Genomic DNA, 72,089 nt, shown 5'->3' on the forward strand with positions numbered 1-72,089 from the left:
AAAAAAACGAACAGTAAAAAAATAGGCAAACACTTTTAGCAGAGACTTTGCTAAAGAGGATGCTCACCATCATTAGTCATGTGGGCAATGCAAATAAAGCCAGACTGGATACCACTCTTTTCCCGTTAGAGCGGTTATAATGATAAAGACTGTTTATACCAAGGGTTGACAAAGAGGTGGACACATTGAAATGCCCCCACTGTGCTGGTGGGAATCAAGAAAGATACAACCACTTGAGGCAATGGTTTGGCAGTTTCTTAAACAATTAAGGACGCATTTACCATGTGATCCAGCTTATCCACTGCTAGGTATTTAGTGAAGAGAAATGAAAGCGTATGTCCATCTGTGTTAGTTTCCTAGGGCTGCCATAACAAAGAACTACAAACTGGGTGGCTTAGAGCCAACAGAAACATCACATATTTCTGGAGGCTGGAATCTGAGATCGAGGTGTTAGCAGGGCCAGCCTCCCTCTGCAAACCGGACAGGAATCCTTCCTCGCCTGCCTCTTCTTAGCTCCCTGTGGTTTGCTGGGACTCAGGTGTCCCTGGGCCTGCAGCTGCATAACTCCTCTCTCTGCTTTCACCGTTGCAGGCAGTCCTCCCTGGGCGTCTGTCCTCACATGGCCATCTTCATGTAAGGACACCGGTCACAGTGGATTAGGAGCCTGCCTGCTCCTGAGGTGCTCATCTTTAATTCCATCTGCAATGATCCTTCTAGATAAAGTCATTCTGGGGATCAGTTCTGGGGATTAGGACTTTAGCATATCGTTGATTGGGGGACAAAAATCAACCCATCACACCATCCAAAGATTTGCACATGACTATTTATAGCAATTTTGTTTATGCTAGTCAAAAAAGGAAATAATGTGGGTTTCCATGGTGGTACAGTGGATAAGAATCTGCCTGCCAATGCAGGGATAAGGCTTCAATCCCTGGTCCAGGAAGATCCATGTGTTGCTGGCAACTAAAGCCTGTGTACCATGACTCCTGAGCTTGAGCGCTGCAGCTTCTGAAACCTGTGTGCTTAGAGCCTGTGCTCTGAAAGCGGAGAGGCCACTGCAATGAGAAGCCTGTGCACCACGACAAAGAGTAGTTCCTGCTCACTGCAACTAGAGAAAGCCCTCACACAGCAACGAAGAGCCAGTGCACAAAATAAAATAAAAATAAAATAAAAATAAAATAAAAATTTATTTTATTTAAATAAATAAATAAAGGAATCTATTATTTGAGGTGAAACGGGTAGAGAGAAGTGATTAAAAAAAAAGGAAAAAGGAAATAATGCAAATGGCCACCAGCGGGTTACTGGATAAACACATTTTGGTGTATTTATTAGAATATGACTCTGCAGTAAAAGGAATAATCTATTGATATAGGCAAAAACATGGATGAATATTAGCATAATTATGCTGAATGAAAGAAGTCAATCAGAAAAGAGCACATAGGATATGATTCCACGTGCATGAAATTCTAGAAAACACAAATTCATCTATAGTGACTGAGAGCAGATAAATGGATGTCAGTAGTTTCCTGGATATATACACTGTATGAGTTTCCTACTGCTGCTGTAACAAATTACCACAAACCTAGTGGTGTCAGTGTATTCTTGTATAGTCCTGGAGGTCAGGAGTGCGAAATGAGTCTTATGGGACTAAAATCAAGGTGTTGGCAGGACTGTTTCTCTTGAGGCTCTAGGAGAGAATCTGTCTTCTGGCCTCTTCCAGTGTATGGAGGTTGACCTCATTCCTTGGTTTATGGCTCCATCACCTCATCTCCTAATTTTGGTCTTCCCACCTTCCCCTGAGAGTCCCTTGGATTGCAAGGAGATCCAGCCAGTCAGTCGTAAAGGAAATCAGTCCTGAATATTCTTTGGAAGGACTGATGCTGAAACTGAAACTCCAATACTTTGGCCACCTGATGCGAAGAACTGACTCCTTGGGAAAGACCCTGATGCTGGGAAAGATTGAAGGCAGGAGGAGAAGGGGACGACAGAGGACGAGATGGTTGGATGGCATCACTGACTCAATGGACATGAGTTTGAGTAAACTCCGGGAATTGGTGATGGACAGGGAAGCCTGACATGCTGCAGTCCATGAGGTCACAACTGAGCAACTGAACTGAACTGAACCTGCCCCTTAGGAAAACCCTGTGACTACACTGGTCCTACCTGAGGAATCCAGGATTCCCTCTCCATCTCAAGATCCTTATGTTTAAACACATGCGGAAACTCCCTCTACTGTGTCCAAAAACACCTTCACAGTTTCTGGGGATCGTGGACATTATTCACATCCCCGTTTGTCCAAGCTTCTCATTGTACACTTTAATACGTACAATTTATTGTATGTCAGTTATATATCAGTAAAGCTGCTAAAAAACAAAACTAAGCCAAATAAATTACTTTGATTAAAAAAAAAAAACCCACAATAGGACTCTGCCTGCTGTGTTCCATCAGCTTGCCAGGATCTTAGGTGTCCCCCCAATCATCGCTGAGATGAACAAGGATTCTTCCAGAAGATCAGTGCTCTTCTAGGGAAAATATGCGTTAGCTTCTGGCAGATGACTTTTCAAGCCTGGCTTGGTTGACATCACCAGACACCCCAGAGAGGTGCAGTTAGGGGCGAGTTTTGCAGAGTGCCTCCTATATATTTATGCTGGTGAATCAAGGTCAAGAGAGAGAGAATAATCAGAGAAGGGCAACCAGTGTGTTCTGTGCCCAGCAAACTGGTCCCTTCACATTTGCTCCATTTGACTTTTCTGGTCTTACTTCCTGTTTCCCTACATGGCACCGAATTCAGAGGGGTTAAAGGAATTGCTCCTGATGGTGTAATTAGGAAGAAAAGAGCAAGGACTCGGTACCTTGGTCCATGTTTCTGAACCTTGTGATCATCTCAGCCACATCCACGGGGAGGGTGTTAGGAACCGAACATGTGATGAAGACCCTGGGATCTTCTGCTGTCCTGACAGGGAGAAGCCGTCTCCTTCTCCAATGGGGGCTGCTGTCAGCCGGGACCTCAGAGACAGCTCTGCCTGTCCCTGTCTGTGCGGCCAGCTTTATTCCCAGACAAGAGAATGATCCTTCTACCAGAGAGCTGAAGACCACATGCGTCATTCAGTTGCTCAGTTGTGTCCGACTCTTTGCGATCCCACGGACTGCAGCAAGTCAGGCTTCCTTGTCCATCACCATCTCCCCAAGTGTGTTCAAACGCATGTCCAGTAAGTCAGTGATGCCATCCAACCATCCCATCCTCTGTCATCCCTGTCTGAAGTCTGCATGGGACAGAGACTTAAAAAATTGCTAGCAATTCACCAACTGAATTTCTCTTTCTTTCTTCTCTTCCTCCCTCCCTTCCTCTTTTATTGGGATATACTTGACATATACATGACTGAGCAACTGAACTGAGCTGAACTGACATATAACATCATGCCGGTTTGAGATGTGCAAATAATTATTTGAGATTTGTATATACTACAAAATGGTCACCACAGTAAGTTTAGTTGACATCTATTAGATCTCATGGTTACAGAATTTTTTTCCTTGTGAGGAGAACTTTTAAGATCTACTCTCTTAGCAACTTTCAAATGTGCAATACAGTATTATTAACTATAATCACCATGACTTATTTATTTTATAACTGGAATTTCATACCTTTTGACCCCCTTCACCCGCTTGCTCCCCACCTTGGGGCAGGGCATGCATGAATGCTCAGTAGCTAAGTTGGGACTCTTTGCAACCTCATGGACTGTAGCCCACCAGGCTCCTCTGTCCATGGGATTCCCCAGGTAAGAATACTGGAGTGGGTTGCCATTTACTTCTCCAGGGGATCTTCCTGACCCAGGGCTCGAACCCAGGTCTCCTGCATTGCAGACAGATTCTTTACCATCTGAGCCACCAGGGAAGCCCTGGGGCAGGGCAGGGGATGCCTTTCTCGGCTGAGGCAAGAGCTCCCTCTCCTCAGGACCATGTGAAAGTCAAGAGTGGGATGACAAGATCCCCAAAGTTGAGGCTCCACAGTGCTTACCCCTGCCCTTTACCTGCCAAGGCTGGTAGACCTTGGTAGGCACAACGTGACTGGCTGTTCATGTCCTGTGTCCTCTAGGCTGAAGTCCCAGTGAAGAGGCAGGTCCCTGAATATTCTTCCCTTTCTGAACCCCACATGGGGGCAGAGCGCCCTGTACTGGGTTATGCATGGGGCATATACACTATATATGTATGTGTGTATGAAGGAAGGAATTTTGGCTTGAAAACATTTTTTTTGTTGTTGGCAAAGATAGCATTTCTCCTAAAGGAGATGGCAGAATTTGCCAAACTAAGCCTCCAGAAGAAAATATAACAGAGAGTGTGAAAGAAATCCATGTTCAAACATTGGCAAGTGTGAAACATTCAAGAATTCTTGTGTGAACATCATATTGTCAGAGCAAAATTAAATTGCTGGTGGCTGGCAAGTATTCAGAATGAACACAGAATTGGAGCAAGCTGATGGAGCCTGCACTGACATTTTTGTAAGAAGCCAGACAGAGCATAATTGGGCAAAACCCAGGAAACCTGAGGGTTGGGTTCTTCAGTTAATTAATACTCAGGAACTTAACTGCTTTGTGTCCCAAGGGTTCCAAGGAGCTGCCAAAAGAAGAACTGGAATTTTCTTCCCTGCCATAACTCAATCACAGGCAGAGCAGGAGTTAAGTTTATTTCAAAATATTTATTGAGCATTCCTATGATATATGTCAAGCAAACTGTTGTTCAAGGCATTGCAGGAGATGGTCCCCCTCTTTCATACCGTCTAGAGTCTACAGATGTGAATGCAACTTAGTAGAATCAAGGCAATGTGAAGCAAATGCCCCGCTGGAGATGGAAGCTAAGTGTCAGGGAATGTGGGGTTCAGGGTGGTCAGAGTTGCCTTTGTGGGGGTCAGGATGGAGTTGGGGAAGACTTCACAGAAAAAAAAGCAGGCATTTGAGCTGAGTCTTGAAACATGTAGAGTTTGTAGAGGAGAAGAGGGATTTTTAAAAATTAATTATTGAATTAACTTGGCTGTGGGATCTTCGTTGCATGGTGAGAGGTCTTTTGTGGCAGTGCACAGATTCTCTATTCAGGATGCATGAGCTTAGTCACTCTGTAGTGTGTGGGAATTTAGTTCCCTGATCGGGGATTGAACCCATAACCCCTGCATTGCAAAGCAGATTCTTCCCCACTGGACCACCAGGGAAATCACTGAAGAGGGATGGTTTTACAGCGAGTTGACTCTGGTGGTCACAGGAACACTAGGATTCAAGCTGTGGCCTCTCCCTTGCATCCTCATGTATGGCCAGGCTGGGGGAAGAGGGTGGTCTTTGCTGATGTGTCTGTGATGCCTGAACACTGCTGGGAGGGCTGCAGCCCTGGTCTCCGAGCGGCCCCTGACCTGCCCCCTCTGACAACCCAGCCATCCTCGGCTCCCCCCACCCCCAGCCCCTGGCACTTGCATGGGCCTCGTGGGTGATGGTTGATCGGCAGATCCTGAGGTTCTGTATTCTCTTCTGGGACTTGCCAGCCCGTGGTTGTTGTGTTCCCGGACGGCAGGGCTGGGAGCAGGTGGAGGGCCGGTCCCTCTGCTCCTCTTCCTTCCCTGAAGGCACAGGTGGTCACCATCACAGAGGCCACTCAGTCAAACGTGAGGAGCAAGACTGGACTCTGGTTCTCCTTATCCTTTCCCACACCTTGCGTCTTGGATGGTCCACCCTGCATCGTGGCTTCTCTCTCCTAGATTTTTGCCAGCAGCATCCTCTAGCTCAGGGCTCTCTTTTCTCCACCACCGGGGAGCGTCTGCAGGGAGCCCCACCCGCCAGAGCCTTCAGGCTGTGGCTCTTGAGCTCTTGGTTTCCTCTCTAGTGGGGGCGGCTCCACCTGGGCTGTGATGTTAAGGACCAGCTGAGGACAATGTGCTCAGCGCAGTCAAGCCTCCCCACAATTGTTTCCCACTGGCATCGGCTCTTCTCATCACTGCTGGCGCACCTGAGCACCTGCCTCTTCCTCTGGGTCCCGGCCAGATGCTCCATGAGCCTGCGCAGCGTTCTCGTCCCCAGTGCCGGTAGTTGTTTATCCCAGGTTCGGAGCTCAGGAGATGTTGCCTGATGAGGCTGCAGTTCTTCTGGGTCTTTGCCCGCATAGTTCCCAGTGGACTATCTTCCTTAGCACCTTAAATTATCCAAAGCAGTTTGAGAACATCAGATTGCTTACTGGATGCTCGAATTTTTGCTTAGAAATGCTTTGACCCGGTGGATCTCTTTGGGAGGAACGGACATCTTTATAACATTTATGGGCTTGTTTGTTTTCTCTTTACGTCCTTCTGAAAATCATTCTATTTTTTCACAGGGCTATACTTACATACTTTGCGCATTGCTGTTACTGTCAATTAGATGATTTTGCCATTGTCTTTCCTAAGTCTGTTTGTATGTATATCCATCTATTCATGATAATACATAAACATATACAAGCTGTTGAATTTTTATTTAGTTTGATTTTCTGTTTTGCTCATGTGTGTATGTGTGTGCACGTGTACTTTGTTTTATTTTTACGTAGACAGTTACGTGTCGGGAAGAAATTTTCTTTCTACTTGCTCTGCGTCTGCTTTCCTTCACGTCTTCTCGTACTGGCTACAAAATATAAATATACACACATATATGTGTACAAACAGGTATATATGGATTTTAAATATGGAGATGAGTTGTCTTTATGTATCTGTTACTTATTTGTTGCTTTTTTTAAAGTTTCTTTCTTGATGTGAACAGTTTTAAAGTCTTTACTGAATTTTTCATAAAGATGAAAATTGGCAACTTACCTCATGAACTTCACTGGAAAACAGTTTCTAAAAAAAATATTTAAGTCATGGTGGAGACACTTAGCAAGGCAAGAATTTCTCCTTTTCCTTTCACTGGTTAGTTTTAGATACACAAATTGTAACTGATCTGAATGATTAAGAAATCAGACATGAGGGCAGGACTCAAGTGTTATTCCTGTCTTTAAAAACTGAACATCCTTGTTGAACAAGTCTGGTGTTTCTTTACATTATCTTTTTTTGTTGTTGTTTAATTATTTAGCTTTGGCTGTGTTTAGCTTTGGCTGTGCTGGGTCTTTGTTGCTGCATCCGGGCTTTTCTCTAGCTGTGGCGAGAGGGGGCTTCTGTTCAGTTGCCGTGAGCAGTCTGCTCGCTGCGGGTGGCTTCTCTTGTTGGGAGCCCAGGCTCCAGGGCACACGGGCTCCAGCGGTTGAGGCTGTCAGAGTCTAGAGCGCAAGCTCAACATCTGTGGCCCTCAGGCCCAGTAGCTCCGCAGTCTGTGGAATCCTCTCGGATGAAGGATCGAGCCAGTGTCTCCTGCGCTGTTGGCAGATGGACTCTTCATCACTGAGCCAGTAGGAAAGCCCTACATTATGCCTTTTGAGAGACTCTGAAGCCTGTCAAGTGACTTAATTTTCAACTAGGCCATTGGTTCTTTAATGAAAACCACAGAACCGCTGACAAATTTCTAGGGGAAATTCCTAATCTTTAGTTTGCTTCCTTTATGAGAAAAAGAAGAGAGTCAAACATTCGAGATGCTGGTTTTCTATTTCACCTGCCTTCCAGGGAGATGTCAGGCAGAGTATTCTGTAATACCGTCAAGGAAAAATCGCTCTCCGTGAAAAGCGACCGGAGAAGACAGCGTGTTTTATTTCGATCTTGGTGACAAAGATTACGCGGTTGTCGGGACTTCCCTGGTGGTCCAGAGGTTACGAATCTGCTTTGCGATGCGGGGGACATGGGGTTGGACCCCTGGTTGCAGATCCCACATGCTGTGAAAAAACAGCCCATGCACCACAACTGGAGGGTCTGAGCACCACAACAAAAGATCCTGCAGGCCGCAACGAAGACCTGAGACAGCCAAATAAATAAATTATGTTCTAGAAAAAGAGAAGAGAAAGTACCAGTGTCAAATTTTAAAGAATAGCCACAATCATCTGGGAAAGACATTAAAAGACCAAAAAAAAAAAGGTTATGTGGTTGTGATTTTTCACAACTTTCTGGATCTTAAAAATGGTATGGCTGGAGCCGGCACTGGAAGAGTTAAGCCACACACAGGTTCGCTTTCTACATCAGTCTGGTTGAGAGAGTTCCACACTGTTGAGAGGGGGTGACTGAGAGGCAAAGACTATGTCATCCTTTGCCAAAATTATTGGGTGTTTAAAACATCTTCCAAGATGCTTTCTGCTGTTTTATATGCCTGGTTAAGAACTCCACTCCAAGAGAAACAAATTTGAAGATGATCCATGGAGTGAAACTCGACCCCATGCCTCCTCTCCCGCTTTAATGAGAAACATTATTCTGCGTTCAGATGATACCCAAACATTTCGTATGTGTATGTCTTTGCCCTCACTGACCACGATGAAGAGAGAACTCTCTCTTTAAGCCAGTGGTTCTCAAACTTGAGGCTGCTTCTGAATCAAAGGAGACCTTTGTTAAAACGCAGTTTGTTGAGTTCCACCCTCAGAGTTTCTGATTTAGTAGGTCTGGGGTGGGGCCTGAGAATTTGTGTTTCTAGCAAGTTCCCAGGAGAGGGGGATGGATCCCGGGACGTCCTTTGAGGACCTCTATTAGAAGCAAACCTGTGAGTTAAGTGAAAACGCTTCTACGGTTTCTTTAGCATCTCAGTTTTCTCCGAAGCACACGTTCACAGGTACGTGAAAATTGGATCTGAAGTATGTGGTTGGAAAAGGAAGCCCAGAATATTGTAGGCTGATGGAGCAATTATGGAGAAGTTCCAAGTGAAACAGGATGATCAACTTCACAGAACACACACCTGAATGAATCTATTGAACACAGGGTTTGAGGCACCTCAGCTGTGAGGTAAGGTGTGTCAGAAATGAGACCTCAAATGACCTACTAGGATGTCTCGCCTTCCAAATGTGGGCTTTGTTGGGGCACATGGCTCCAGGGACTCGTGCCAGGGAACGAGTGCCTTCCTCAGGCTGAACCACCCCTGGCATTGGCTACAGAGCATGCCTGACAGGGACCAGAAGCCGTCCCTCAAATGACCAAATCACAGAGACACACACACTTTCCAGGTGGCTGTTTTCTATGAATTGCCTCTCTATGTCACCTCTGGTGGGACTGGAAGAGACAGCTTTGCCTGTAGCTATATGACCTCTGATCTGTTTTAAATCATGTTTATTGAATGACTGACAGGGCACATGTATTTTTAGAAGTACTTTACTTATATTTTGAAGATTTTTTTAAAATGTGAAGACTATAGCTATTATCCACTATTTTTAGGTCAGTTGCACATCAGAAGTGGGGCTTCCCAGGTGGTTCACTGGCAAAGAACACGCCTGCCAATGCATCAGATGCGGGTTCCATCCTTGGGTTGGGAAGATCCCCTGGAGAAGGAAATGGCAGCCAACTCCAGTATTCTTGTCTGGGAAATCCCCTAGACAGAGGAGCCTGGCAAGCTCCAGTCCATGGGGGTCACAAAAGAGTTGGACATGACTTAGCAACTCAACAGCAACAGCTAAGTATGCAGGATCATCACAGATAGAAGCTCATGGTCTTTGCTAAGGTTAAGCCTGGCTAGAGAGAAGACCATGGTCCCCAGGCTGTGCCCAGGAAGACTTGTCGGGCTCAGCCACACCAGGATCAAGCTGGTTCATTGCGGAACCCAAGATCAGGGGCAGAATTTCAGCTAGGCTCTCTTCATTTGGAGGGAGCATTTCATGAGGAATGGTTCTCAACTTCCTCCTCCAAATTGCGTCCTGAACAACAAGGCCATCCAGGCTCAGGATCCACATGGGGAGGAAATGAAAGCTTGTGCAAAATCAGGCGGTTGCCCGATTCCTCCTGTGGCTGAGGAACTGCAGTGAGGTCAGTCCCCAGCAGCTGTCCCCGGCGACCAGGAACTGCCGCCTCCCCATCTGAATACTGGAACCAAAGTCAAGCTGGTTTGTCTTTGACAGAGTGGCCTTTGAATTCTTAAAATATGTTCTGACTGGTGTCTAGCCAGTGGGAGATGTGATTACAGTAATTGATGGGCCTATGATAGAGACTGCCTTCTGAAAATGCAGTGTTGGGTATTTTGAAAGTGATTCCGTGAGCGCTTATTTATACATGGCTCCGGTTTTCTGTATGTGAAAGGCTTGTGGCTAATGTGTCAAATGAGGACAACCAAACCACCAAGGTCTTTTCCCTGGAAGATCACGGTAGAAGAATTTAGGACTAAGAAAATGCAAGCGCTTGGGACAATACCATCATTGTTGTAAGATAATCCCCCTTTACATTTTCTTAAATGCAATTTTTTTTTTTTTTTTTTGGTTGAGGCTAGAAAGAGATAAAAGTAAGACCAGCATTTACACTGAATTCAGAATCTGTAGTCACATTTACCCATGTCGTACTTTTCTGGAACATCGAATTTTATTAACAGGTTAAAGCTGAGAGTTTTATTTATTTTTAAAATTTTTATTTGTTTTTGGCTCTGCTGGCTCTTTACCACTGTGCAGTCTTTCTCTAGTTGTGGTGGGCGGGCTTCTCATTGCGTTGGCTTCCCTTGTGGAATGCAGGCTCTAGGGCACGTGGGGCTCAGTTGTGGCGCACTGGCTGAGACTCTCCCTGGCATATGAGATCGTCCCTGACCAGCAATCAAGCCTGTGTCCCCTGCATTGGCAGGTGGGTTCTTAACCACTGGAGCACCAGGGAACTCCAAGTTCAGAGTTTTAGAATGGAATCTCTATCTTAGCACTCTGAGAAAAAGTGACTTAAAAATGTGTGAAAGAGCCGCAAATATAGAAAGAATGGCAAGTACGAACTACACTTTGTACTTCATTAAAATAACAATCTTTGTTCAAGGCTTTTTGGTATAGTTGTTTCTTCCATCTCATCATTTAGAGATTGTTCTTGTATCCTTGATTTAATGGGTTTATTGTCTAAGTTTCTATTATGTAAATTCCTGTCGTAGACTCAGGAAGGAATAGTAAACAAATCCAAGGCAATATAGATGATGTTTTCAGCTATTCAGTTTTGTCTGTAATCTGCCTTCAGTGGTGATAAGGTAACTTATTTCAGCTGCGTGGGCTCTAAAATGCTTTAATGCCCCCCTCCACCTTTTTTTTGCTTGTGATGAACAATATGGTGTAAACCTAGGGAGAAAATTGACCCCCAAATGAAAGTCTCTTTCAACCTGAAATTTCAGTGCTTACTTGTAAGGTTAATTTTATTTTACTATTTCAGATATTTTCAAAAATGCTCCTAGGAAGAATTTATTTATTTAGATCTAATGTGTTGGTCAGTGTAATGAGTGTGTGGTGGCAATGATAGTCACAAAGTGCTAGAGCATCCCATAGTCTGGAGAGAATTAGAATGTTGTTATCCGCTTCTCCAGTTCTTCTGGAATGAGGTTGGAAGAGATCATTATCCTGTTTACAAATGAGAAACAGATATAGGTGTGACGAGACCTGGCAACAGCCATTTAGCAAATGAAAGGTCCAACCAAAGATGGGCCTGATTTCTCATGCCTCTTATTATCCTGGACGAGACCATGAGGACCACCAAGACACTCAGAAGAGGCACTTGGTCTTTCCCAGGTGTGCCACTTTTGGAGCCCATAAATGTGTGTCGTTTGCTTCACACGCTTACTCTAAACTGGCTGGTGACATTGCTCCTACGTGATTTGCATGGGTGCCGGTTGCAAGTGGGCAAGTTGAGTCAGAGACATGGCGGTGATTATGTCAGAACAGGCAATCTCTGCTTTTCAGCTTTGTCAATCAGGCTTGGTGGGTCACACCAGCAGCTTGCAATCGTGCCCCTCCACCCAGTGACGGCTCCTCACCCTGCAACAGGGGAAGGTGATGCCACAGAAGGACAATGGTGACAGTGTTTGGAAGTAGATTATATGACCTTTTCACATAAGAAAACCCTCATAAATACTTTACGATCTCATTCTCATGGACACACACATATATGTATATGTGTGTGCTTACTCGCTTCAGTCACATCTGACTCTTTACGACCCCATAGACTGTAGCCCACCAGCCTCCTCTGTCCATGGGATTCTCCAGGCAAGAACACTGGAGTGGGTTGCCATGTCTTCCTCTAGGGGATCTTCCCAGCTCAGGGATCGAACCCATGTCTCCTGAAGCTTCTGCATTGCAGGTGGATTCTTTACTGAGCAATCTGGGAAGCCATACACATATGTGTGTGTGTGTGTATGTGTGTGTGTGTGTGTGTGTATATATATATGCATATAGGGTTGGCTAAAAAGTTTGGATTTTTCCATAAGATGTCACAGAAAAACCTGAATGAACTTTTGGCTAACCCAATATATATTTCACTTTAGTTTTTAGAAAACCAAAATGCATATTTAGAACATGTAACAATATCACAAATGCAAATGGAAATAGCTAGAATAAAAACTAAAATAATAAGAAATTACACCTGCCTCTTGAGAAATCTGTATGCAGGTCAGGAAGCAACAGTCAGAACTGGACATGGAACAACAGACTGGTTCCAAATAGGAAAAGGAGTACGTCAAGGCTGTATATTGTCACCCTGCTTATTTAACTTATATGCAGAGTACATCATGAGAAACGCTGGACTGGAAGAAACACAAGCTGGAATCAAGATTGCTGGGAGAAATATCAATCACCTCAGATATGTAGATGACACCACCCTTATGGCAGAAAGTGAAGAGGAACTAAAAAGCCTCTTGAGGAAAGTGAAAGTGGAGAGTGAAAAAGTTGGCTTAAAGCTCAACATTCAGAAAACGAAGATCATGGAATCTGGTCCCATCACTTCATGGGAAATAGATGGGGAAACAGTAGAAACAGTGTCAGACTTTATTTGGGGGGCTCCAAAATCACTGCAGATGGTGACTGCAGCCATGAAATTAAAAGACGCTTACTCCTTGGAAGAAAAGTTATGACCAACCTAGATAGTACTTTGCTGACTAAGGTCCGTCTAGTCAAGGCTATGGTTTTTCCTGTGATCATGTATGGATGTGAGAGTTGGACTGTGAAGAAGGCTGAGCGCTGAAGAATTGATGCGTTTGAACTGTGGTGTTGGAGAAGACTCTTGAGGGTCCCTTGGACTGCAAGGAGATCCAACCAGTCCATTCTGAAGGAGATCAGCCCTGGGATTTCTTTGGAAGGAATGATGCTAAAGCTGAAGCTCCAGTACTTTGGCCACCTCATGTGAAGAGTTGACTCATTGGAAAAGATTCTGATGCTGGGAGAGATTGGGGGCAGGAGGAGAAGGGGACGACCCAGGATGAGATGGCTGGATGCCATCACAGACTCGATGGACCTGAGTCTGAGTGAACTCCGGGAGGTGATGGACAGGGAGGCCTGGTGTGCTGCGATTCATGGGGTCGCAAAGAGTCAGACACGACTGAGCGACTGAACTGAACTGAACTGATATAACAAAAGCTACTAGATATAAAAAGAAAATGCCTATCAAAAGGAGAATGGATAAGTAAATTGTGGTATTTTCACATAGGGGAATACTATGCAGCAATACAAGGGATAAACTACTGGTCCACGCAGCAGCATGGATGAAGCTAATATATGTTGAATGAAAAAAACCTCCTGTAAAAGTATATGCACGAATTCTATACATCTAAGTTTCAATAACAGTCAAGATGAATAAATAATGATAGAAAAGGGCCACAAAGGGGAAGGCACGTTGTCAAAGATTAGAAAGGTCATGAAGAAACCTTAAGGAGTGGTGAAAATATTATATTAGATATCTTTTTTTTAATTGGAGGACAATTGTTTTACAATGTTGTGTTGGTTTCTTATATTTTAAATTTATGTTTTAGTGGTGAAGAATGGTCTTACTGAACTGAAATGTCAGCCTGGTGGTGTCTCTTTCACATCAATGATGGAACCTTCAGGCTCTCAAATAGGAGCCTGGTGGTTCAGATGGTAAAAGAATCTGCTTGCACTGCAGGAGACCTGGGTTCCACCCCTGGGTTGGGAAGATTCCCCTGGAGAAGGGAATGGCAACCCTTTACTCCAGTAATCTTGCCTGGAGAATTCCATGACAGAGGAGCCTGGTGGGCTACAGTCTGTGGGGTGTCAGAGTCAGACACGACTGAGCGACTGACACTTCACTTCACTGTCTCTTACAGACTAGATTGATTGCCCTGTCTCTTTCATCTGTGTGTTCTTCCATTTCCCACCGTCAACAACATCCCACCCAACAAGCCACTCCACCTAGAAACCATTGCATTGCCATGTGAAGAACCCAGGCTCACAGACTACGTATGTAAACGGGAGATTTGTGGGTGAGCTGGCAGAGACCATGCCAGCCAACACGGATCTGGGGAGCCCCCGGGTGTGAAGGCCCTCGTGCGGTGGAGCTGGGGGGACTAGAGCTGAGTGTACTGCTGTCACTCCTGTTCGTTTGCCGGGGCTGCTGTGACAGAGTGCCACAGGCTGAGTGACTTGAGTGACAGAGATTTATCATCTCTGTTCTGGAGGCCAGAAGTCTGAGATCAAGGTGTCAGCAGGGCTGGTTTCTCCTGAGGGCGGGGAGGGACAGCCTGTTCTAGGCCTCTCTCCCAGCTTCTGGTGTTTCCTGGCAGTCTTTGGTGGTTTTTGGCTTGCAGTTCTCTGCCTTCATCTTCACATGATGTTCTTCCTGTGTGCCTGTCTCCAAATTCCCCCCTTTCGCAAGAACACCAGTCATAGTTCACTGGGGCCTACCCGAATGACTCCATGTCAACTGGATTACCTTCTGTAAAGACCTGATCTCTGAGTAGGGACCCATTCTGGGATACTGGGACTTGAGGCCCGACATTTTTCTTTCTTTTTTGGAGACCCCATTCACTCCATAGTGTTATGACTCAGGAACGTGATGACTTGTCTCTGTCGTGTGTGCTCACGTTAAGTTTGGCTTTTCTCCTCTCCTGGATTAGGTAGCACACTCTGTAGGGTGTGCATGGTACTCACGGTTTCTTTTCCATCTTTCCAGCCTCCCATGTGTGTGTGCTAAATCGCTCAGTTGCGTCCGACTCTTTGTGACCCCTTGGCCTGTAGCCCACCAGGCTCCTCTGTCCATGAGGATTCTCCAGGCGAGAATACTGGAGTGGGTTGCCATACCCTCCTCCAGGGGATCTTCGCAACCCAGGGATCGAACCCTTGTCTTAGGTATCTCCTGCACTGCCAGGTGGGTTCTTTAGCAGTAGTGCCACCTGGGAAGCCCCCAGCCACCCCCATACAGGGTTAGTTTTCGGCTGATCAAGGAGCTTGGGGAAAGCTGCCAGAAGACGCAATGCTTAAGGAGGTCACCTTTACTGCAGGGAAGTGTTCTTCATGCCAGTCTCCAGCGGGTTTTAGGAAGAGACCTAGTATGAAATTCCAAGTATTTGAGAAGGGGCTAGGCAAATGGACTTGCCTTTTTTTTCTTTTTAAATAATAAATATAGGCTTTGTTTCCTCTTTGGAACACTCTGATCAAAACAAACGGATTAGGCCAAGCACATGGTCACAATAACAGGTGGTCGGGAGGTCCCCTGTGGCGTGTGGCCTGCAAAGCCTGGCCTCCTTCAGGCCTGGGAGGGAGGCAGCACTGCGGTCGGGCCCCGGGAGGAGGCGGGCGCACACAGGGGAGCCAGCGGTGCGTGTCTGCAGCTGGGCTGGCCAGCTCTGGACTCCCTGAGTGATTACGGGGAAGTAGAGACAAAGCAGGAGCATGTGGGGCTGACAGCTGTTAAGGAAAGGAAGCTGGGTTTGTCAAGCCTTTCTCCCTGGCCCTCGTCACCGGCATGCTTTGTGAAGCACGCTGCTTTCCTCCAGGGTTACCCAGGTGGCTCAGATGGTAAAGAATACGCCCACAATACAGCAGACCTGGGTTCGATCCCTGGTTGGGAAGATCCCTGGAGAAGGGAACACTGCAGTGTTCTTGCCTGGAGAATCCCATGGACAGAGGAGCCTGGCGGGCTACAGTCCATGGGGTCTTAGAGAGTCAGACACGACTGAGCACACAGCATGCCTGCCTGCCGCTTGCCTCCAGGTCTGAATGGACCCACACTCTCAGCGATGGTGGATTCACCAGCCTTGATGGGGCACAAGCGACCTGGGTTCGGGTCCTAGGGCCACCCTCAATGTAGCTCTGTGACCCTGGGCAAGTCGGTCCAGCGTAGGGAGTCAATGAGTTTCTGTCTGCTCAGCCCTGCTTCTTCCCAGTGGTTAGGAACCCAAACCAAACAACGTAGAGGAAAGTGATGCTCAGAGGATAAGGTGATCTGTACACCATTACCCCTGTCACTGCTATGATTTCCAGATGTGTGTTTCATCCAAGAGAGTGAAATACAAGGAAAACTTTGTGTCAGAAAACAGATGGGAAGAGGCTGAAGAAGGGGAGAGGGGACTCGGCAAGACGAAGAAGGGAGATCTGTCCTCAGCAGGGTCTCGGCTTGTGCAGGGTCTCTCCGAGCAGACCCAGAAACCGCCCTATGAGGCAAGCGGCTGCGGTGTGTTCATGTGGCTGAGAGACGGTTTTGAACCATTATTTCTGGAGCTCATTTTCTTATAAAGCTCTGGGAAAGCAGGTTGGCTTTAGGTTAGACTGAAGCCACTGAGCCTTCTCCCTTTGTCTGGGATTCTCTTGGCTTCGCTCCTTGTCTTTAGCTGGTATCGTCTGGGGGTCAGAGGTACCATGCCTTCCTCAGTTCACCACGTCCCAGTGACCACCAGCTGCACCAGAGGAGGAAGCTTCCTTTGCAGGCCCAGCCACAAACCTCTCCACATGACTTTTTATTTCTAATTTCTTCTCATTTGTTTAGTTGCTATGTCATGTCCAACTCTTTTGCAACACCACAGACTCTAAGCCTCCAGGCTTCTCTGGCCATGGGATTCTCCAGGCAAGAATACTGGCGTGGGTTGCCATTTCCTCCTCCAGGAGATCTTCCCAACCCAGGGATCAAACCTGGGTCTCCTGCATTGCAGGCAGACCCTTTACTGCCTGAGCCACCAGGGAAACCCATAACTGCCCTACACCTTCTACGATGAGGCCCTTGGCCCTGTTTAAACCACCAAGACTCCTTCTATCCAGAGATGATACCTGAGCCGGGCCTGGCTGGCCCCAAGTGGGAAGACTGGTCATTTTCCCTAAAGTGGTTTAAACAGAAGAGTCAAGATCCTGCCAAGGGTCACCATGATGGGATAGCATGCTGAGAGGTGGCTTCTGCACCTCTTAGAAGGCCCCAAGGTCTCTGTCACTTGAACTTATACAGCTCTAAGTCTTTATTTTCATATTCTGCTGGACTAAATGCAAGAGACACTTGAGTTTTGTTGAGTTTAGAATCCTACTTGGTCTGAATGAGCAGAATTGTCCTTTTGTTATTGTTTAGTTGCTAAGTTGTGTTCAACTCTTTGCAACCCCATGGGCGGCAGCACGCCAGGCTTCCCTGTCCCTCACCATCTCCCGTAGTTCACCCAAATTCCTGTCCACTGAATTGGTGATGCCATCCAACCATCTCTTCCTCTGCTGCCCTTTTCTCCTTTTGCCTTCAATCTTTCCCAGCATCAGGGTCTCTTCCAACAGCATCAGGGACCATTCACATCAGGCGGCAAAGTATTGGAGGATTTAGCTTCAGTGACAGTCCTTCCAATGAGTATTCAGGGTTGATTTCCCTAAAGATTGACTGGGTTGATCTCCTTGCAGTCTAAGGGACTCTCAAGGGTACTTGCCCTTTTGAATAGCAAGTAAATGAAGGAGGTCCCTTTCGAAATAGGGCCTTCACTAGACTCCAGTTTTTATAAAATGGAGCTAAACTACTCATCTAAAATCCACAATTTCAACACATAGGAAGAGGTTGTATTGCTTGACTGATGAAAATACCATGATCAGAGGCTCAGAGGAACCTAACTCTGTTTTTCCCCTGGGAAAATTGTTCATTATTCACTAATTCAGAGTTTGTGGTCACTTTGTAGTGCATAACTACTGTGGATATTGAGAATCAGCTATGTGTATGTGCACATTTTTGTGTATCACTAGTTAACACAATATTTTTTTGTATAAAATTTATTTGGAAAAAAATTCCCTGGTGGCTCAGTGGTGAAGAATCTGCTTGCCAATGCAGGAGACCTGGGTTTGATTCCTGGACGACAAAGATCTCCTGGAGAAGGAAATGGCAACCTACTCCAATATTCTTGCCTGGAAAATCCCCTGGACAGAGGAGCCTGGAGGGCTATAGTCCATAGGGTCACTAAAGAGTTGGACATAACTTAGTGACTAAAAGCAACAATAGTTGCAGCAGGCCCCTTCACCTTGGTCAAAACTGATATGGATATTTTTCAAATCTCTTTTCTGTACCAATCAAGCTTCTGCATGTTGACCTTTGAGGCAGATATTACCATTTTGGTAACACAAGATACAAATGACTGAATAATTACGTAAACTCTGGGCAGCTGCATTTCCTAACACACGTGGGCCTCGTCTCAAGGGGCCAGGACAGTACTTTCAGTGCAACAATTCTGAGAAGTTTTATACAAATAGCACTCTCTTTGAAGAATTTCTCTTGTTTAATGGGAGCTAAGGGATATCATTAACTCGAACACTTGATTTGGAATCAGACATTAGAGATTTTAGAAATTGGGGGATTTGAAATATCAAACTACCTCCTAGGATTTAGACCTGAACAAGAAAAAGCTTCAAAATAAAACAAGATAAAAATCATTAAATTATTATCATCCAAATTTAGAAACATGTAATGAATATTCATTTTTCTTTTTTCTTATCTGGAGGCTATGTAATTCCAGTCAGGGATTTTTTTCTTAAATATGAGAGAGTAGAAAAACAAGTGTCTAGGAATGAAGTTTCCTTGTGACCTTTTCCCCAGGCGCCCTGCGCAATGTTTGGGGGCTTCTATTAAATTGATGAGAACCATTCACATGGAGGACAGCACGAGAATGAAGCATGGAATTATGAGGAGAAAAGAGACCCTTTTACTGTCAGATTCAATCTTTAGAGAAGTGCTATGCCTCCCCCCTGACAAATTTTAATTCTTTACTTTGTATTGGGATATAGCCAATTAACAATGTTGTAGTAATTTCAGGTGGACAGTGAAGGGACTCAGCCATACGTATACATGTTTACATTCTCCCCCAAACACCCCTCCCACCTAGGCTGGTATTGAGCAGAGTTCCATGTGCTATACAGTAGGTTTTTGTTGGTTATCCATTTAAGATATAGTAGTGTGTATATGGAGAAGGCAATGGCAGCCCACTCCAGTGTTCTTGCCTGGAAAATCCTATGGACGGAGGAGCCTGGTAGGCTGCAGTCCATGGGGTCGCTAAGGGTCGGACACGACTGAGCGACTTCACTTTCACTTTTCACTTTCATGCATTGGAGAAGGAAATGGCAACCTACTCCAGTATTCTTGCTTGGAGAATCCCAGGAATGGGGGAGCCTGGTGGGCTGCCATCTATAGGGTCGCACAGAGTTGGACACGGCTGAGGTGACTTAGCAGCAGCAGCAGTGTGTATATGGCCTTCCCAAAGTCCCTAAACTATCTCTTCCCCCTGGCAGCCATAAGTTTGCTTTCTATGTCTCTTTCTGTTTTGTAAAGTAAAGTCGCTCAGTTGTGTCCGACTCTTTGCAACCCCATGGACTGTAGCCTACCAGGCTCCTCTGTCCATGGGATTTTCCAGGCAATAGTACTGGAGTGGATTGCCGTTTCCTTCTCCAGGGGATCTTCCTGACCCAGGGATCGAACCCGGGTCTCCCGCATTGTAGACAGGCGCTTTACTATCTGAGCCACCAGGGAAGTCCTTTCTGTGTCTCCTTCTGTTTTGTGAAGTGAAGTCGCTCAGTCGTGTCTGACTCTTTGTGACCCCATGGACTGTAGCCTACCAGAGTATATAAGTTCATTTGTATCATTTCTTTTTAGATTCCACATATAAAGGGTGTCATATGCTATTTCTCCTTCTCTGTCTTGCTTCACTCAGTATGACACTTTCTAGGTCCATCCATGTTGCTGCAAATGGCACTATTTCATTTTTTTAATGGCTGAGTAATATTCCATTTAGATATACACCACATCTTCTTTATCCATCCCTCTGTTTTTGAATTGTTAATGTGTTGTGCATGCTAAGTCACTTCACTCGTGTGACCCCATGGACTGTAGCCCACCAGGCTCCTGTCCATGGGATTCTCTGGGCAAGAATACTGGAGTGGGTTGCCATGCCCTTCTCTGGGGAATCTTCTCAACCCAGGAACTGAACCCAGGTCTCCCCATTGCAGGTGGATTCTTTACCATCTGAGCCACCAGGGAAGCCCTGACCCATAGTTACTTATGCCTCATTATCATTGATCTTTTTATATTGGAGTTGATGTGTGACTTGTGTCTTACCTCTACCTGTGGTTATTCAGAATCTTCATCTTTGTTTCATCAAATGATGACTGCTGCTGCTGCTAAGTCGCTTCAGTCATGTCCGACTTTGTGCGACTCCAGAGACGGCAGCCCACCAGGCTCCCCCATCCCTGGGGTTCTCCAGGCAAGAACACTGGAGTGGGTTGCCATTTCCTTCTCCAGTGCATGAGAGTGAAAAGTGAAAGTGAAGTCGCTCAGGCGTGTCCGACTCCTAACGACCCCATGGATTGTAGCCTACCAGGCTCCTCCATCCATGGGATTTGCCAGGCAAGAGTACTAGAGTGGGTTGCCACTGCCTTCTCCGCAAATGATGACTAGTCTTCATCATTTTTTGTAACTCTAACTATTTCTGTTCCCATTTTCAGCCACACTAGTCGGTACAAAACCAGAAGTCAGAAGATCCAGTTTAGCACTTCTGTTCTCCGTGAAGCATCCGTGCAGTGCTCCTGACAGCTGTGACGAGAGGGAATCCCCAAGGCTCCTTGTTTCTTGCTGTAGGGAGAGCCGTGCCCTGCCCTGAAGATGACAGGCAGATGTTTGACAGTTACTCACAAACCCTTTCTGCTACAAGGTTCTCATCTTCATCCTGCTCTATTTTCTATGGTTCTTGTCTCTTTCCCACTGTTGACTGGTCCTCTGGCTGCATCAGTTGGAGTTATACATGCCCCTTTTGTTTAAAAAAAAAAACGCCTCTCAACTGGGGCTTTGCAGTTTGAGGATTTCTTTCTTACGGTGGTGTGTGTTACCCCGACAGATTCTCACTCCTGGGGTTCGTGAGCCAAGTGGAGGTGCTGATGGGCCAGCATTTGGCACACATCCTCCTCTAACTCATTTATAACACGTCCTGATTTCGTTTGTCAGTCCTTAGCAGAGTCAGCAGAGAGTTGGTTGGGTTAATCCTGCGTGCATGCGTGCTAAGTCGAGTGTCTCTTTGCGACCCTATGGATTGTAGCCCGCCAGGCTCCTCTGTCCATGGGATTCTCCAGGCAAGGATACTGGAGTGGGTTGCCATGCCCTCCTCCAGGGGATCTTTCCAAGCCAGGGATTGAACCTGCGTCTCTTTTGTGTCCTGCATTGGCAGGTGGGTTCTTCACCACTAGCGCCACCTGGGCAGCCAGGGTTAATCCTGCTCTGCGGCCTACTAGCAAGTGGCCAGACCTGATCCTGTTACTCTCAGGAAGTGGCCGTGCTGGGTGATGAGATGCCTGGCAGGTCTCACTGACCTGTCTTGCCCAGTCACCCAGTTCAGGATACCTTTCAGCCTGGCCAGTTGCTCCAGGGTGATGACAATTCAGATACAGTTCTTGTTCACAAATTCTTTAAGTCAACTGAAGTAAATTCCTGACTTACTGCTAGAAGTGAGAGTGCATTCGCAATCTCACTGAACCTGAGAAGATCCTGAACACGTGGTGAGGAATCAATAATCCCTCACTTGTACTTGTGATGTGTTTGGTCCTGTCTTTAAGCAGACTCTTCGAGATCAACTTTGGGTCTTCCTAACTGGTTTATTTGAAAACTTGCTTTAGTTATTGTTTTAATGAAAGTGACGGTAAGTTTTTATTTTTTTTTTGCATGCAGGTATAAATCATGTTGGATTATTTTTTTCTTTATCAGAAAGCATCAGATAGAGTCAAGATTTGGCATACTCGGAGCCCATGTTTGCATAGACACAACAGGGTCAAATCTGTCTAAAAGATCATTTGATGTGATTCTCCATGCGTGTGTGCTAAGTCACTTCAGTCGTTCAGTCACTTCAGTCCGACTCTTCATGACCCCCTGGACTGTAGCCTGCCAGGTTCCTCTGTCCTTGAGGATTCTCCAGGCAAGAATACTAGAGTGGGTTGCCATGCTCTTCTCCAGGGGATCTTCCCTACTCAGGGATTGAACCCATGTCTCTTATGTCTCCTGCCTTGGCAGGTGTATTCTTTACACTAGGGCTATCTGTGTTCTTTATACTAGGGCCATCTGGCAAACCCTGTGATTCTCAGTAGCCAGCTTCTATTAACTATTATTCAGTTTGAATCTGGAAATTCCTGTATGGGACTGATGAGATGGTTGGTCATTTCAAAAGACATGTGCAAGTAAACAGTGATGACCATATTTTCCCCCTGGTGTAAACCCCTTAGTACAGCGCCATGCTAATTTTTTTTGCGTGTTTGTTTTGAAGTAAAGAAAGGTATATTGCAAGGCCATGCAAGGAGACGCAGTGGCCCATGCCCTGAAAAGCCTTGAACTCCACTATGCCAAGTTTGGATCAAAGTCATTAGCTGCGATGGAGAAAACGTGGCACTGTGGATTTAATGGCTAGGACTTTGTCAGGGAAGGATACTTATCTGGGCCTGGGGCTCAGGAAACTCAAAAGGGGAAGCTCCGGTTCCCACACTGAATTGCTTGCCAAGCCTTTGGTCAGTCTTGGCAGGCTGCCACCTCTGTCCTGCCCTGGTCTGACCCTTGGAGGCTGTGAGTGCTGGTACCCACTGAGTGCTAGATGGCGGGCATGGCCAGGGGCCAGGGCCATCTGAGACTTCAGTCAACTCGAGACACAAGGTGAATCTCTTACATGTGAATCAACATGATTTGCAGTTGGTGCAGGTACTTTTTAGCAGAAACCCTTTGCCCTATAATACCTGTTGGTTCAAATCTTTAGAATTCTCCAGGCAAGAATACTGGAGTGGGCTGCCATTTCCTCCTCCAGGGAATCTTCCCGACCCAGGGATTGAACCCATCTTCTGCATTGCCCAGGCAGGATCTTCACCACTAGTGCCAACTGGGAATTCCCAGCTACGGCTCACAGACCTTTTTAATGTCTGAACTCCCCTTTTCTTCTTCTTAACTTTTTAGTAGATCTTGTCAGTCCTCAGCCTTGGACAGATTATGTTCATGGAGTTCTCTAGTGTGAGATGTTAATGTATTTTTCTTTTTTAAAAGATTGGTTTAATTTTTATACAATTTTAAAGGTTACTTTCTATTTATAGTTATTACAGAATATTCACTGTATCCTCCGTGTGGTATAAGCCTAACTCACACCCACTAGTTTGTACCTCCCACTTCCCCACCTCTATTTGCTCCTCTCACCCCTGCTGGTAACCACGAGTTTGTTCTCTTTGTGAGCCTGCTTCTTTTTTTTTTTTGGTCATGTTCACTAGTTTGTTGTATTTTTTTCAGGTATTTCATTTTTCTTGAATGTTGCATCCAGGTCTGGACACATTAACAAGAGAGACAGGAGTTTTTTTTTTAAGATTTTCCCTCCTTGCAAAGGGAATGATGTAGAGATAGAATCTCACAAATAGCTTGTGGTTTTCCAAATCCCCCAGGAGGAGGCCATTAGGGTTTTTATGAATGGAACCTGTCTTGCTCCAACTCATCCAAGATGATCAAAATGCTCACTCAGAAAAGCACAAGGGGCTTTCCTGGTGGTCCAATGGCTAAGGCTCCATGCTCCCAGTGCAGGGGGTCGGGGTTTGATCCCTAGTCAGGAAACTAGATCCCACATGCCGCAGCTAAGAGTCTGCATGCTGCACCTAAAGATCCCACGGGCTGCAAGTAAAGACTTGGTGCAGCCGAATAAATAAATGTAAAAAAAGAGAAAAACACAAGGTCAGTTTGGGTGAGTCCCTACTTCAGTAAGAGGAGCACGATTTCTTTTCTTCCTTCCTTTCTCTGTTCACAGCCTTCTTCTCTTTGAGCTTGGGTCTGATCTGATGTTCTCGTGGCTTTTAGGTCATTTTAGGAGCTAATGTGAGAGGGGAAATTGGTAGCAAATAGTGATGGGCAACTGCCTTCTTTACATTTCTCCATAGAAAATTGGAGACTCCCATCAGAAGGAACTGTTGGGGTGACTTTTATCTGCAATGTTACCCCCATGACTGTTTCCGTGCCCTCCCTGCAGGAGCATGGAGTATATCAATCCTTTCCAGAATGTGCTCGAAAGATGCCCCTGTCACACATCAGTGCAGAGATTACTAGCATGAGCCTTAGGGCAGGCAGCCCTGGGTCTGAGTCTCATGTCTACCCGATACTTGTCACCCAGTATCCCAAGGCAAGTCTCTGAGCCTCATGAAGCTTCAATATGTAATGTCTTTATAATGTGAATGATGACTCTCTTCTTATAGGTGGCTGTGAAGATTCAATGAAATGATTGCATATAGCACTTAGCACAGGGAAAACCCTAGGACATGCTAAGTATTTAACTGTGTGTAGCTCTCTGCTCCATGCAGTAAAATTGTCTGGCTTCCCTTCTGCAAGTTAAAGTGGTTTTCTAAGCCTGATTTGCAAAATATTGAGTCCACTGTTTTGGGACCAGGAAGATTTTTTTTTTTTTTTTTCTGTTTGCTATTAGTCACTAGCAGTGGGAGATGTTGTTAACTGGCCAAAGGGAACTTTGGGTGTAGATAATTCCAGTCTAACTCAAAGTGTAGTGGAATAACAAACAAATGATTAAAATGTGGATTTAATTGCAATCATATTTTAAAAATTGTAACTATCCTAGGATAGTCATCTCTTAACATTTTTAATAAATTTGCTCAACTGTAGGTCCTGCAAAAATAGAATATACAGGAGGGTCTTAGGTTATCAATTTGTAGAAATAAGTGCAGTTCAAATGGGATTTCTTTTAGAAGATAATTCACGTTCATGCTCACAAATTTAACTGCTAATTTCAGCAAACGAATGTTAAGAAAACAGATTTTAATAAGCTTCTACAAAGTCAAAGAAAATCTATGGAGCCTATTTGCCTAAGGAGCAAAGGAGTTCTGAATAACTGGATTTATTTCTAAGGAGAAAAAAAAAAAGTAGAGACTGCTTTCTTTGGATCCAGTGAAACTGAGCCAGGAGGAAGAAAACAAGCTCATGTAAGAAAAAGATGAAATAAAAACGTGAACATGGCAGAAAAAGGACACTGGGTCAGACTCTTAAGCAACATGACTGTGGTGACAAAGCCTAGGAAGAATAAGGTCAGACTAGCCGAAGCTGCTCACGAGACACCACTTGTAGAGGACAGGAGCAGGAAAGGGCCAGAGAAAATGCCACCTCTCTTCTTATTAGTCTGGGATGAAGAGCTAATAACAAGCCATCAAAAGAATGGAGATGTTTAATGCTCCTTTAAAAAAACCCTCCATACTTAAAAAGAAGAAGAAGAACAAGAAATAGGAACAGAAGACACATAAATTTGGAGGGTGGAGGACAGCTGTGTGGTGGATGATGTTTTAAATGGGTTGAAGGTATTAAAGTCAGAATGCTTGGTGTACATGTATTTCAGGGCATGAAAATGAAGTTGCCAGCGTCATTTCAAGAATGAATTTGTGCAGTTAGGGAGGAGCCCTCAAATTGTAAAGAGCTGTCATGCCTATACACACCCATACACATTGGCATATGTACACACACACACACACACACAGATTTAGGCAATGACCCCTAAAGAAGAGTCTCCAAATAAATAAACAAGCATATTGAATAAAATAATGCACAGGGTAAACTCTTTCATACTTAAAATGAGCATCTCCATCTGGTCAAGGCAGATGCAGAGGGACTGGCTTAGAGATCAAGAGGACTTACTGGGTACAATATCTTTGGCTTCAGAGAGACCCTGTAACTGTCCAAAATGATCAGGCAGCTAAGCAAGCTGACCAGCCCAGCTACCATCTGTATTAGTTCTGAGCTGAACCATTTTCATGCATTCTGGACTCTGTGTCTGAGTTTCCCACTTTTCCCCAGTATAATTTTATAGAAGAATGTATTTGGAGACAAATAGGTTGGACAACAATTTACCTCTATTATGAAAGGTATTGGAATCTTTGGTGAGATTTGAAATGAATTTTGATTTGACAGTATTTTTATTGACTCTCAATAGTAACCTGAGAACCAGCCCTCAGTTTTTATAGGCTTGAAATAAAGTAGTACTTTTTACAGCTCAGTTGTGTTTATAGGTATCTATTCTTTGAAAAGACAAATAGGACCAAGTGTTTATAAGAATATTTAATAATGTATCCTGAGGGTTTTTAATGCTTTCACTGGGCATTTCAGCAGATTTCTTATGGAGAAACCCTGCTATTAAATAATATTGTTATCACTCATGCTTATCAGTGAAAACTGTGTGATCTTTCCACTATGTAGAGGGATCAGGGAGAGCAAAATGGGCATGGTCTTCAGTTTTAGAAAGGCTGTGGGGGTGGAGCTTTCCCACTGGTAGTCCAGTGGTTAAGAATCTGCCTGCCAATTCAGGGGACATGTGTTTGACCCTTGCTCTAGAAATATCCCCCATGCCCCAGGGCAACTAAGCCCGTGTGCCACAACTAATGAGCCTGTGCTGTAGAGCCCAGGAGCTGCAGATTCTGAAGACTGCAACCTAGAGGCTGTGCTCTGCACCAAGAGGAGCCACTGCAATGAGAATCCCATGCACTGCAACTAGAGAGCAGCCCCCGCTTGTGCAACTAGAGAAAACCTGCACGGGAGGCAGCAAAGACCCAGCGCAACCGAAACTAACAATAAATAAGTAAATAAATAAATCTTTAATGAAAGGTCTGGGGGCCTCTTGACCTACAATATGAGTACAGGATCAATCATGTGTGCAGATATACATCAAATAATTTCTAAATTTCTGCTGAATGCAAGAGAATATGCACCCTTTTTTCCTCAAAAAGAGTGGGAACTCATTTGCCATGGAGCCATGTTGTAACGCTAATACTGCGTATTGTGACCTGGATATCATGGTGCTTAGTACATGCTGGAGGACTTGAACACTTAGCATTTACTTGACGCTATGTTAAGCTCTGGTTCCCACCCTTTTGATTTTCTGCAGAAGACTAAGAAGAAAGCTCAGATGGGGCGGGGACAGAGGAAGAGCTGCTAACAGAGTAGAGGAGGCATTTACTTGAACCACATCTAACAAACCAGAAAAATAAAGGCAGTGTTTTCCTGCCTGAAGCTCCTCACTTTTATCTGCCCGAAGTTTATTCGAGAACATAGATATTTAACTCATTGTTCAGGCTGCTCAGCTCTTCAGTTTCTAAATGCCACCATACGCACCTGGACATTCAAAACAGCCAATGAACGGGCCTGAAGGGGGGGCAGTTTCATCTTCCTTGGTCACTGCCCAGCTTCACGCATGGAGAAAAGTGCTTAGAGCATTGTCATTGGCATCATTAGGCCTTCTTCTTTCTCTCTGCTGCTGAAATGGCCTGTAAAGAGAAGTCTTGCTGGCCAAAGTGATATGGGCTGCAGTGGGTCTCAGTTGTGGCAGGCGGGATCTTTAATCTTTGTTGTGGCATGTGGGAATCTTTAGTTGCAGCATGTAGGATTTTTTTTTTTTTTTTTTTTTTAGTTGTGGCATGCAAACTCCTGGTTGTGGCATGTGGGATCTTGTTCCCAGACCAGAGATCAAACCTGGGCCCCCTGCATTGGCAGCATGGAATCTTAGCCAACCAGGGGAGTCCCCCTACTTTACTTTTCTGAATCTGCCCTGGGACAGTGTCAGTGCAGACAAATCAGTAAGACCTGAGATCCTTGATTTGTATACATTTTGGGCTTGTGTGAGAATACTCCCTCCCAATATGCTCATTCTCTGAGGAAGCTTGTATGAGCCAAATAGGAAAGGATTAGGAAGTCCCTTCTTTCCTCCCCACCCCATCATGGCTGATGGTTTAATACCCAGCTAAAGGTTCCAGTTTGCTAAGGGCCCCAGGGAAGATAAGAGTGAAAGTCATTCCCATAAGATGTCAAGAGTAGCTGAATCTGGCCTCACGTCAGTGTTCCTCAGAGTTAAATGTGCCAGGAATCATATTCGCAATTAGCATTGATGGAAAGCATCCCTTGGTCATGCTCTGGAAAAAGAGGTGAAATATATATTTTTAGTATGGGTTTCCCAGATGGCTCAGCGAGTAAAGAATCCACCTGCCAGTGCAGGAGACACAGGAGACATGAGTTCAATTCCTGGGTCAGGAAGATCCCGTGGAGGAGGGAATGCCAACCCACTCCAGTGTTCATGCCTAAAAAATCCCATAGACAGAGGAGCCTAGTGGGCTTCAGTCCAAAAGATAGCAAAGAGTCGAATGCAACTGAGCATAGCACAGTCATATATTTTTAGTAGAGAAAGGAGGGCCTCACCAGCCACAGTTGGCACATGAACAGATCTGCTAGCAGCTGAAGCTGTGATCTGAATGTTACTCACTGACACGAAAGGAAGTAAAATTCCGAGCTGCAGACACAGCCGTGCCCTCCCCAGGGGCTGCCTGTTTAAGAGCCATTTTTGGCTTCTTTCCTGACACTCAAGGATGAGTGGGTCTCTCTGGGCTCGCAGGTGTGAAGCACTTTCTCTTTTCAAGTCCTTGGGCATTTTCTCCTTTGGGGAGTTACTTGGGTTGTGATGTATCTAGAGGGCTCAATTAGGTGGCTGAGCTGGGGAGTTCACTTTTTCTGTTGAGAAGAACTCAGGCAGCTCAGGGCACTGACACTTGCAAATTTTTGACTCTACATTGAATAAGTATTGACTTTTGGAGATGGGTTAAATTGCTCAGTGTCCTGAAAAGCATCCACTAAATGGACAGATGGCAAATTAATTTGTATCTCTTTTTGAATGTTTAAATTATTTCCTACTTGTAGAGCCTGTTTTGATGCTAGACTCATATGGAGTTTTCTATTCATGGTCTCAGGACTGGATTTTCAGACCGTGTTTCCAATGTTGACTTTATTTTGCCAATGCAGGTAGGCACAATTGAAACTCTCCTTACTTCAGTTTTCATGTGCCTTAACTTTATGAAAACAGATGCTGAAATATTTCATCCAGGCTGCTTGTATCAACTTATAACCATGAAGTGAAGGATGAAAATTTCAGTTCTGTTTTACTGATGCTAAAGAAAGATTAGAACATTCTTATTTGAAGACAAACTATCTGTTATTATTTAGTTGCTAGGTTGTGTCTGACTCTTTTGTGACCCCATGGACTGTAGCTTGCCAGGCTCCTCTGTGCATGAGATTCTCCAGGCAAGAATACTGGAGTGGGTTGCCATTTCCATCTCCGGGGGATCTTCCTGACCCAGGGATCAAACCCTCATCTCCTGGATTGGTAGGCAGATTCTTTATATACAACCACCTGGGAAGCGCCAACTATCTGTTAGTGTACCATGAATGTGTACTTGTATTATTTGGTATAGGCCATCCGGAATTTTCCAAGAACTCAGGTATCTAGGTCAGTGATCAAATTGCAGAGCTTGGTAGAATGCTGCTGGGTAAGGTTCTGCCCTATTCCTTTTGTATGTAAATGGATTGTTTACACAATAGTTTGTGGTCAACTCTGCTCTTTCCTTGTAGCTTTCTTGGGTCTCCAGACTGTAGGGGCAAAATTGACTTCACAGTTAAAGAATCTAGGACTAAGAGAAGCAAGTGATATGGGGTTTCTGACCAATGAGACACATTTTCAACACCCACAGGCCCACAGGAGTAGACATCATTGCTACGGTGTGCTAATGATATCATTTGTCATACAGAGCTACGCGAGCCAGCTGAGAGCTCACAAAGTCAGCCTTAAATGGGAGAGAATGGGTGGAGTTGGCCAGGAATTCTCACGCTCAGCTCACTTCCATCCTCGGCTTCCCTGATCTTCTAGAAACCAGAAGAAATCGCAGTGAGTCTTTTTCTTAACCCAGTTTCTGTGTGTGCATTCACACGTGTGCACGTGTGCGTGTAGGTAACAGCGTGATGGCCAGGAGTGAATGACAAATCCAAGTTCAGTGACCTGGGGTTCGAGCGCTCAGCCAGCCTTGCTGTTCTCAGCTGTGCCAATGTCAGCTCTGCCTCTGTCCCCATCTCTGTCTCTCTGTCTTACACACACGTGCACACACACCTGGAGAAACACAAAGCTCGACAGGAGGAAGTGAAGCAGGTCACCATCTGCCACACGCATACCTTGCACAGTCACTGGACTCTGACTGACTCTACTTTTTCAGTGGGGATGGCAGGCAACATACAATCCTGGACATTTCTGCAGACCTCAAGAATTCTATGACAAACCACGGGTTTTCATCTCGGAATGCCCGAGTGGTTCTGCAGAGCCCTGGCCTGACTTCCCAGGCAGGTGTGGATGGGAACCCTGCCCTGTCCTCACTCCTCCTGTCTACACAGGCTGGAGAACAGAGGAGGGTTTCTGCCCATCTGGTTTCCTTCAGGCTGAGGGCTTATGGGTAAGGTCCTTTCCCAAGCTTGTGTAACCGCACGGAAACCCCTAGGGAGCCTCTCAACGCAAACTCTTGCCATGTGGGCAGGGCACCTGCCATACCACAAATTCCTCATCTGCAGCCACCTTGCCATTCCCCACAATGAACAGTGTGTTCTGCAGCCTCACGCCATACCTAATTTGTTTTGCATTTAGAATATTCTTGGAAGTGTCCATATAATGAGAAGAAAACACTGTGTGTCGAAGCAGAGTCTTGTCTCCATGCGCAACTCTTCCCCTGGCAGAAGTCACATGGATGCTAATGAAATCTGAGTGTTGATGTCCTGTGGTGAGGGATGGTCTCCTCTGTGCTGAGACACGGTTTCTTTTTGTTAACTCCGCCATCTTTATTAATATTAATAGAAATAATGAGAATGAGGGAGGCTGGCTTCTGGCAGCATCCAGAAATAGTGGAGAGGATGGGCGGATGGTTGAGGAATTAAGATTCATTGGGACAGTGAATGGACCACATCCTTCTGGGACCCTCTTAAAAGGTATTTTGTTCTAAATGAGGAATTTGGTGAATTTCTTCTACCCTGCAGTTTTATCACTAATGGGGAACTTGTCACAGCTGAAGCCCTAGTTTGCTAGAGACTCTAGCTTGTGATGGTTTTACAGCTGGTGTGTATTTGTGTGTGTATGTGTTTAGTTAGGTATTCGGATCTATGATCAACAGCCAGCTTAATCCGGATTTATTCACCATGAGAACATTTGCTGCAAGGATCCATTGTTAAATGCATATCTATAAGCGTTTCATAATCTTAATGTCTTAATGACTGTCTCACCCACCATATGAGATGCTTTAAAGGGAAATACAGTGAAGGGAAGTGGGGGCAGAGTCAGGGAACTTTCATTGCAGAAGAGAAATTTTCACGCTGAGGGAAAGTCAATCAAAAGTGGTAGATGATGTATCTCCTACTGATTTCATTCCCCTTGGAAGTTTCTCTAATTTTTGCTGCTTGTTCAAGCATTGAATGTCACTATGTCAAATCCCCCTACTGTTCCCAGGGATGTTTGTGACTCTGACAGGGGGTGAGACACCTGTCCCCAGGCAGGCGACCTTCAAAGGCAATCTGGGGGTGGGGCAGCCAGGGGTCCTGTACAATTTCTCAAGAACTGCCAGCTTTCAATTCCTTCAAGCAATTACTGTGCCAGGGAGATTATGGCTGGTAGCAGGAGAGTCTCAGATGTGGTCCAATCAGCTGGAGGCCATGCTGCTTGTATTAATACTTAGAGGGTGTGTAACTAACACTTGGGCTTCCCAGGTGGCTCAGTGGTAAAGAATCCACCTGCAATACTAGGAGACTTGGGTTCGACCCCTGGGTTGGGAAGATTCCCCTAGAAAAGGGCAAGGCAACCCATTCCAGTATTCTTCCCTGAGAAACGTCGTGGGCAGAGGAGCCCAGTGGGCTATAGTCCACCGGATCTCAGAAGAGTCACACACGACTTAGTGACTGAACAAGCAGCAATAACAAACCAGCACTCAGTGGGGCAAAGGGAAGGAGTGCATCTCAGGCTGAGCCCTGTGTCTGGTTCTGGATGGAGCTCCCCACCAGCAGCGCTGTGCTCGCATCTCCCTCTCCAGTTAGGACGGGGCCAAGGGAGCCTCAGGGCTTCCCAGGTGGTGCTCGTGGTAAAGAACCTGCCTGCCAGTGCAGGAGATATAAGAGATGGTGCTTCGATCCCTAGGTTGGGAAGATCCCCTGGAGGAGGGCATGGCAACCCACTCCAGTATTCTTGCCTGGAGAATCCCCATAGACAGAGGAGCTTGGCGGGCTACAGTCCATGGTGTGGCAAAGAGTCGGATGTCTGAAACGTTTAGCATTCGCACAAGCAAGGGAGCCTTGAGACTGCGTGGCGCAGGGCGGGGTGTCCCGGCTTACACGCTGGAAGACCCGGGCTTAGGTCCACGTGCTGACGTCATCAGTGGTGGGACCTGGCTGACAAAAAACATAGGGCGCTCTTAGGATGGGTGAACAGAGAGTACATCCAGCACGGAGAGGGCGAGGGATCCCCGTGGAGGGCCCCGTCTGGAGAACTGAATTGGGTTCTGTGTGCTGCACTGGCAGAACACTAGAGACAGGTTGAAACACACCCAGAGGATGGTGTGCAAGGCTGGGAGGGGATGTGAAACCACATGACATCAGGAACTCATGGAGGACCGAGGCCCTGGCCTGAAGGCGTGATTTCGGGGCAGGCCCCCATCCCAGGCCTCTTCCTGACTCATAGCTCTTCCTGACCCAGGTCCCATTCTTGATAGATCTGTGGGACCCCCACCCACCCGTGGCACTTGTCCCTTTTGATTTGCTTGAAGATGGAGATATGGTGATATTGACGATCAGTGACGGGCCTCTGGCGTAGAGCTGGGGTGAGAGTTGAAAATACTGATTCGCGTTTTTGAATTCTGGAGTGGTTGGTATTTTGTACCGTTACCCAAAAGCCTCAATTATAATATTATACTCCACATGTCAAGTGAATGATCTGAAGCGCTGTCATGAGGAAGAGGAATCAGTTTCTTTTGATGAGGCCCTGTTGGTGAGATCTGGGATCTTGGCAGAAGCCATGGAGATATACATTTTAGGCTTTCCTGGTAGCTCAGACGGTAAAGCATCTACCTACAATGCGGGATACCCGGGTTTGATCCCTGGGTTGGAAAGATGCCCTGGAGTAGGAAATGGCAACCCACTCCAGTATTCTTGCCTGGAAAATCCCATGGACAGAGGAGCCTGGTAGGTTACAGTCCATGGGGTCGCAAAGAGTCGGACACGACTAAGCGACTTCACTTTGCCCATAGGGAAGATCTTTCTAACAGTTGCAAAAATGTCTAAAGTGACTTTCGTTGCTATTGTTCAGTCGCTCAGTCCAACTCTTTGCAAATCCATGGACTGCAGCACGCCAGGCTTCCCTGTCCTTCACCATCTCCTGGAGTTTGCTCAAGCTCATGTCCATTGGCTGTTATTGTCCACTGACCATCCAAGAGGCTTTAGATGATTGTTATTGGGGATAATCATACCAGATTCTGCAATCGACACAACCATCTTGATGTTATGGAAACTTTCATGCAGTGTTGCCGTGAATTGTCACCATGGCCATCGTGATAAGCCTTTTAGGAGAGAATCAACACTAATTGATTTTTTGGCAATAGGAGAACATAACTTGCCTAGAGAATCCCATGGACGGAGGAGCCTGGTAGGCTACAGTCCATGGGGTCGCTAAGAGTCGGACATGACTGAGTGACTTCACTTTCACTTTTCACTTTCATGCATTGGAGAAGGAAATGGCAACCCACTCCAGTGTTCTTGCCTGGAGAATCCCAGGGACGGAGGAGCCTGTTGGGCTGCCGTCTCTGGGGTCGCACAGAGTCAGACACGACTGACGTGACTTGGCAGCAGCAGTGGCAGCAGCAGAACGTAACAAGTGATTTTAATCCTACTTATTAGACTTTGATCTGTTTTGAACTGAGTGTGAAATAGATGCCTTTGGTCCATTCCCCCACCCCTCCGCCCCCATCACAGGCCTCTTCCTGACTCATAGCTCTTCCCTGACCCAGGTCCCATTCTTGATAGGTCTGTGGGACCCCCACCCCACCCTTGGCACTTGTCCCTTTTGATTTGCTTGAAGATGGAGATATGGTGATATTGACGATCAGTGACAGGCCTCTGGGGGTAGAGCTGGGGTGAGAGTTGAAAACACTGATTCACGTTTTTGAATTCTGGAGTGGTTGGTTTTTTGTACCGTTACCCAAAAGCCTCAATTATAACATTATACTCCACATGTCAAGATGTCCATGTGTCAAAATGGTCTGATCGGAATGTTGTTCTTGCAACTAGCTGGACACATGCTACTCAAGTATATTACACAGGGGACTCAAGCATCGTAGGGCTGGTTGAACATGGTTATTTGAAAGATATTTTGTCGTTCTAAAATTGTGTGCTCTAACTCAAGAGTTCCCTGACACACCAGCCTAGGACAAAGTTTTCACCATCTGCAGAAAAACGCAGAAAAAATAAGAACAATGGATTACATTTTGTCTAAGGCTAAACTTATTCAATTTTAAGGACTTTATTCTAAGATAAGGGTCTTTGTTTTCTTTTTGTTATTGTTGTTGTTATCCTTCTTTTGTTTCTGGATGGGGATAGGAGGTGGCATTTAAAAATGTCAATGGACAGGATAAACAGCCTGTCTCACCATTACATTTTTTTTTTTCTTTTACTGATACATAAAATCTCAAAGTCTGGGAGCCCTGATTTAAGTCCAGTCTTTGGAACCTTGTTTATTCAATTGTTAAATGGGCATAGATGCCTGGGTTCCCTATCAACGTTGTTGTAAAGTCTCATATTGGGTACTCTTCTTCCCAGACACAAGAGTCATATACTTTGTATGATATTGGGTTGGTCAAAAACTTTGTTCAAACGAACTATTTGGCCAACCCAATATAAATGCTCTGATCACTGAGTGTATGCAGTTGTGATATTGCTCCTGCTCTCCTAGTTTTTCCTTGACTGGAGTTTCCTGCTCAGCTTCCAGTAGCGCAAATGAATGCAGTCCGGGAGTTTGCTGTGTTCTTTCAGGATCCCTGTGACAAAATTTCTGCCGGGGCACCCGAGGAAGACTGGAGCCCCTGGGCAGCCAGCACGGGCCTTTCTCTTCTGTCCAACCTGGAATGGGTGGGGTGGGAGTGCCATGGGGGTGGGGAGGAGAGAGTTCCTGTCTGTCCCAAGGTGGACGTGGACCCGTGGCATGTTTACCAGGGCAGGGCTTCCAGCCAGCTGTGAGGAACCAATGGTGCCAATGAAACCTGCCCACACCGATGAAATCATGCATTTCCAGTGATGCTAAACCTTTCCAGGCGATTCTCATCTATGGCCAAGAGGGCTGTCCTCTCGGCTCTGAAACTTTGAGGAGATTAACCAGGTTATGGCTCATTTGTGCTGATATCTATCAAATGAAGAAAAGTCCCTTCAGTTTTCAAGGACTCATCAGTATAGGTGGGAAGGGTTTTCCTAAGTGCTTGCTCTAGGGCACCAGCTGTCTGTACCTGATCTCCATTTTTTTGTCTTAATATTTCTCTAGGGAATTAGTAAATTCCCTGGTGGCTCAGAGGTAAAGAATCCACCCACCAATGCAGGAGATGGCAGGTTCGATCCCTGGGTCAGGAAGATCCCCTGGAGAAGGAAATGGCTACCCACTGCAGTATTCTTGCCTGGAGAGCCCCATAGACAGAGGAGCCTGGCGGGCTACAGTGCCTGGGGTTGCCAAGAGAAGGACATGACTTAGCAACTGAGCATACATGCAGGGGATTAATAACATATTAAGGTGAAAGGTTCAGCTTCTGAAGAAATTCTTGCCTTGTTTAATGATGTTCAGAGCAGTAGTGTTACTGGTGGTGGGAAGGTAGAAACAGCTTAATGTCCATCGGTGGGCTCCTCACCACCAATACATCTGCAGAGGCATGAGACAGAATACTGGGAATCCAATCTCTTAAGTCTTATCATATCACATGCAAAGTGTAATATGGCCTGAAAACAGGCAAGTTACAGAATAACTTCCCCATAGGGAATGAGACAGTTTACTGCTACTGCTAAGTCGCTTCAGTCATGTCCGATTCTGTGCAACCCCATAGACAGCAGCCCGCCAGGCTCCCCCGTCCCTGGGATTCTCCAGGCAAGAATACTGGAGTGGGTTGCCATTTCCTTCTCCAATGCATGAAAGTGAAAAGTGAAAGTGAAGTCGCTCAGTCGTGTCCGAGACAGTTTAGGTGGCTATTTAAAACACACAGTACAACTTGTTACTTACTGTTACAGCTATCTTACTCTTTCTGGATACCTACACATGTGGTCCAATGAAAGCTGAAGCGTCACAGCAGGGCCACGTAGAGGTGATCTTTGGGGAAGGAGAGCAATGGAATTGGAGAGAAGTCCAAAGAGGCTATTTCCATAGTGTTTTGGTGCCTTTACAAAAGGTAACTGAAGCACATATGAAAATGATTATAAGAATTCCAGGTTGTGGGTACATGCATATTTATACATTCTTTGTTCTTTATTGAAGTTATATCTTTTAATTTTTTTAAATTTTTTTAAAGTTTTTTTTTTTAAAGTGGACCATTTAAAAAATCTTTTTTGAATTTATTACAATGTTGTTTCTGTTTAATGGTTTTTGGCCACCTGGCATGTGGGATCCTAGCTCCCTGACCAGGGATTGAACCTGTACCCTCTGCATTGGAAGGTGCAGTCAGTCTTAACCACTGGACTGCCAGGGAAGTCCCAGAAGTTATATGCTTTTTAAAATGCCACCATATAATGACTAGAAAAAACTTAGCCTCTAGATTAAGATGCCCTTGGCTTCAGGTCTTAAGATGGCATTAAGGCCCTTGGTCTTCCACTTGCTGTGCTTGTGACCTTTAGCTGTTAGACCTTTTGGGGCCCCACCTGTGAAATGAGGATGGCACAGTGCCTGGGGCACAGTGAGAACACCAAGGAGGCTGGCCGTTGTTATCAGTATCCTCCAGCTGAGACGATGGAGACTGATTCTTCCTAGCTAGCCTTTGGAACCTGGCTCAGGCGTCATTTCCGTTTGGTCATTTCCCAACCACCTCAGCCAGGTGCTCCTATACTCCTTCATTCTACCTGCAGGATATCCTACGTGCATCATCTTCTAATAATGATGATTCATATTTACTGAGTATTTACTACGTGCCAGGCACTCTTCTAAGCATCTTGCTTGCATGCTTGCAGATTCTCTTAATTCTCTCATCTCGAGTTTCATATCATTTCTAATTTCTAATTTACATTCTAGTGCTTTTTTGTTGTTGTTGCTGTTAATTTTTATTGGAGTAGAGCTGATTTACAGTGTTGTGTTAGTTTCTGGTGTTTGGCAAAATGGGTCAGTTACACGTATACATATATCCACTCTCTTTTTAGATTCTTTCCCCATATAGATCGTTACAGAGTATTGAGTAGAGTTCCCTAAGCTGTACAGTAGGTCCTTATTAGCTGTCTGTTTTGTACATAGCAGTGTGTGTATGTATCAATCCCAGGCTCCCAGTTTATTCCTGTCTAATACTCCCTGGTAACCATAAGTTTGTTTACTACATCTATAACTATTTCTGTTTTGTAAATAAGTTCACTTTTTAAACCTGATTCCACATGTAAGTGGCGTCACATGATCTTTGTTTCCCTCTGTCTGACTTCACTCAGTAACGACAATCTCTAGGTCCATCCACGTTGCTGCAAATGGCTTTATTTCATTCTTTTTTGTGACTCACAGTCCATTGATTATAGGTGCCACATCCTGTTTACCCATTCCTCTGCTGATGGATATTTAGATTGCTTCCATGTCCTGACTATTGTAAATAGAGCTGCATTGAACATTGGGGTGCATGTATCTTTTCCAATTACGGTTTTCTCTGGGTATAGGCCAGGGAGTGGGATTGCAGAGTCATCTGGTAGCTCTAGTTTCAGTATTTCAGGAAACCTCATACTGTTCTCCATATACATTCTAGTTTAGAATGGCCTGTTCGTGTGTCTCCCCTAATAGGTGGTGGGTTTCTGGAACCTAGGCGTTGTGATTGATGAAGCTTTGTGCCCTTCAAGCTTGGCACAGTGATGGAGAAAAAGAGGTCATTCCATATGCTTCCTGGCCCATGTTGATTATAGCTCTTAGACGGCTGTCTGTGGAATGACTGCTTCCTGTTCATCTCCGCTGGAACAGCACCTGCTAGAAGGGAAGGACTATCTCTGTTGTGTCCTGGGGCCTCTGCTGGATGGGGCCTGGTGCTCAGTACATCTTTGATGCATGGATGGAGTCAGGAGAGGCTAAGAGTGGGAGGAGAGGGATATCGAAAGCCAACTCAATACTCAAATTCACAGCTGCTACTGATAAAGACTTGACTAACGTCTTCAGGCCAATATTCTGGGGTCTTGTGAGCCTCTGTAACTTGGAGCTTTGCACAGCTGATAAGTGACTCTTCTAGAAGGAATCTTGCTCCTTGGGCAAAACTTTCTGTGGCCAGAGTCAGTTCAGACCCTCTTCCCCCTTTAGGGTGGTTCACAACTTATACTCTTTCTCTGTCTCTTTTTGTGTGTGTGTGTGTGTTTTATCCCCCATGCTGGATCTTAGTTTCCTGACCAAGGATTGAACCTGTGCCCCCTGCAATGTAAGTGCGGACTCTTAACCACTGGATAGCCAGGAAAGTTTCGACTTACTCGCTTGACTCATGATTACCCAGGGGCATTAAAAATACAGACATTATGCCCTCCCCTGCCCCCACATTATAAATATACCCACGCATACCCTGAATCAGGATTTCTGGGGTGAAGCCCGGGAGGGCATGTGTCAGGACACTCAGTCGATTTCCGATGTCTTTAATTTATAGGTAGGGAGTTCCTACCTTTCAGGTGGAGAAAATGGATCAGGTACTGAAAGCAAAGAGATGGATTTTTTTCCCCCTGGTACAAAACCATACCCTTTCTCTCTCCCTTTTATTCTCACTCATGTCCATTCTCTTTCTTGTTGTCTTTATAGAATCATTCTTACCTGAATCTTAAGAGACAAATGGACACAGCCTGAAACAGGCAGAGGTGAGCTCGGGACTCTGTTGTGGCCAGAGACGGCCCAGTGACTTGAGCTCAGCCCTGGGCATGCAAACGGGAGATCTGTGGCGTGCTGGGAACCGCTGACGACGGCTTAACATACAGCGGGGCCTCCCAAAAGCTCATTTACTAGCTTAATGGTCACATTTCCTTCTACTCCCCTTTTTAAGCTAAAAAAAAAAAAAAAAAAAAAAAAGGACTCTGTTAAAACAACAGGAGGCGTCACAGATGCAAATCTTCAAGTCTTTCTGAGCAGGCAAACCATTCATTGGCTCTCAAGACGACTGCAAATAATTTCCTTCCACCTTCCTATAAGCATCAGCTCCTCCTTCCCCCTTGCACAGGGAGGGACTCTGTCCCCCCATCCTGAGTGGACACATGGTCAGACATCTTCATCCATACTCAGGCTGCAAGCTGCTTGCCCAAACATCACTTTGTTTTATTGTGGCTCAGCAGTAAAGAGAATCTGCTCCTGATGCAGGAGAGCTGGCTCAATCCCCTGGGTTGGGAAGATCCTCTGGAGAAAGGGAATAGCAACCCACTCAGTATTCTTGCCTAGAGAATCCTCATGGACAGAGGAGCTTGGTGGGCTACAGTCCATGGGGTTGCAAAGATTCGGATGCTATTGAGTGACTAACACTTTCCCTTTTCAAGGACACCAGGGGTTGTGTTCTTTTATTTATGAAACACCTATGAGATCTGAGAGGGTCAGTGGTATGCAGGCTGGGAGCAGACACAGTTCCCAAGACCCAGTGTCCTGTCTTGGGGGCCAGGGCCCCCTTCACCACCTTCTCCCTCCTCACTGGTCTGGGTGGTACCACCTTCACCATTCTTCCCCCTCCCAGTCAGGTGCAGGGAGGCACCTGCCAGGTGGCTGCTCTGGCTCTGTGGGACTCTCAGGCATTTCCTTTGGCCTCTGGTCGCTCTTGATAAATACCCCTGTCCTGCCTTTGAGGAAGAAGCCTAGCTGAGCCTGAATTAAACCTGAGTGGAGGTGCTTGGAATGAGAATGGGTCTGAGATATTTGTTAAGGTCCATAGGAGGAATGGAGCTCAGCCTCTTAGGCTCTTAGCCTGTAAACCTCATTTTTATCTCACTTGATGTTCTGATATTGCCATTTATTAGCAGCTTCATTGGGGCTTCCCAGGTGGCTCAGTGGTAAAGAATCTGCCAGCCAGTACAGGAGATCCAGGAGACATGGGTTTGATTCCTGGGTTGGGAAGATCCCCTAGAGAAGGAAATGGCAACCCACTCCAGTATTCTTGCCCGGAAAATCCAATGGATAGAGGAACCTGGTGGGCTACAGTCCATGGGGTCGAATAGAGTTGGACATGACTGAATGACTGAGCACGCACAGCTGCTTCATGAACACACACGCCTTTGCTGAGGGCTTGCTGCATTCCGGGCGCTGGTGTGGGGCTGGGGGCGAGGCAGTGTGGACGGCTCAGGGTAAGAGCAGTGGGGCCTCTGAAAGGCCAGAAGGGCACATGTGGTGCTCTCGAGACAGGAAGGAGGCTTGGGTTCGGTTGCGAAGGCAGGAGCTGGGAGGAGTGGTCAGATTCAGGGTTTGTTCTGGAGGCAGAGCTGATGGCATTGAGTATGGGGTCGAGAAGAGATGAGTTTGGACTGGTAACAGCATGTCTATGCGTGTACACCTGGAAAGCTTCTGCGATCTTCAGCACCTGGGGAGATTCAAATGCAGGAGGCTCCTGGCAGGAGATGGGCCATCGGAATCAGGACCTTCTCTGGAGCCACTGCAGCAGCTTCCTGGCTGGTCTCGAGTCTGCTTCCTGGCTTGTCTTTCTAAAGGAGGGTTGGGTACTTTCCTTTCCCCCAGACCCGCAGGTCGTCCCTGTGGCTTTTAGACCAAAGTCCAGACCAGCCCAGGGGCAGTCACGGCCTCATGCTAACTTCCCACCCCATCTCCAGCCACTTCTTCACCTGCATTTACTGATGTTCCAGACACATCAAACTCCTCCCTCCTGCTCCCCCACCCATGACGTCACAGTCACACCCCCTGCCTTCCCTTATTCTCTTCCCGTGCCTCTGCCTTTCAGGAGCCTTTGCAAGCTTAGTCAGAATTCTGCACTTCCCAAGCTCATACCCCATATTCTTCCTGATGGAATTATTTCTCTAATGAAACTTGATTCGGACGTTTAGTCACCATTTACTTTTCCTCTGTATCATGGTTGTATATCTTTAAACATGTATTATATATCCTTCTCCAAGGGATCTTCCCGACCCAGGGATTGAACCCATGTCTCTTATGTCTTCTGCACTGGCAGGCAGGTTCTTTACAATTAGTGCTACCTGGGAAGCCCCTTGGATCCCAGCTCCCTGATCAGGAATCAAATCCACATCCCCTACATTGGAAGGTGAAGCCTTAACTGCTGGGCCGCCAGGGAAGTCCCTCTATTCTCAAGGGTGAAGCTGAGTCTTACTCTGTATTCCAGTCTAACCTAGATTTTTAGACCCTCAGTAAATGACCTGCATTGTATTGATTCAGTGAAGACAGACAGGAGCTAAGACGGCAGTTCAGAAGCATCAAGTGCCTTCTGTTTACAACTATTGCTGGTATACATGGGTGACAGTGAAGAGCTTGTAAAAACGTGGAAATCAGGTAGCTTTCTATTTCAGAGGCAGCCAGCTCTCTCCAGATAATCCAGTGGCCCACCGCATTTCCCAGCTTCCTTTGCACTTAGATTAGTCACATGACTGGCTCTGATCCATGAGATGTGGACAGGAAGTCAGGTGTCACTTTGAGGCTCTTAGGAATCAGCACTCTCCTCCATCTTTGTCTCTGGCTGCTGCAGTCAGCCCGTTCAGTCAGTCCAGTCACTCAGTTGTGTCCGACTCTTTGCGACCCCATGAATCGCAGCACGCCAGGCCTCCCTGTCCATCACCAGCTCCCAGAGTTCACCCAGACTCATGTCCATCCAGTCAGTGATGCCATCCAGCCATCTCATCCTCTGTCGTCCCCTTCTCCTCCTGCCCCCAATGCCTCCCAGCATCAGAGTCTTTTCCAATGAGTCAACTCTTCGCATGAGGTGGCCAAAGTACTGGAGTTTCAGCTTTAGCATCATTCCTTCCAAAGAAATCCCAGGGTTGATCTCCTTCAGAATGGACTGGTTGGATCTCCTTGCAGTCCAAGGGACTCTCAAGAGTCTTCTCCAACACCACAGTTCAAAAGCATCACTTCTTCAGCACTCAGCCTTCTTCACAGTCCAACTCTCACATCCATACATGACCACTGGAAAAACCATAGCCTTGACTAGATGGACCTCAGTCGGCAAAGTAATGTCTCTGGTTTTGAATATGCTATCTAGGTTGGTCATAACTTTCCTTCCAAGGAGTAAGCGTCTTTTAATTTCATGGCTGCAATCACCATCTGCAGTGATTTTGGAGCCCCCCAAATAAAATCTGACACTGTTTCCACTGTTTCCCCATCTATTTCCCATGAAGTGATGGGACCAGATGCCATGATATTAATATGTAGAACACAGAATGGATGGAGCCTGGATCCAGACGCGTCTGATGGAGATGGGTCCTGCCATCTCACATGAGACCTTGCGAGGATATGACACAAATGTTGTACTGAATCCATGAGGTTTGGATTTGCTTGTTACCTCAGCATAGCGTATCATATCCTGACTATCATATCCTCTCAATGTGGAGCTAGTAAAATCTGCATATGATGGTTTGATTAGCGATCTGAGAAAATGAAGTCAGAAATGGTCTGTTTGTAAACTTGCAGGCATCAGACATCACACCCAGGATGATTCAGTGAATGAGCTCATGGAGGAAGAAATAGAATATGATTGTAAACAAACACACAAACAAGCCGCAGAAGTCGAATCCACTGTGATGTACTGTGATTCAGAAAGGGGGCACAGAGAGGGCGATGGAGAACCAGAAGTCAGTCATGTCCTTGAGAGAGGATGTCTTGGCTGCTTGGAGGAACAGCATCTGGGCCTTTTGGACTATACTGCAGAGATGCAAGCATCAGCCTGTTGGGGACCAGATGTCATTTCACATTCAGGTTATGTAACTTCCTGCTTCTGATGTGAAACCATGCTTGAGTTTGTGTATGCTCAGTCGCTTCATTTGTGTCTGACTCTTTGAGACCCCATGGACTGTAGCCCACCAGGCTTCTCTGTCCATGGCATTCTCCAGGCAAGAATACTGGAATGGGTTGCTATGCCCTCCTCCAGGGGATTTTCCCAACTCAGGGATTGGTTCTGAGTCTCCTGTGTCTCCTGCATTGCAGATGGATTCTTCACCCACTGAGCCACCTGGGAAGCCCGTGCTTGAAGTATAACTTTCAGATAATACTGAACTTGCCATTAATTTGTTCAAAAGGAGAGGGGACCCTCTGTGCTATCACACATACTAGCTGATTTAATCGACAGATCATTTTCACTGCCAGTGAATTCTCTAGCAACCTAGTTATGTGATCAGTCTCTGTAAGGCAGTAAGTTCATTCATGGAAATCAGAATGAGATGGAAATCAGAATCAGTCTGTTGAATCTGTTGAAATTAGACCCAATTTGCTGGTAAGCCACCTTGTGAGGTCTTTAGGCAGCCAGGTGGGCAGCGAGGCATCCAGGTCTCAGACCCCCTCTGGTTCCACCACTCAGCTTTGCTGTGGGAGTTGTGCTTGCTACAGTGTGTATCCTTACCATGTAACCTTCACTGTCTTCCCTGGTGGTCTGCTGGTGAAGAATCTGCCTTCCAACATAGGGGATGCGGCTTCGATCCCTTGTTGGGAAACTAAGATCCCACTTGCCTCAGGGCAGCCTGTGTGCCACAGTTACCAAGCCTGTGTGCTCTGGAGCCCAAGCACTGTAATGAGGAGCCACATAGATGAATAAATCAAAAAAGAAAAAACATGGAACCTCCAGATGCTTCCAGAAATGGAGCTGACTGGGAAACACAGTTAGCTTTGTCTGTATGATATAATGAATCTTAAACGTACATTCAGTTCAGTTCAGTTCAGTCGCTCAGTTGTGTCTGACTCTTTGCGACCCCATGAATTGCAGCACGCCAGGCCTCCCTGTCCATCACCAACTCCCAGAATTCACTCAGACTCATGTCCATCAAGTCCGTGATGCCATCCAGCCATCTCATCCTCTGTCATCCCCTTCTCCTCCTGCCCCCAATCCCTCCCAGCATCAGAGTCTTTTCCAATGAGTCAGCTCTTCGCATGAGGTGGCCAAAGTACTGGAGTTTCAGCTTTAGCATCATTCCTTCCAAAGAAATCCCAGGGCTGATCTTCAGAATGGATTGGTTGGATCTCCTTGCAGTCCAAGGGACCCTCAAGAGTCTTCTCCAACACCATAGTTCAAAAGCATCAATTCTTCGGCACTCAGCTTTCTTCACAGTCCAACTCTCACATCCATACATGACTACTGGAAAAACCATAGCCTTGACTAGACAGACCTTGGTTGGCAAAGTAATGTCTCTGCTTTTGAATATGCTATCTAGGTTGGTCATAACTTTCCTTCCAAGGAGTAAGTATCTTTTAATTTCATGGCTGCAGTCACCATCTGCAGTGATTTTGGAGCCCCCAAAAATAAACTCTGACACTGTTTCCACTGTTTCCCCATCTATTTCCTATGAAGTGATGGGACCAGATGCCATGATCTTCGTTTTCTGAATGTTGAGCTTTAAGCCAACTTTTTCACTCTGGAGACTCCCAAACACCCCTTTAAAGAATCTCCTTGAAAATAAATTTGATTGCTGACTTGAAAATGATAGATCCAACCATGAACAGAATTGATTCTTGTTTGCTTAAATAAATTTCAGGGAGAGGAGTCATACAAACATGCTCTAACTCTGCCGTTTCCCCCAGAAATCTCAAAGACAGTTTTGGATCATCAACAATATATATATCTGCAGCTGTGTGTTTGAAAGCTACCAGCAAATTCTTATTCAAATAGTTTCTCACGTAAGAATCATGTTTTGGAGATTTTCAGTTCCCTTTAGTCTCCTTTCTGGTTCTAGACTTGAAGTATTGGTTATGTCTCATATCCCAAACACCCAGCCCCAAACTAAAAATAGAACATAAATCTTTGTTAATTTTTTGGATTTATTTAAAAATTTTTTAAAGTTTATTTTTTGTTTTATTAATTTTGTTTAATTAATTTTAATTAAAATTAATTTTAATTAATTTTGTTTCATTAATTTACTGGCCACAATGCCTGGCAAGTGGGATCTTAGTTACCTGACCAGGCATTTAACTGAGCCCCTGGCATTGGCAGTGTGGAGTCTTAACCACTGGACTGCCAGGGAAGACCCTGTTAAGTTTTCAGAAAAATTATTTCTTTTTGGCTGTGCTGGGTCTTCGTTGCCTGTGGGCTTTCTCTAGGGCAGCAGGGGCTACCCTAGTTACAGTTCTCAGGCTTCTCTCTGTGGCTCCTCCTGTTGCAGAGCAGAGGCTCTAGAGGATACAGACTTCAGTAGTTGCACCTCCCGGGCTCTAGAGCACAGACTCAATAGTTGTGGCGCATGGGCTGAGTTGCTTTGCGGTATGTGGCATCTTCCCAGATCAGTTATCCAACTCATGTCTCCTGCCTTGGCAGGAAGATTTGTTACCACTAAGCCAGCAAGGAAGCCCCCTTTTAATTTTTTTTAATGGTAAAAATAGTCATATAAGAAGAATTTCTAGAAGTATAGAAATAATAAAAAATAGAAAGTAGGACCCTTCCTAGTTCCATCCCCCAGAAAAAGCCACTGTGACTAGTTTGGTGGATATTATTCCAGATTTCCTCCCTACACATATACAACCATATGTTTTATTATTTACAAAAATGGAATAATTTTATGCATGCTGTCTTACAATATGTTTTTTTTTTTCTCTCAGTAACATATCTTGGGCATATTTTTTATGTCAACGCACATTTGTATTTTTTAGTGGCTGTGGAATATTCCATTTTATATGTGTACTATAATTTATTTAACCAGTTCCTATTGCATTGCTCTCAATTTTTCACATTTATAAACAATCCTGAAATGAATGTCTTTATCTACAGATTTTTGAGTACCATATGGCCTTACTATAGTTAAGTTTCTAGATGAGAAAATATTAGGCCAAAAGATTTCTATATCTTAAATTTTGACAGCTTTTGCCCAAAGGTATGTACAGTTTACATATTCACCACCACCATGCTGACCTCTTGGTTGGATTTGCATTTTGATAGTCTTCGGTAATAGAAATCTCAGGGCTAGAGTCTCCTGTGCAAGGTAGAGGTGTAATTTTTTTGAATTACTAAAATGCAAAAATTACCCCATACAGTGCCATTTTGGTCGTGGTTTCATAAGCACAAAATGGTAACCATGACTCATGAGTGAAAGGAGAAGTGTAGCCCATTCTGACATTCTCAGTCGAGTTCCCGCCTTGTGGCTCCCCCACCCCCACAATGACAACCATACACGTGTGACGAGGTTTGCTGGGCTAACAGGAGTAGGAAGTGCTCTGCTTTAAATCTGCCTTTTACAGAGAAGTCAGTGGGCTGAGATGGAAAAGTCCTTAACTCCCACATTTGCTGGCTATGCACCCTTGGTGGGTCACAAATTCTCTCTGAACTGATTTCTTTATCTGGCTTATGGCATTTTGTGAGAACTAGCTGAGAAAGTAGACAGAAGTTCCTAACCCAATGCCTGACATGTAGCATTTGCTTGTTTTCTCCATCAGCTGAGCATCCTCCCTCTGTGGAAAATAGAGCTTCTGTTCAAGGACCAAACTTCACCATGACAAATGACTCTGGTTTTAAACCATTTTCAAGAGAAGGGTAAGTCTTACTTGTTGGGAAACTCTATTCCTCTTGATTTGTTTGCAGTATATTGGATGTTTAGATATGTTGTTGAGCAGGATGCTTTTTTTTGCTTGTTTTTTCAGAGCAACTTTCTCTAATGGTCTTGTTGTTGTTCAGCTGCTAAGTCGTGTCCGACTCTTTGCGACTCCATGGACCGTGGTCTTAGCCATATCCATTTGGTTTTGCCAAGTGCGTTAGAAATAGGCCATATTGCTGTTTGGCCACATTGTGTAGATACATACAGCTCATTATGTTTAAAGCTGCCTATTGCTCTGTTGACAGTGGTTCCAGTGGGAGTGACTTGAGCTCAGTGAGACTGGTTGGGTCTATGAGGCTTTTCACTCTGTGCACATGTGAACTTATTTCCTGGGTGAGCTGCTCTACCTAAGATTGGAAGAATCTGTCACTCATGGTAATTTCCTTCTACCTAGTGGCTTAGCTAAACCCTTGCTATGTTTCTAGCCATTCAGACTACTCCTGCTGCTGCTGCTGCTGCTAAGTCGCTTCCAGACTACTCCAGAGTGTTCTAAACTACATGGCTGTCCATCTGGAATATCCACAAGGTGGATATGTGGGAAATGCCTACGGGGGGGATCACTCCTGGAGAAATGAGAAGAGCCCAGAAAGCTGGTGGCAAAAATAAGCCCTGGATTGAAGAGAGGCAGCACAGCTTAATTCATTAGCTTGCATTTATTTAACCACCATCAAAGGTGGGGCAGGTAGTGAATAGTAACCTTAATTTTCAGATGAGAAAATGGGAATTCACAAGTTTAATGACTATGTTTAATGAGATTTGTAAAGTTCCAGATTGAACTCAAGACCTGTGGTCCAGTTCTCTCTCTATTGAGGAAGACTGGGATGGTAGTAGCACCCCCCCAAACTGTCCCTGGGCTGCAGATCCAGGAGGCCCAGATTCAGCATCCACAGCAAAGTGTCAGGGTTCAGCCAGGTGAAACTCAACGGGGGCATGACCTGGTGGTAAACTAGAGGGAAACTAAGGCAGACACCGAGTTCTATGAAGTGTGTTGGTGAAGCCAGAGATGGAAGGACCAAGGATGTCCAGGGGCTCACCTCCGAGATAACCAGTCACTTTCAAGATCCATCTGGGAGAGGCTGGAGGCTGTTAACTTATCCTAGTTCATCAGATTTCACTGAGTATGAAGCCTGGCAGAGCTGAGGGGAAATGAGGCTTCATGATTTCTGGTCAGAGGGGCTGAGAACAGCAGAGAATGTATGCAGGGTCCACAGTTTAGCCCCCAGAATTGCCCTATTCTAGGTGCTTCTTCTGCCTTCCTTGCTTCCCCTCTGCACTGTTGATTGAGTGTGGCCAGCAATGCCAATGATGCTAGGCTATGCTGAACTCCATGCAAGTGTTCTGAGCCCTCTTGACTGCTTTCTCTCCTTTTCTGCTGGACTCATTCAGCTCTTCATTGACATGTGTGTTGTTCACGTGACAGATTTCTGTTTCTAAGGCCGAGTGAAGTTTAGGCTGCTGCATGGCTTCGGCTTCCTTCAAATTTATACCTGTTCATAGCTCTATTTAGTTGGCATCATGGTTTGTAGATAACAACACCTTTTCTCTGTTACATTCTCCAACAATCTAGTTACTCTAAATCTCTCCATGCAGGTTCATGATCTCAGATCATGCTCATGACCAATCCATGGGGAGATTTTCTATGACCCTCTCTTCCCTGCCCCTACTCCTGCAATACTCTAGCCTCAAATTAATATCTGACGTCTTTCTTGAAGGCTGATAACAAAGTATTTTTGTAAAGAACAAAGGCTTTTTTTTTTTTCTTTTCTTCTTTTTCTAAAGCTGACTTTTGGTTAACCACATTTGTTTTCAGTTGGGGCAGAGAATAACTATAGAAGGCACAGGCCTGGATGCTCAAATTATTTCTCTTAGAATGAATGTTTTATTGCTCTAGAATAGAATATGCTGAGAGTGATAGAGTGGGAAGGTCCAGGCAGGGCCTGCTGTTTAGCTAATCTGTCCAGTTTTTGCAGTGCTTTGGAGAAAAAGAAAATCATGTGTTGAAGGGCAAGGGGATCTTTGCAGTGATGCTGTGCCATTTTCAGTCCTGTTTATCTCCTGGTCCTTGTTTTTATTTTTAAGGAGTTAAAGATTAATAATTTATACTGAAATACATAAGGATAAATATTGGGTGGAGCTTCCCTTGCAGCTCAGTTGGTAAAGAATCTGCCTGCAGTGTGGAAGACCTGGGTTCCATTCCTGGGTCAGGAAGATACCCTGGAGCAGGAAATGGCAACCCGCTCCAGTATTCTTGCCTTGAGAATTCCATGGACAGAGGAACCTGGCAGTCTACAGTCTATGGAATTGCAAGCATTGGACACGACTTAGCGACTAAACTACCACCAAATATTGGGCAGGGTGTTTCCAGACACTTTTTTTTTTTTCTGAGACTTTTTGATACTTTTGTGTAAGGAAATCAAATATATTTCCTATGTTATATGAACTTGAAGAAATTGAAAGCCAGGGGAGAAAATACAATCAGTAACGTTTGGATTAATCAAGCTTCTAGACCCAGTGACCAATTTTTAGGAAAACAAATTTATAGGGAAATAAGAAAGAGGAGTGTATTAACAGACATCATGGGATGCAATTAGCAAAACTCAGATATAGGTACTTCTAAGAGCTTCTTGATGAGGGTGAAAGAGGAGAGTGAAAGGCTGGCTTAAAACTCAACATTAAAAAAACTAAGATCACAGCATCTGGTTCCATCACTTCATGGCAAACAGATGGGGAAAAAGTGGAAACAGTGATAGATTTTATTTTCTTGGGCTTCACTGTCATTGCAGGTGATAACTGCCTGCATGAAATTAAAACACGTTTACTCTTTGGAAGGAAAGCTACAATAAATCTAATTTAAAAGCAGAGACATCACTTTGCTGACAAAGGTCCGTATAGTTAAAGCTATAGACTTTTTAGTAGTCATGTACGGATGTTGGACCATAAAGAAAGCTGAGTGCCAAAGAACTGATGTTTTCTAACAGTCGTGCTGGAGAAGACTCTTGAGAGTCCCTTGGACTGCAAGGAGATCAAACCAGTCAATCCTAAAGGAAATCAACCTTGAATATTCATTGGAAGGACCGATGCTGAAACTGAAGCTCTGATACTTTGGCCACCAGATGCAAAGAGCCGACTCATTGGAAAAGACCCTGATGCTGGGAAAGATCGAGGGAAAGAGGAGAAGGGGATGCCAGAGGATGAGATGGTTGGATGGCATCACCGACTCAATGGACATGAGTTTGAGCAAGCTCTAGGAGATAATGAAGGACAGGGAAGCCTGGCGTGCTGCAGTCCATGGGGTAGCAGAGTCAGACACTACTTAGGGACTGAACAATGATTGAACAACAAAGAATAGATAATCTAATTTCTTTTTCTTCTTTGATAACAATAATGACAAGAAGACATGGGAAAAAAAATGGAGTAACCCATAATTTAAAAGAGAATTAAGATCTATAACTAATAATAGTGTATAGACCTTACATGGATCCCAGTGCTAAATTCTACATCATAAAAAAAATTTTTTTAAAGGATAGATAAATGTGAACACTTACTCAGTGTTTAATTATATTGAGTTAATGTGATTTTTAAAGTTTGTGGTCATTTCAATTTATGCATATAAGAAGATAAAATAGTTTCAGGGATTTACTTCAAATCATAAATCATTGGTGTTTGTGTGGACAAAAATGAAATAAAAGTGGCCACTATTGTGTAAGTTTGAAAATTTCCTAAATTGAAGGAAACATACAAAAAGTAAGCTAGACTGTAATTGAAAATAAGCAAGGGCTGCAGCTTAGAATAACTAATGTAAAAATGCCTTGTGTCCCTGACTAAGTTGGAAGAAAGCCAAATGTTCATTTTTATTATTATTTTTCATGCTAAGATTTTGGATCATCAAAATCAAAACCTAAGCTCAAATGTACTTAAAGTAAAATTAATAGAAATATATAAACCTGTTGGCAGTGTTCTTTGTAGCAATCCTGTAATAAAACAAGGAATTTCTCAGCCCCACTCCCTCCCCCTATATCATTTGAAGGTCAGTAATGCTGTTGTGATTGACTAAGATTTCTAGTGTCATCTATATACACTGCATGCTAAATTAATTTCCGAAGTTAAACTTGACGTTTATCAGAGTTAGACTTTGAAATTCATACAAGAGAAATAGGTCAAATCACATATTACAAAAGAGAAAAGATAAGCACCCATTTGTTTAAGCTTTAAAATGTCCTGGAAGGGGCTTTTTTTTTTTTTTTTTTTTAAATCAAAACACCAGGAGCTACAAAAAAAAAAAAATGACTTGATTATATAAGGTCTGCAATTGTAGATGCAGAAAAGTGGATGGAGGGAGTGGCAGGAAGACATTGGGCAAGGTCAGAGTCAGAATTTGTGGAGTTCAAATGTCTTATTCAGTCTCCATCCTACTCTGCTCTGGTTGGAGATGTTGGGAATCTAAAATTGATGCATGGCAGATGTCCTTGTGGTGAGGATTCTGAATGAGAATTATGTTCTTAAATTATACGCTCCTAGGCTTTGGATTTGGAAGGCAGAATGAGCTTTGGTTTTTCCAGTAGTCATGTACGGATGTGAGAGTTGGACCAAAAAGAAGGCTGAGTGCTGAAGAATTGATGCTTTTGAACTGTGGTGCTGGAGAAGACCTTGAGAATCCCTTGGAGAGCAAGGAGATCCAATCAGTCCATCCTAAAGGAGATCAACCCTGAATATTCATTGGAAGGACTGAGGCTGAAGCTGAAGCTCTAATACTTCGGCTACCTGATATGAAGAGCTGACTCTTTGGAAAAGACCCTGATGCTGGGAAGGATTGAAGGCAAGCGGAGAAGGGGGCAGCAGAGGATGAGATGGTTGGATGGCAACACTGACTCAATGGACTTGATTTGAGCAAACCCTGGCGGAAAGTGGAGGACGGAGGAGCCTGGCGTGCTGCAGTCCATGGGGCCGCAAAGAGTCGGCCATGACTGAGGGACTGAACAACGACAAAAGCTGGGGATTGTAACCTTCCTGCCTTTTGGTTAGTTAGCAGGAGGCAACCAAGGAAGAAGACCTGGGAAAAGGCTGTAAGGCACGAGTGAATAAAAGGAGACACAGGGCAGTGGCGGTGAGCTGCTGGTGCTGGTGCTGTGGGTGGCGGAGAGGGCGGCGCCCTGGTGAGGCTCGCTGGGGCAGTGGCAGTCCTGGCGGGCCTCACGGTGCTGGTCTGTCTGCTGCTCGTGCTCAGGAGTAAGGCAGGAGGTTGAAAGCTGCTGAAAGGTTTGTTGTGACACTTAGCCTGAGCTGATTATTTCTGCCCACTCCTTTAATTCTATGATGAACCTCTCTCTGCAGTGAGTGAAGATGCTTCCTTCTGACCCAGCAAACCCCACACAGCTCAGCCAGGCTGCAAGGTTGAGGCCTGGACCCCTGTCCTTTCCCTGTGTGTAACTGACCCTCCAGTCATAGACTTGGGCCTCCTGAGTTCTGTTCCGTAACTCTGCTGGCTCCAAAGAACCAACATGTGACTCCGTGGGTGCTGTGTTTCTACTCCTTTCCCCTCCCGACCCTCAACCAACGGGCCTGGGAACCAAAACACACGGCTCCGAAGGCCGGTTCTGCAACCTTCTGTCTGTGATTTTGGCTCAGTTTTGTAACCTCTTTGAGCCTCTGTTTCCTCATCTCTGAAATGGGGGGAAATAGCACTACTTCACAAGGTTAGAATGTGGATAATAAAGTGAGTTAATTATCTAGAATATGGCAGGTGTTTGTACACAGTCTCCATTATATAAGTTGTACACACTCTGAATGGGGTCAATGCATCATCCCACTTGGGGAAACTGATGAGAAAGCAGGTTGGTATCAAAGGGCATTTCGTCACTGATCACAGCAGACTTTCCATTGAGAAATTTCCTCTCACACGCGTGCAGAACAGTCCAGTTCCTCTCAAATGAGGTGTTGTTTTTTTGACTTGGCAAGGGCATGGTGTACTCTGAGCCACTTACTGTCTTGTGTCAACAACAAAACAAAACAACACAAACAACTGGTGTTTGGCCTTGGTGACTCTGATCTCGGGTTTCTGCCCACCACCTGATCAAGTGCTGAAGTCTTGCTTCATGCAATCCTTAGATAAATACAATATTATTTCCTCTTAAGAGAGACCCATCAACCTAATGAATTATATGAAAGCAATTTCTGCTTACACACTTGCCGAATGTTAGATGCTCATAAACTATATTCTGAACAACGCAGGTGCCATTAGACTTTGAGTTGTTATAGCAATTTTATCATCTCTCCTAGTTCATAGATGTTTGTCTTTACTTAAAAATAATTTACACAGGGACTTCCCTGGTGGGCCAGTGGTTAAGACCCCTTGCTTCCACTGCAGAGGGCACAGGTTTGATCCTGGTTGGGGAACAAAGATCCCACATGCTGCATGGTACTGCCAAAAAAATAATAAAAACTTAAAATAAATTACACAGAGCTGAGAGCTTAAATTTTACATTTTCTAAAGGGAAGAAAAGCATGATCAATTGTGAATCTCCCCATTTCTATTTATAGACCATCTCACAAAATATCTAGACCTGAAACTCTACTAGATTGATGATATGAAAATAATCTATGCTATCGGAAGTTGAAACTAACGTGTTTAAGTGGGTGTTTTATATGAAGTGCTCTTACACTTTTTGATTCAAAGTTAACAACTGGTAAATATCAGTTCCTTTTGAATATTTACTAGAGCCTTAGATTGATGATTCTAACTCATACTATGAACAGAAATTGTGTTTTCTTCATTTTGAAAGGGATTTTTTTTTCCTTTGCCATCCACTGGATATCGAGACTGTGTCATGATGTAACTTAAACATGATGTAACCTGGTGGGGGAAGGAATTATGTGGTGTTAAAGAAGATCGGGTCGAATGGAATATTCCTAGTTCCTGAAGGAAAGGAGATATTGCCTTTTACTGGTCTACAAGTTATGTTTCAAGTGTTTTCTTTGAGGCTAGGAGTTAGGTCATCCCTTTGCTATACACTTAACAATTTGCTAATTCAGTCCGCAAGCTTCTAAGTAGTATTTAGACAATCTTATTTGTCTCCAGTCCCCATTATAAAGTGAGTTGTATGCTTACTCTCCAGGTGCATCATGGATATCAAGGCATACATATTTGCTGGGGGCTTATTTTAGCCAGAAATATATACAATCATTAAGACATGGCCCCTACCTTCATAGACGTGACTATCGAGCCTTAGAGACAAAGTGAAAGAAAACATTATGAAATTTATTTTTGTTGTTCTTTGGGGATTGGATATAGATACAGATGCAGCCACCACTTCGGTGAGAACGTTGAGTGTACATCCAGCTCCCTGCATAGTCTAGCCGGCCTCCTTCTCAGCCCAGACCTCTTGAAGCTGTATGTTGGGTTTGAGATGGCAACCTTTCCAGATAAAGCAAGATCATTCTTTTTTGTCAGTATACATACAGCTGGCCTCCCAAACCAGAAGTTTCCAATAAGCACTCAAGATCCACTCAAGGTACAAGAATGTGAAGTGAAATCGGATCACAAGCTGCGGGTTGAGCTTTTGGGTCTTGAGTTGTGCTTAGTGATTGGTTTCTGAGAAACCTTCTGCTCCCCCAGCTATAGCACATGTTGGTTTTCTCCAGGTCCCAACAGAGTTATGGTCTCCAATGAGGCAACTCAGTTTTTGATAAGGTAGTACGTGGTGGGTGGGGGTCAGGAAGCAAGGGCAGAGGATGTTCCCTTGAACTATGAGATAAGAAAACAAACAAACCCATGTGAGGCAGGAATGACATTTGTTCTGATGCCTAATTTTAGAAGCAGACGTGAAGAGATGAGTTGGGACACACATGGGCAGCTGTAATAAAATGCTGAGGTAGGGTGTCCTTGCTCTTACTCTGAATGCTAGACTGTAGGACTGACATGCAGAGGGTTTTGCAAAACAGGTAATTGCTGATATATTATTGTTTTCTACTAGAAGGTCTGAGATCATCTGGCTCGTTCTCTGTGAATAAGGATATAGACTTGATAGGAACTGAAGGAAATGGCAGCCCTCTCCAGTGTTCTTGCCTGGAGAATCCCAGGGACGGGGGAGCCTGGTGGGCTGCCGTCTATGGGGTCGCACAGAGTCGGACACGACTGAAGCGACGCAGCAGCAGCAGCAGCAGCAGGAACTGGAAAGTAACTTTCCTGCATTAACCATGTAGGAAGCAACTAGGGGGGAAGTAGAAACTCCCCCCAGATTGAATCTTCATGGTGCTCTGTAATTAGGGGCCCTGAGGGGGTGTCTGAACATTCAAAGGAAACTGGAAGGCTGAAGACAGTCTAGACAAGGATGGCAGATACATGGTATAAAGCCCACTCTCTTTTTTTCCCATGTCATGGCAGATCTCACCTGTGAACCATGGCATTTTTTTTTTTTTTCCTGCTAAGTTTCGGTTCTTTTATGTTGAGATCTACAAAATTAGGAAGACCGTCTCACCCTGTGTGAGTTCTCATTTTATACTTCTGGTTGTAATAAATTAGAAGTCACAAGACATCAAGAAACTGATATAATTCAAAAGGTTTCACTTCTTCTTTATTTTAATTTATGGTGGTGATCATGAAGTCTCTTAAAGTGAAGTTGATGTTGGTGATTTATTCTGGTTGAGGGACTGGTCAGATTTTTTTTTTGTTGTTGTTGTTTTATAATGAGATTAAGGTTAATTTTCAGAAATAGACTCATACTAACCAAGATTTTAAAAATTACATGCATGCTCAATTGCTCAGTTATATCCAACTCTTTGTGACCCCCATGGACTGTAGCCCACCAGGCTCCTCTGTCCATGCAATTTCCCAGGCAAGAATGCTGGAGTAGGTTGCCATTTCCTCCTCCTGGGAATCTTCCCAACCCAGAGATTGAACCCGCATCTCCTGCATTGGCAGGTGGGTACTTTACCACTGAGCCACCTGGGAAGCCCACTTAGGAAACTAACATTGTGTTATAATAAGAAATATACTTGGTCTCTGCTCCCAGTTCTCGGCACCATTTGAGTTTATGCCAATGCGGTGACTTAAGGCACATCCCCTGGATAGCCTGGGATGGGGCAGGTCATCAGAAAGACCGAGTGATTAGTGAGTTGAGACTTTCAGCTCCCCAGCCACAGCCTCTAGAAAGGGGAGCAGGACGGATGCTGGAGATTAAATCTCTATAAAATCTCTCAAACAGTGAGATTTGATGAGCTTCCAGGTTGGTGAACACTCTGTGGTGCTGAGCGGGTCTTGCACCCGGAGAGACCCTGGAAACTCCATGCTCCTCCCCCCATGCCTTGCTCCAAGCATCTCTCCCAGTTGGCTCTTCCTGAGTGGTATTCTTCTAGAATAAATCAGTAAACATAAGTAAATGTTTCCCTGAGTTCTGTTAGCTATTCTAACAAATTATTGAACCAGAGAAGGAGGTCAGGGGAACCTGATTTATAGGTGGTTGGTCAGAAATGCAGGTGACAACCTGACTTGCAGTTGGCCTCTGAAGTGGGGGTGGGTGTGGGTGGGAAGGGTGGCAGGGAGTCTTCTGAGACTGAGTCCTTAACCTGTGGGATCTGCTATAATCTCCAGGTAAGTAATGGTGTCAGAACTGAATTTGTAGGACATGTTTATGTCTGCTGAGACTGAGGAGTTGCTTGAAGTAGGGAAAGCCCCCACATAGGAGAGAAATAGTGTTTCCTTTATGGATAAATAAACAGAAATGTCACTCTATTTAAAATCAGTGAATACTATCTTTGCATTAGCCTGACCTGATTCTTACCTACCTGAGAAGAAGAATCATAATGAGAAAGTTTCTCGAGAATTATGGAACTGAGGGCTTCCCTGGTGGCTTAGATGGTAAAGAATCCGCCTGCAATGCAGGAGACCTGGGTTCAGTCCCTGGGTTGGGAAGATCCCCTGGAGGAGGGCATGGCAACCCACTCCAGTATTCTTGCCTGGAGGATCCCGTGGACAGAGGAGCCTGGTGGGCTGCAGTCCCTGGGTTTGCAAAGAGTCGGACATGACTGAGCAACTAAGCACAGCATGGAACCAGAAGTGAAAGAATCCATTGCATGAATTCCTTTACTTGTTTAATGTTTTGATCATTCTACACTGAAGACAAAGTGTCTGCTCTCTTAGGGCCTACGTGGGGAGAAGGTGGCTGATGATCAACAAGGATACGATGAATAAACATGGTCATTTCAAATCATACTTAATTGATACGAAGAGTATAAAACAGGATGTTGTGGTAGTGAATCAAATGTGTAATTGATTCCTGCTCTATTAGTGGACTGGCCTTTCTGCAGCTGGTAAACTCCTGACACCAGAAGCAGAATGACTAAGACCTTGGGCGGGACGTGCCTTCTCCCTTGGACGGTACACTAACTGGACTGCCAAGACATGCCTCAGCAAGTCCACTGCTCATCGCCCCTTTAGACAGATCAGCAGTTCTTGATGCTGGGGAGCAGCACTAAGTCCTGATTAAGAGCAGGAACCCCGTGGTTGGAACAGACCTGTAGACATTTTGTGCCACTTGTAGACATTCAACAAATGTCCACTGAGCTTCTGTTATGTACCAAGTGCTGTGCTGGTGCTAAAGACAGGCCATGAACAAATATGAAACATGATACCTTTGGACACCCTTGTTCACAGCAGTATTATTCACACCAGCCCAAAGGTGAAGCACCACAAGTGTCCACTGATGGATGGATGGCTACACCAAAGGTGCCGTAAACACAGCGGAATATTAGTCAGCCTTAAAAAGGAAGGAAATTCTGATACATGCTACTGTGTGGATGGAGCTTGAGAACACTCTGCCAAGTGAAATAAGCCAGCCCCAGAGGAACAAACACTGTGTGAATTCACTTATAGAAGGCACCTAGAACAACTCACATCAGGTTCACATAAGTTCACAGAGATAGAAAGAAGAAAGGTGCTTGCTGTAACCAGGAGAAGAGATGGGAGCTGGTGTTTAATGGGCACAGAGTCTCAGTTTTGCAAGATGAAAAGAATTCTGCGGATGGATAGTGGTGATGGTGGCATGATAATGTGAATGTACTTGAAAAGTGAAAGTGTTTGTGTTCAGTTGTATCCAACTCTTCATGACCTCGATGGACTGTAGCCCGCCAGACTGAATTATACACTTAAAAATCATTAAGATGATAAATTTTCTATTATATGTATTTTATGACTGATGCTACTATAAAAACAACATAAATCCCAAAGGGGTGATGAACACTAAAAAGAATAAAGCAGGTACTAGGAATTGAGAGTGGCCTGGCGTGGTTGCCATTTTGGGAAGGATGGTTTAGGCACAGCCTCTCTTAGGACAAGACAGAAGAGACCCAAAGGAAATGAGAGGACAGGCCGTGAGGACGTTTGAGAGAACATTCTAGGTAGAGGGAAGAGCAGGTGCAGAGAGCCCGAGCTGGGAGTGTGCTTGGCGTGTTCGAGATTCAGCCAGGAGGTCCTAGACCAGAGTGGAGTGGGTGGGGTGAGCAGACAGGAAATGGAGTTTGAGAGGGAGACTGAGGCCAGAGCAAGTCGCATCCTGTTACCGTGGTAAGGACCTCAGGTTGTTCTCCAAGTCGATTATGAAGTCACTATGCTATGCTAAGTCACTTCAGTCGTGTCCGACTCTGTGCAACCCCATAGACGGCAGCCCACCAGGCTCCCCCGTCCCTGGGATTCTCCAGGCAAGAACACTGGAGTGGGTTGCCACTTCCTTCTTCAATGCATGAAAGTGAGAAGTGAAAATGAAGTCGCTCAGTTGTGTCCAACCCTCAGCGACCCCATGGACTGCAGCCCACCAGGCTCCTCCATCCATGGGATTTTCCAGGCAAGAGTACTGGAGTGGGGTGCCATTGCCTTCTCTGATGAAATCACTGGAGGGTTTTAAAACTGTTTCTTGGTTTATGTGTCTGTTTTCGCTTGTAGTTTTGGCTGCACTGGGTCTTCACTGCCCAGTGGGCTTTCTCTAGTCTCACGCGGTGCACAGCCTTCTCATTGCACTGACTTCTCTTGCTGTGGAGCACGGGCTCTAGGCACTCGGGCTTCAGTAGTGCTGGCACATGGGCTCAGTAGTCGCAGTGTGTGGGCTTAGTTGCCCCACGGCATGCGGTATCTTCCTGGGCCAGGGATCAAACCTGGGTCCCCTGCACTGGCAGGCAGATTCTTAACCCACTGGACCACCAGGGCAGTCTGCTGGAGGGTGTTGATTGCAGGGCTGACATGGCTTCAGTTATTATGTTAAAGGGATCACCTGAGCGCCCTGGCAAGGAACAGACTTCAGGGGACCAAGAGTGGAGGCAGGAAGACCAATACGGAAGCTGATGCAGCTAGAAAGCAAGTCAAGGTGAGATGAAAGGGGCTTGGACTAGGGTGGTATTGGTGGAGGCAGCGGGAGGTGACTTGATTTTGCCTTTTCTATATTGAAAGTAGCCCCCCAGTGGGATTGTAGGAATAAAGCAGCCTTTAGGCAGCACACTGATGGGCGTGTCTTCTGGCCTAACTGTCTCCCCACTGTGATGTCTTCACTGACAATAAGATCGGTGCCCGCTCAGCTGCCTCTCACCACCTCTGTTTCTTATCACCCAAAGGCACAGGGAACTCCCGGTCCCTGACAGGCGGTGCAGCAGCCATGGAGATCCGGGGTGCTGCCGCCAACTGTCCAACAACCTGCCTCCCTGCCACGCTTGCTCCTGCTCCAGGGGGGCAAAGGCCAACTGCTGTCAAGGTCCCTAGAAGGTCCCGCCCACATCTGACCTGACGCATTTTGAGCCCTGTCACTTTGAGAGATGCTGGCCTTTGGGGTGTGGGGTTTGCAACCTGTAACCCCTTCTTCATCTTCCTTCTCTCATTCCTGGAGGGGACCTCTCTCAGGGGGAACTCCAGCCTTGCTGCTTGAAATGTTAAAGAAGAGGAGATAAAGGGATTTTGAAAAACCCTTTTCTCTCTTGACAAAGCCTTTGCATGGGTTTGATAATCTTATTATGGATGTTAAAGGGTGAACTTGAATCTTCCTTTTCCTTGGCATCCTCACTTGAACATCCTAATGTTCTCTGCAATACTTCCCAGCTCAACTAAGATGCAGGTCTTTTGGAGACAAAGGCCAAAAGGAAAAGCAGAGCGATAGATTTCAAGACACTACGCCTCTCATGCAATTGAACTTTAATAACCTGAAGCAGTTCCCCTAAGTTTCCTGGGGCGAAGTGGCCTGTGCCCACGAGCGGTCTCCAGGGCCGAGGGGAGTGACGGTGACTGGTCTCCTCTGCCCGGTGCTGGGTGGGCGCCAGGCCCAGCCCTTTCCCTGATGGTTTGGTTGAGGACATTTTTGGAAGCTCTCCAGAGAAAATTGTCAAGGCTAATCTGAAACAGGTTGTCACTGGCAGGCAGCAAAGCAGGAGGTGTGGAAACGGGCGGCCGTGCTGTCAGATGCGGGATTCTGAAAGTTCGAGGGAGCCATGGTTACAAACACCGCCTGTAAGGTCAGGCCCTTGGGCGCAGTGCGGGGACACTGGGCGGGAAGAGAAGGACCCCAGACTCCTGTTGGAACCAGGTTGGTCCCCATTTTCAGAACTGGATGGGCCTCTGGTCCCAGTGGGCTGGAAGTGAGTTCAGAGAGTGATGAGGTGCAGCCCTTGTGGGCTGTGGTATTTATTGCCCCTCATGAACTGTGTGGTTAAATTCTGAGGTACAGTTGCTTATAAACTCAAAAAAAAAATTTATTTTTGGCTGTGCTGGGTCACCGTGGTTGCGCTCCAGCTTTCTCTAGTTGTGGCCGGTGGGGGCTGCTCTTCGTTGGGGTGCACGGGCTTCTCACTGCGGCGGCTTCTGTTGCAGACCACGGGCTCTAGGCACACGGGGTTCAGTAGTTGCGGCTCAGGGACTTAGTTGCCCTGCGGCACGTGGAGTCTTCTTGGACCGGGGATTGAACTCGTGTCCTCTGCATTTGCAGCCAGATTCTTAACCGCTGGGCCACCAGGGAAGTTCAAGACTCAGTTTCTTTATCAGTAATATAGAAACAGTATCGTAATCACCTCCATCCAGCCAGTTTCACAGAACTCCTGACCACTGAGGTTGGGACAAAGGAGGGATGGGGTGCAGAAATTACCCGGAAGGCAGAGACATCATGATTCAGTGTCCTGCTTGGGTTGGTCGCCTGGGTCCAAGGGCTCAGTGGGCTGCTCATCCCTTATCAGGGGCAGGGGGACCTGGGAGAAGTAGAAAGCTCTGTGTAATGGTCCCTGGCAGGGTCGTCTGGGGCTGCTGACTGCTCTTGCTTAGTGAAAGGTGTCTCAAATGCACAATGCATGATTGTAGCCCCTAGGAATACAGCATTTCTGAGCAGCTGTGTACAAGATGCCAGCTGTAAAACATTGCCATGTTCATACTAGCACTCAGGACATGTGAAGAGAAGTGACTATATTATTGCTGGAATACTTCTCTACTGAGGAGAACCTTGCCATTCCCCTACGGAGCCTCTGGAAGAAATTAGGATCATTTTTAAGAGGCCTGCGTGAACACAGTGAAGCATTCATGCCTTTTATTTTATTCCTGACGCATTTACAATTGGAAAGTTTTATTATTCTGAAATTATTAAGTAGTTTGGGGGGAATAATTATTTATTTTTAAATTTATTTTTGAGAGCTCCTTTCTTTATTTCTTTTCATGTTTAAAAAATGTATTCTCTCATAAGCCTTTTTTTTGTGTGTGTGTGTGTGTGCAAGTGTGTGTGTCTAAAAAACCTTGGCCTGAGCATGAGAGGCTGACCTTTAACTTCAGAGGAGGAGGAAGTGTGGTTCGGGGCAGCTGGGGAGGGCGAGAGGGAGGGCAGAATGAGTCAGAGGCTTTGCAACGCCCTCCCACCCTGCCCTCCACCCCCAGGCAAGAGCCAAGCCCGTCCATCCAATGCTCAATCGGAAAAAGGAATCCCGTGGAAGCGACCACTGTGGTGATGACAGCGTGAGTGGTTCCTCTTTTGAAGCCTTAACGCTCCCAGAGCCGTGGGAGCAACAGTCAGCCGTGAGGAGCTGGGTGTTTCCTCTCCAGGACGAAGGAGAAGGACCGTGAAGGAGCATTGGCCTTAGCAGCCAAGCGGGGCGACCCTAAGAGGTCGAGGAATGGAAGGCGTTTCAGGGTGGGCCGTGGGTCACAGTGACCTGGAACTGTGACTTCAGCTGTTGGCAACTGCCTCTCCAGAAGCGGGGCACTGTGTTATCGTCTGAGAACCGTGGTGTCCTGTCTGAGCAGACCGGCCGTGTCCTCTCGGCAGCCTGCAGTGGGCACACTCTACCGAGGGACCAGGGCCTTGTTCACCTGTCACCTCCTCCATGAAATGGTTCCTGTCCAGCTTGAAACTGACATGTGAGCTCCCTGCTCTTACAGTTCTGAACTCCCAAGTCACATACCCACTGTCCTTCCTTTTTGACTCCATAACAGTGATTTTATGCATTGGAGAAGGAAATGGCAACCCACTCCAGTGTTCTTGCCTGAAGAATCCCAGGGACGGGGGAGCCTGGTGGGCTGCCGTCTATGGGGTCGCACAGAGTTGGACACGACTGAAGCGACTTAGCAGCAGCAGCAGCAGCAGTGATTTGGGGCGACGGTTTCCTCGTCCTCTGCAATGGCAAGCCAGCAAATGAGGAGTGATTATGTGTAAGCTAGGTCCTAGGCACAACAGATGGAGGAAGGGAGAGAGAGAGGAAAAAGAGAAGGAGAGAGAGAGAGAGAGAGAGAAATCTTCCTTTAGGGTCTTAAAAAATATTTGGATTCTTTCCCCTCAATGCCACTGAAACTCTTCCCACCTGGGTCACACACGACCTCCTAACCATCAGTTCCAGCAAACACTGCCCATCGCCTTCACTGATCTGGAAGAACCAACCTTGTATTTGGAGGTCTTCTCTAGAGCTCCCAGGACACCACTCCACCTTGGCTCCGCTGTCCTCTCTCACCTGCGTCTTGGGGTCCACTGTTCTTTACCTCTGTCTCATGAATGAAGCTGCTGTTTCTCAGAGTTCCACTTTTTTCGTCTTCTTCTCACTCCTCCATTTGTTTTTTTTCCAGAGCATGTAATTCTACATTTTATCAAGCTTCCCAGGTATGTTGATTCCCAAGCTGTTTTGAGCTCAGAGGTTAAAGCGTCTGCCTGCAATGTGGGAGACCTGGGTTTGATCCCTGGGTTGGGAAGATCCCCTGGAGAAGGAAATGGCACCCCACTCCAGTATTCTTGCCTGGAAAATCCCATGAACAGAGGAGCCTGGTGGGCTACAGTTCATGGGGTTGCAAAGAGTCGGACACGACTGAGCAAGCGACTTCACTGGACTTCTTAATCCCTCTGGTTCTTAGCTTCCCCGTCTATAACACAGGGACAGTCACGGTACTTGCCTCCCTGGACTGTCATCAGCATGAAGTGGGTTCATATATGTAAAGCACTTAAGCGGTGCCATACTCATAGTCAGGTGTTGGAGAAGACTCTTGAGTGTCGCTTGGACTGCAAGGAGATCCAACCAGTCCCTCCTAAAGGAGATCAGTCCTGTGTGTTCATTGGGAGGACTGATGTTGAAGCTGAAATGCCAATCCTTTGGCCACTTGATGCAAAGAGCTGACTCATTTGAAAAGACCCTGATGCTGGGAAAGATTGAAGGCAGGAGGAGAAGGGGATGCAGAGGATGAGATAGTTGGATGGCATCGCCGACTCAATGGACATGACTTTTGGTGAACTCTGGGAGTTGGTGATGGACAGGAAGGCCTGGTGTGCTGCAGTCCATGGGGTTGCAAAGAATTGGACACGAATGGGCGACTGAACTGAACTGAACATGTCAGTTGTTGTTTAGTTCAGGACCAAAAAGAAATCAGCAGAAAACAAAAGCCTCAGGAATATGTCCTTTTAGGACTCAGAGGAGGAACAGAAATCAATGCAAGCAGAAGAAACAAGAGGAGAGATAGTAGGGAAATATGGGGAAGTTCTCTACCATGGAAAAGAGGAGGAGACGAGAGAGACCGGGGGCTGTGGATGAGCTGAAACAAATGCGGTCTCAGGAAAAACTATTGACTTTGAGGATTAAGAAGCCATCGGAGGGCATGTTTATAGAAGGACAGTTGGAAAAGCCAGATTCCTTCTTTAAAGCTCGGGGCTCAAGAATATATGAAGCTCATTTGTACAGCATCCAGCAAAACTTCTGGTGCATTACAGGCTATAAATAAATGCACTTTGATGCATTTTATAAATTGAAAGTACTTTGGGGATTACTTGACTGTGTCTAAAGAAATTGGGTCATTTACTGATCTTCAAAACTGTGTGGAGGCTGGAGCTACTTAATCTGTGATGAGAGGAAGAGGATATTGGGGTGCTGGGGATTGTATATGGGGCAAGCATCTTGGCCCACTTGATTGAATTGCCATCCACCGATGAAGGAGTTAAGCCCATCTCGATTCAGGGACGTGTATGTGCCTCAGGTTGCCCTTTGACTTGTAGTTGCTGCTGCTACAGTCCAGTCTCGTTTGCTCCGTGGCTCAGTCCTAGCCCTTGCCTGCAACAATAATTTTGTCTTCGGCATTCTGTGTTGGTCTCTATGTGCCCCAACTGTGGTGATGCTTTTCTGTAGTTCGATGTCCCGAGAGTTATGCATGAAAGTCCCTCAAAATATTTCTCCACTTCATGATTACCACCTCTTTTGGGAAAATGGGGGATGGTATATTGGAGGAAGAAGGAGAAATCAAACTTAAAGAATGCCCACTATTTTATTTTTTAATTAAAAAATTAAAAAAATTTTTTTTGCCACACTGTGAGGGGCAGGTAATCACTAGACTGTCAGGGAAGTCCCAAATGCCCATTATTTTAAAAACTCATTTAGCAACTATTTATTGGGCATCTCTAGTTGCCAGGCCTTTCACACACCATATCATTCTTCCAAAAACTTTCTGAGAAGTTATCATCCTGCCGATTTACAGATAAGCTCTTCTGTGTCCACTCATTGCCGTGCAGGTGATTTCTAGAACTTTATGATGGGTAGGGCTTTCTTTTTCTTTTTAAGCATCACATATGTTTGATTCAGAGTTGACCTACGAATAACAAAGTTCTCCAAGGCTCTGGATGTAACATCCTCTGTGAGTCCTAGAGCTATGGCTACATCTGCGATTTGGGCATCATCTAGAGACCAAACCAAAAGCAGGACCATCTCCTTGTGGATCTGGCTTCCAGTCAAGGGCTCCAGTTGTTTCTACACCTGGTTTCTTGATGTAGAAATATAGGACTTGGAACACTGGCTCAAACTGTCACCCATTTTGCACTCATTCATTCAACAAAAATGTGATAAACTCTCACTCTGCTGAACATCGGGACTGCAGAATTAAATAATCTTTTGTCCTTGCCCTCAAGGATTTTGTTCATTGCAGAGCAAGCCGAAGATCAGAAAGTAGGTCATTCTCAGCCAAGTCAACATCAGTGATCAAATACCTAGTACTACTTTGTTGTGTAAGCTGTGGTTTCTGTGCAATTATGTTCTGTGGTTATCCTTATAATATTTCCTCCATTTATTTCATATGACGTCACCTCCCACGAGGTGTAAGTGCCTTGAGAGCTGGGACTCTTATCTCGTATGACTTTGTATCTGCACCACCTGGCACAGTCTCTGGCATATAATCTGTGTTCATCAGATGCTCGTTGAATTGATTGATGAGGTATAAGGACTTTTTGTTAATTAGCAGTAATATTCCTCTATATCAAACAGGAGGCTCTAAGACTGACTTAGTAAATTTAGAACATGCTACAATCAGATTTTCTGTTAGTCTTATAAAATAATGTTCTCATTTCATTTTTGACCTTTAGTGATCAGAGTTGAATTTAGTACACTTCTTGAGTCATGTTTCACCAAAATCATCATTCTATGCAAGGCCCCTCTCTTTGTTCTATTTTGTTCTTTCCCTCTTACTTTTCTCATTTCCTGTGCCTGCCCCCGACACCCACTCTGGCTTGTTGTTTGAGTCCTTAGATATGCTTGTATTAATATTTTTGATGAGTAAATAGTGTCTAGATTATGCATGTGTGGTACTTAATTCCCAGCATTTAGAGATTTTCTATTATTGATTAAAGAATGTACATGGTAAGAATCCTTTCAAGTTTACTAAGGCTTGCTTTTTGAACTAGCGTATTTTGCTAAATTTCCCATGTATATTTCAAGAGTATGTATTCTGCAGCTGTTGGATTCAGTGTTTAATATTTCTCAATTAGGTCAAGTTTATTAATTGTGTCATTCATGTTTTGAATATTTTTATTGATTTTGTCTGCTTGAAAAAATGTGTTACAATCTACAATGATTATGAAATTCTAGTTTTTTTTGTTTTTGTTTTTTTCCTTTTACTTTATATATTTTGAGACTATGATGTTACTTGCTTAGAAATTTAGAATTGCTATAACTTCCTAGGAGGTGGAAGCTTTTATGATCGTGAAATAACTCTATTTCTCTAAGTGCTTCTAAATCTATATTCTCTAATATTGATGTAGTTATGTTAGTTTTCTTGGGGTTAGTGTTTGCATAGTATGTATTTTTCATCATTTTACTCTTAACACCTCTATTTCTACATATTGAAAGTGAGTCTTTTGTAAGCAGCCTGTAATTGGGCTTTGTTTTGATTTCTCAGTATTTAAATTGAAGTGTTTGGTCATATTGCATTTAATATAATTACAATGTACTTGAGATAAGAAATATCATCTTCCCATATTTCTCTTTCAGTGTGTTTTACCCTTTCTGTGTTTCTTATCTCTCCTTGTTTGCCTTCTATTTCATAGAAGTTCTTTTTGAAGAAAATATTCCCTTCTTCTGTTAGCTTATACATGCTTTTACTAATATCAATGCTTACTCTGGAGATAGCAACATTCTTGACTGTGTAAAATCTAACTTAAGTTCACATTGTTACCATTCCCTAGACACAATAAACCTCAGAACATTTTAACTCCCATTAACCCCACTTTCAACTTATTTACTATTTGTCATGTGTTTTAATTTTATATGTATTTTAAACCCCACAAGACCATTACATAATGTTGTCACTGTTTATTAGATAGTTATGCTGGTTATGATTTATGTAAATTGTGTTTATAGATTTACCATTTTTGCTGCTTTTTATTCTTCTCTGCATTTCTAAACCTTTATCTAGGATCATTTTCCTTTGGTCTAAAGTGAAGATTTTAGTATTCTCATTAGATTTGATGTTCTGCTAATATTCTCAGTTTTTGTTTGAAAATATGTTTACTTAAAGCTTTATTTTTGAGGGATTTTTGCTGAATATAGAATTCTAGATTGGGAGTTATTTTCTTCTAGTACTTTGAAGATACTATTTCAAAGTCTTCGGGATTCCATTGTCTTCTGGATTCCATTGTTTCTACTGAGAAGTATTGTGTCAACAGTTTATTCTTTCCCTCTGGCTGCTTTTAAGATATGTCTTTGGTTTTTAAGTAGTTTCCCTATGTGCAAAGATGTAATTTTCTTTGGTATTGGTTTCTGGTGTTTATAGTACTTACTGAGAGATTAGCTTGATATCTCTTGTCACTTTTGGGGAATTCTCAGCTATTCTATCTTCCCTGGGATTCTATCTACATTTAGGCCATTTTCTTGTACATGTTTCCTACACATCTATACTTCTTTACATTCTTCTCTATTTTCTTCCTTTTTGCCTTTCTTGCTTCGGTTTGGATATTTTCTTCTAATATCATCTAGTCCACAAATTCTCTTTTGAGATAATTTCAGTTATTGAACTTTACATTTCATTTGATTCTTTTAAAAATAAACCTTCCAAGTTTTTGGCTGAGCTCTTGGCCCACATTCTCTCTCTCTTTTAAGCTCTGAAAACATACTAAGCATAGTTATTCTAAAGTCAGTGCTTGATAACTCCATTATCTGAATTTCCTCTTGGCCAGTTTCTATTTTTCAGTTTAGTTCATTGGCAAGCCCTTGATGTAGGCAGTGCTGCCCTGAGAGAGGCTGTTTCTGTCTAGATGAGAATTCTGTGTTCTTCATTTGCCCTTAATGTCCTGGTCCAGATGCAGACAGGGAGTTGGTGAGCTTCCCAGAGAAGCCCCAACTCTGTCAGATTTAACAGTGCCTAAGGAGCACTAGGAACAGGAATTTAAGAATTCTTATTAAGTGCTATAATTGGTGAGCAAAGCTGCAAGTTATACATAGAATCAAGAGTGAAGTGATTTTTAAGAAATTCCTTTATCTGCCCTTCATATCATGTTTTAGGTCTATAACAATAACAATGACAACTAACATTTATAAGAACTGAATTTGTACCAGACAATGTGCTAAGTGTTTGTCTGCATTATCTCTTCAAGGCGCACAAAAATCATGAGCTAGTCACAGTTATTAATCCTATTAGATGCATATCCAAGAATTAGTCCAAGACTGACTTGTCCTGGGGTCACACGGAAGCAAGTGGCCAAGTTAATCTGACTGACTCGGGATACCTGTGCTGGACAGCTATCCGTATTGTGGCTTAGACTTTGGGCCCTTTTGTTTTGAAGGGTAAACTTTTAGTATTCTCCATGAGAAGATGTGCTCTTGTACCTTTTCTGAGTTGCTTACTTAATGGGCCTTTATTAGCATAAGCATCTGGTTCTTGAGGGATTTCATGTTAAAAAAGCAGCAGAGGTAATGGAGAGGGAGAGACATTTAACAGGCTTCCTTTCTTCTGCTGCCACTATTGGCATTTTGCTTCTGGGCCTGTTTCATTTTCCCTTGGCAATGAGCTTGAATACATCAGTGGGGACGGACTCCGCCAAAGTGCAGCTACCCCAGGTCACTGGGTAAAATGGCCAGACCTTGGCGGCCATGGGGGACAAATGGAGACCCATGTGACCTTCAGAAACTCAGCTGCACGATTGGCTTCTCTGAGCACCCCCAATGTGAGCAAAAATGCAAGTTTCACTTAGATTTTCTTTTGCCCTGTTAGTGTTTGGTATTTTCCTCATCCGGGTCTGATGATCCCAGGCTGGTGTTTTCTCTGCACTTTGCTGATTCACGCTATTTCTTTCTGAAGTAGATGAAGCACAGTGTTTCCAGCCAGGTTGGAAACACTGCCTTTCCATTTCTCTTAAGCCAGGTATGTTTATAGAAAGGTGGAATCATGTGCTTCTTATTCTCCTAGATTTACCTTCGTGGACTCCCCGGATATCTCAAGGAAGCTGGTGGGACCATTCCACGCATTTGAACTGAGAAGTTATATTTAGTCCAAATGAGATGGCACAGTTGCTGGAGGCAGAGTGGGGCTGAACGAGTGAGTGGGGATATTGTGAAGTTCATTCTGTAAAGCTGGCCTTAAACCTGAAGTTACCCCTGCTGACCCCTGGCGCTTACTTGGGAACATTTGAAGGACGCTCCTTTCAGGGCCTGAACCCAGGCATGAGAACAGAGGAAAAGAGAAAATAAACCCCAACTTTATCACTTAAGACTTGGAACTCAGAAAAACTTTGACTCCAGTTTGGGATGAAGTCAGAATGGATTCTTTTGCTCATATCTGCACAACCTTCTTTCAAAGAAGAGAGGGGGGAAAAGGTCCATTTGTATCTTTTTTTTTCAGATTCTGCAAATAAACGTTATCATGTGCTATCTGTCTCTCTCTATCTGACTTACTTCACTTATGATAATCTCCAGGTTCATTCCTGTTGCAGCAAATGGTGGTAATGAGGGGATGGGGGGCTGGGGGAAGTTAGGGGGAGGGAGAGATTGGGAGTCTGGGATATACAGGTACACACTGGTATATTTAAAATAAAGAACAAACAAGGACCTACTGTATAACACAAGGAACCTTATTCAATAGTCTGTAACAACCTAAATAGGAAAATAATTTGAAAAAGAATAGTCCATGTGTATGTATAACTGAATCACTTTGTTGATTGTACACCTGAAACTAATACAACATCACTGATCAACTACGCTCTAATGTGGTGGTGGTGTTTCTGTTTAGTCGCTAAGTCATGTCAGTCTCTTTTGCAACCCCGTGGGCTGTAGCCTGTCAGGCTCCTCTGTCCGTGGGATTCTCCAGGCTAGAATACTGGAATGGGTTGCCATTTCCTTCTCCAGGGGATCTTTCTGGACTGGGGATCAAACCCAGGTCTCTTGCATTGGCAGGTGGATTCTTTACCACCGAGCCACCTGGGAAACTCAATACTCCACCATGAAGTTTTTAAAAAATGAAAAAGCAAAGACAAGAAAAGATAAAAGAGCCTCAGTGAGGTGATGTCATCTTGATTCTTTTGGCAACTGAAAATCTCAGTCTTTTTTCGTGAACCAGGTGCCAACCTATCAAAACTCTAGAAGTGGCATGGTGACATCTCCTCTCAGTTACAGGGGTGAAGTTTGGGGAGACTCTGTTCATACCATTTCTCCTGATAGGTTTTCAAGTCACACACACTACTCGGGGTAATAAAGATAAGGCTTGAGTTCTGCCAGGCTGTTTCCTCAAAGTCGTTGACTTTCAGGTTGTGCTGGCCGAGCCTTGCCTACAGGCCAAGCTTGGCTGATTGTCTTGCTGGCTCACGCAAGAGAGAAAGTAGGTGTCTTGGTGGGAGCAGAGGACAGCCGTCGTCTCCCAGGGTGTTGAGTGCAGGGGACGTGAATAGAAGTGGTTTTCTGTGGAATCCTTATGGTTGGGTTTTTTGCTTTTATTCTTTGGTTTCCATGGGAAGTCTTTTCAGAACACTAAGATAGCAGGGACTTTACAAGCCCAGGAGAGGAGTGTGGACGAGGCATCAGCAGAGGCTGGAGAATTTACAAAGCAAGTTTGTGCACAGCACTTCACTGGGTCCTCACAAAGGCCCTGTGATGAAGGTAAGGATTGTTATTCCCATTTTGCAGAAGAGAAAACTGAGGCCCAAGGAGGGTAAGTGGCTTACTCCTGGCAACACAGTGAGAATGTCATTCATCAGGGGGAGTCAGGGTTTCCCACAGAGGCTTTCCCAGGGCACTTGGCATCCCTTAGGCTCAGGGCCATCCTGTCAGGATCAATAGCGGCCCTCACTGGGCAGATCTGATTGTGCAACCGTGATTAGGTGAATTCTCAAGTGGGATGGGTACCTGCTGAGGGCATTTGGGAATGTGTGGGGGCTTTTTAGTTCCAGTCGCTTGGGGGTGGAGGGAGTCATTGGTACGTAGAGACAGGAGCCAGGGCTGTCAAATGTCCTACCATATGCAGGACCATCCCGCAAAATGAAGACTTGTGCCCACAGTTGCAATAGCGTCCCTCTTGAGAAACACAGAAGAGCATCTTTTTCTTCTTTTTAGAAAAATAATTATGGAGTTTCAGCCATAAAAAAAAGAGTGAAATTCTGCCATTTGCAGCAACATGGATGGACCTAGAGATCGTCATACTGAATGAAGGAAGTCAGACTGAGAAGAAGAAACAGACTCACAGACTTAGAGAACCAACTTATGGTTGCGGGGGAAAGGCTGGGGGGATGGGACAGTTAGGGAGTTTGGGACAGACACACTGCTATACCTAACATGGATAATCAACAAGGTCCTACTGTTTAGCACAAGGAACTGTGCTCAGTGTTGTGTGGCAGCCTGGATGGGAGGGGAGTTTGGGGGAGAATGGCTGCATGTATATGTATGGCTGGATCACTTTGCTGTGCACCTAGAAGTATCACATTATTAATCAGCTATACAATATAAAGTAAAAACTTAAAATATACATATGATTCTATCTGAGATGAAGAGATTTCCCCTGCTGAAAGGAACCTTTGAAAATGGCTGGCTGGCTGTCCTCTAGGGCACCTCTGGCTCGAATCGCCCACTACTCTCTGCATCCTCGTTTCTGGAATTCCTCAGAGTACTATGGAGAGGGGCGGTGGCCTGCTCTTGCTGGTCTAAAATCCCCAGCTGGAACCATTTCAGCCTTTCCAGCCAAATACCGCAAAATGTTTGAGTGGCTTGAGCCCTGTGCAAAGGGATTGACCCTTGCTGAACTGAACTGCTCAGGGCAGGAACCCTAAGTCCTCCTCACCCATGAGAGGGAATCAAGCTGTCTAAAATCATGAGATCCAGCTGTCTGCCAGGTTAGAGATGAGGGCGCCAGCGCTCCTTG

The sequence above is a fragment of the Capricornis sumatraensis genome, chromosome 12 (assembly GCF_032405125.1).
Source record: "Capricornis sumatraensis isolate serow.1 chromosome 12, serow.2, whole genome shotgun sequence".
In the NCBI taxonomy this organism is placed as follows: domain Eukaryota; kingdom Metazoa; phylum Chordata; class Mammalia; order Artiodactyla; family Bovidae; genus Capricornis; species Capricornis sumatraensis.